At 44.2% G+C, this 71155-nt stretch overlaps 4 protein-coding genes across 5 annotated transcripts in view; 2 read left to right on the forward strand and 2 right to left on the reverse strand.

Annotated features, from left to right (window-relative positions):
* Nucleotides 1–5087: 5087 nt before the first annotated feature.
* Nucleotides 5088–24198, forward strand: LOC139159972 (zinc finger protein ZFP2-like). Its single transcript, XM_070737460.1, has 3 exons — nucleotides 5088–5173; nucleotides 20487–21368; nucleotides 22970–24198. The coding sequence occupies exons 2-3, from the start codon at nucleotides 20688–20690 to the stop codon at nucleotides 23597–23599; spliced, it is 1311 nt and encodes a 436-aa protein (XP_070593561.1). The 5' UTR covers nucleotides 5088–5173; nucleotides 20487–20687; the 3' UTR covers nucleotides 23600–24198.
* An 11881-nt stretch (nucleotides 24199–36079) lies between these two features.
* On the reverse strand, nucleotides 36080–46352 carry LOC139159923 (zinc finger protein 84-like). Of its 2 annotated transcripts, none has more exons than XM_070737383.1 (2): nucleotides 46258–46352; nucleotides 36080–42012 (listed from the first exon to the last, which is right to left on the reverse strand). In XM_070737383.1, exon 2 carries the CDS (start codon nucleotides 41420–41422, stop codon nucleotides 40028–40030), a length of 1395 nt encoding a protein of 464 aa, XP_070593484.1. In that variant the 5' UTR covers nucleotides 41423–42012; nucleotides 46258–46352; the 3' UTR covers nucleotides 36080–40027. The 2 variants fall into 2 exon arrangements, with proteins under 2 accessions (XP_070593484.1, XP_070593485.1); XM_070737384.1 differs by having other exon boundaries at nucleotides 46238–46352.
* A 4475-nt stretch (nucleotides 46353–50827) lies between these two features.
* Nucleotides 50828–57878, forward strand: LOC139159940 (zinc finger protein 180-like). The gene is made up of 2 exons (XM_070737428.1): nucleotides 50828–50900; nucleotides 54048–57878. Exon 2 carries the CDS (start codon nucleotides 55307–55309, stop codon nucleotides 56336–56338), a length of 1032 nt encoding a protein of 343 aa, XP_070593529.1. The 5' UTR covers nucleotides 50828–50900; nucleotides 54048–55306; the 3' UTR covers nucleotides 56339–57878.
* Nucleotides 57879–66703: 8825 nt separating this feature from the next.
* The window catches only part of LOC139160010 (zinc finger protein 268-like), a 10463-nt gene continuing 6011 nt past the window's right edge, over nucleotides 66704–71155 (reverse strand). Inside the window, exon 2 of the mRNA XM_070737499.1 lies at nucleotides 66704–69700. Within this exon, the coding sequence (XP_070593600.1) occupies nucleotides 67216–69090 (1875 nt within the window). The 5' untranslated portion in view covers nucleotides 69091–69700 and the 3' untranslated portion in view covers nucleotides 66704–67215. The remainder of the gene's footprint in view (nucleotides 69701–71155) is intronic.

The raw sequence follows: 71155 nt of genomic DNA on the forward strand, positions 1-71155 counted from the left end.
TAAGCTCCTCAAAACCCACCTCTGCCATCAGGCATGGGGGAACTGAGATATTCTTTCCCCCTAGGCTTCTACAATTTATGTATGGTATGTTTGTATGTGTGATTGGTTTTATAACAAGGGTTTTTAGCTGTTTTAGTATTGGATTTCTACATGCTGTTTTTATCACTGCTGTTAGCCACCCCGAGTCCACAGAGAGCGGCGGCATACAAATCCAATAAATAAAATAAATAAATAAACAAACACATGTAGGACCACAAGGCTGCCCCATCCACATTGCCCCACTGAGACCCTTCGACAAGCCCCATGGGCTGGAACAGAACATTAAGGCCAACAATTTTGACCTGCAGAGACATTCTGGAGGCAGGGAAGTTGAAAAATGGGCGCACAGATTCCTCACGAGGCAAAAAACAGGTGAAAATGGCACTGGTTTGGCCAAAAAGCCAGGCCATTTTTGCCTGCAGAATATTGCTGAAGGCAGGGGAGGTGAAAAATGGGGCACAAAAAAAGGGTGACAACTGCTTGTTTTTTCACCTCCCCCGCCTCCAGAAGTTAGATAAAGAGTGATAGATAAGCACAGACAGACAGAGGGAGATAGAGAGAGACAGAAAGAAAGTGACAGAAAGAAAGAAAGTGTCAGAAAGAGGGAGAGACAAGAGACAGTCGATTGTAAGCTCATTGGAGCTGAGAAGAATTGCTTCAAAACTGAATGTTCTGAAGTGGACCACTAGAATAGAATAGAATAGAATAGAATAGAATAGAATTTTATTGGCCAAGTGTGATTGGACACACAAGGAATTTGTCTTGGTGCCTAGGCTCTCAGCGTACATAAAATAAAATATACATTTGTCAAGAATCATGTGGTACGACACTTAATGGTTGTCATGGGGGTCAAATAAGCAATGAAGAAGCAATATTAATAAAAATCTTAGGATATAAGCAACAAGTTACAGTCATACAGTCAACATGGGAGGAAATGGGTGATAGGAATGATGAGAAAAACTAGTAGAATAGAAGTGCAGATTTAGTAGAAAGTCTGACAGTGTTGAGGGAATTATTTGTTTAGTAGAGTGATGGCATTCGGAAAAAAAACTGTTCTTGTGTCTAGTTGTCTTAGTGTGCAGTGCTCTGTAGCGACGTTTTGAGGGTAGGAGTTGAAACAGTTTGTGTCCAGGATGTGAGGGGTCAGTAAATATTTTCCTGCCCTCTTTTTGACTCGTGCAGTATACAGGTCCTCAACAATTAGACTCCTAAACAACTGAAAAAAATGATCTAGTAAAAAGAAAAGTCAACCAAAAGAGCCACATGCAAACAAAAGCAAATAAAATACCCCCTAGGAGCAAAACAATTTAAAATTTAATTTGTGTGCTTTGTTTAATGCAGTGTTTCCCAACCTTGGCAACTTGAAGAGATTTGGACTTCAACTCCCAGAATTCCTCAGCCAACATTCGTTGGCTGGGGAATTCTGGGAGTTGAAGTCCAGATCTCTTCAAGTTGCCAAGGTTGGGAAACACTGCTTTAATGGACTGTTAAATTGGCCATGCCCACATAGTCACATCGCCACATCCACCCAGCCAGTCTGGGCCCCCAACCAAATGGTCTGAGAGACTGTGAATTGGCCCCCTGTTTAAAAAGTTTGAGGATCCCTGTCCTAGAGCGAGGAAGATTATTCAGAAGTAGAAAACATTCAAGACAATTGCCAATGTTCCCAGGAGTGGGAATCCCAGCAAATTCACCCCAAGGTCAGATCAGGGGAGGGTTCCACTTACCTCCCCTACCGACTCGCATTGTGACCGAAGTTATATTTTGCGCATGCTCTCTCAATTCACTCGGGCCCGCACCCCTCACACAAAACTCCCAGAAATGATCCTCCTCCCCAAAAAACCAAAACAAAACAAAACATGACAGTATAGCTAATTTTGCAAAATTGCATCTGAACAAATCACAATTATTCTGGAACACTGCCATTTGGACAGAGAAGACCAAAGACCAGAGATGGTTGACCATGATGCACAGGGCCATATTTGACAAAAACAAACAAACAGCGATATCAGCACAAACATCTAATCTATATTGTCAAGCATGGTGATTGAAGGATGAAAATTTGGGCTTGTTTTGCAGCCACAAGACTTGAACACTTTTTTTTGTTTTTTGTTTAATAAAGTTTTTATTTACAAGAATAAATACAATGAATACATTTAAGTACGGATAACAGTGTAAACATATCAAGATACAGAAGAAAAAAGAAATGGGTAATTAAGAAACAAAGATTGTGTATCAAATTAAGGCATAGACAATATGCATTTAACAGTAAACAAGAGACAAAACAAAACAACCAAGCAAACAGAACAAACAAATAAACAAACAAAAAAGAAAGGCGGGCGGGTGTACGGTAGATCTGTATTGGTAATATGAACTAGAAATATTCTCAATAGCTCATTACAGTATATCTAATATTTTGAATTGTAAATGAATAAGAGAAAGTGTTAAGTATAGCAAGGCAAAGAGATTTTAAGAGAGCCAATTTAATTTTAACATATATCGATGTCTCATACATCCATTGAAAAAAAAGATTTGACACCAGATATGTATCTATGTAAATATATAGGATTCTTAACATTTGTTGAACACTTTGCAAAAATTGTGTCGACCATTAACTCCTCTCTATACCAAAGTATTTTAGAGTCAAATATCAACTTGACTGTAACTTGTTGCTTGTATCCTAAGATTTTTATTAACATTAGAACATAAGAACATAAGAAGAGCCATGCTGAATCAGGCCAAAGCCCATTGAGTCCAGCATTCTGTGTCACACAGTGGCCCACCAATTGCACATGGGGATCTGTAGCCGAAAGAGAAGGCAAAAACCTACCTTTCCCTTGACCCCCAACAAATGGTACCCAAGGGAATCCTGCCTGCCTCAACCAACATAGAGACGGCACATGGACATCCGTTTCAATAACCACCGATACACTTGGCATCCATGAATCTGTCTAATCCTGCCTTGAAGCTATCCAGGCTGACAGCTGTCACGACCTCTTCTGGAAGTGAATTCCATAAACCAATGACATTGATTGTTTCTTCATTGCTTATTTGACCCTATGACAATCATTGTGTTGTACCACATGATTCTTGACAAATGTGTATTTTTCTTTTATGTACACTGAGAGCATATGCACCAAGGAAAATTCCTTGTGTGTCCAGTCACACTTGGCCAATAAAGAATGCTATTCTATTCGTGCCATCTGTCCAAAACCTACCATTGTTCTGGTTATGCACCAGGACAATGTTCCCAAAGCACAGCAGCAAATCCACAACAGAACTGTTGAAAAGGAAAAGAATCAAAGTATTGCCATGGCCCAGTGAAAATCCAGATCTCAACCTGATTGAAATGCCGGGGCAGGATTTCAGGAAAGATGTGCAAAAATAAATGCCCAGAAACCTCAATGAAATGGTTACAGTCAAATCATCTGAGCTAACTTTATAGATGTGGGGCTTTAACTGATGAAAGAATACCTAAAGCTTCAACAAGATTTGAAGCACCAGTTTTGCATTCTTGAATAGCGATGAATTCCTAATTTGAATTTAGAGGTGGGGGTTAGTATATGGCACTACCTTTTCCAATCTCGATCCTTGTTTTTGATCTTTTAGGCTTTCCTTGGGGGGGGGGGCTGTCTTTGACATAAGTGCACCAGCGTGCCTTCTGTCCCCTATCCTAAAATTCTCTCTTATAATTCTCTATATATTTCTCTCCCATTCCTATATCTTTTCTTCTACCCTTTAATTGATTATTTATTTACTTACTTACTTACTTACTTACTTACTTACTTACTTACTTACTTACTTACTTACTTACTTACTTACTTACTTACTTACTTACTTATTTACTTACTTACTCCAATACACAATGAGGGTTTTAATGGGTATATATATATATATACACATAGTAAAATACATGATGAAGGTTATAGAGGAGATACTCATAGTAAAATAGATCTAAGAAAGAATAGAAAAGAAGATATAGTAATAGAACATATCAATGAAATAATAGAAGAAGAGATATAGGAATAGAAGAAAGGTATAGGAGATATAGGAGAGCAATAGGACAGGGGATGGAAGGCACTCTAGTGCACTTGTACTCGCCCTTTACTAACCTCTTATTTCATTTCATTTTATTGGATTTGTATGCCGCCCCTCTCCGTAGACTCGGGGCGGCTAACAACAGTAATAAAAACAACGTGCGACAATCCAATACTAAAAACTAAAAACCCTTATTTTAAAAACCAATCATACATACAAACGTACCATACATAAATTGTGGAAGCCGAGGGGGAAAGAATATCTTAATTCCCCCATGCCTGACGACACAGGTGGGTTTTAAGAAGCTTGCGAAAGGCAAGAAGGGTGGGAGCTATTCTAATCTCTGGGGGGAGTTGGTTCCAGAGCGCTGGGGCCGCCACAGAGAAGGCTCTTCCCCTGGGTCCCGCCAAACGACATTGTTTAGTTGACGGGACCCGGAGAAGGCCAACTCTGTGGGACCTAATTGGTCGCTGGGATTCGTGCGGCAGAAGGCGGTCCCGGAGATAACCTGGTCCGATGCCATGAAGAGCTCTTAGGAATCTGGATAGGTCAACCGTAGATAATCTAAGGGTAAATTGTTGGGGGTTTGGGGATGACACTATGTAGTCCGGTAATGAGTTCCACGCTTCGACAACTCGGTTACTGAAGTCATATTTTTTTACAGTCAAGTTTGGAGCGGCTAATATTAAGTTTAAATCTGTTGTGTGCTCTTGTGTTGTTGTGGTTGAAGCTGAAGTAGTCGCCGACAGGTATCTTATACCTATATATTTTCTTCTACCCTTTCATTGATATATTTTACTAGTAGCATATCCTCTGTAACCTTCAGTATGTTTTTGGACAAAACAAATAAATAAAATAAATAAACAAACATTGCTTGCCGGCGCCTCAGTCGCCTTCTCCCCGCAGCAGCTCCAGCGAAGGGGTTAAACGCAGAGAGCTTTCCTTTTGCGCCTAGAGAGGAGGAAGGAAAGGGGGGAAATAGGAGCCGGGAGCCCAGTTTCCTGTCCCTCCTGCTCCCCGTTTCTAGTCTCCCGGCAGGTTTTAAGCCAGGGCTGCGGAGATCCCCTCAAGGGGAGGCGCGCTCAAGCCGAGCCAGGTGAGCAAGGACGCTGCGAGAGGGGAGGACGAGGGGGGGGGATTCGCCAAGTGCGGGAAGAGGAGGGGGGATTCCTGGTGGGGGGGGGGGAGAGCGTGGTGGAGTTTCCCCAGTCGCGCCCCCTCCCCTTTTTGCCTTTCTTTGATCCGTGGGAACCGCTGCGCCTCCAGCACCGCCCTTCTCACGTTCTCCTGTGGCTGCTGGGGAGGATCATTCTCCCTAGGTCTGAAGGGGAGGATCTGGGCTCAGAGGGATCGTGGCTGGAGGGGCTCCCTCCAAAGGCGTGAACCCTGCTAGGAGGAGGCCAAGCGGCATCTCCAAGCGGATGACAAAGACCAAAGAGGCGTCCAGGTGGGCTTGGCCAATGGGCAACTTGCATCTGAATCTGCCTCTCTCACCTGACCAGATTCCCTTATTGTTTATTGTTGTTTTATTGATTGATTTTGTCCATTACACAATGAGGGTTTTAGTGGGTACACACATACACAATGAAGGTTATAGAGGATATACATTGTTCATAGTAAAATACAGGGGGTGGACAAAAAATTGGAAACACTTGACGTTTTGGCATCATAATGTTTGAACATGTTCAAATCAATCAAAATTTGACATATTTTAATGTTTTTTTAATTATCTTATTTGATTTTTTAAAAACTACCCTTTTTTTTACAGAAATTTAAGGAAATTTGTTATAACCTTCTAGAAATGGCAGACCTCTCCGAGACCGCCTACTGCCGCACGAATCCCAGCGACCGATTAGGTCCCACAGAGTGGGCCTTCTCCGGGTCCCGTCAACTAAACAATGTCGGTTGGCGGGCCCCAGGGGAAGAGCCTTCTCTGTGGCGGCACCGGCCCTATGGAACCAACTCCCCCCGGAGATTAGGATTGCCCCTACTCTTCCTGCCTTCCGTAAACTCCTTAAAACCCACCTTTGTCGTCAGGCATGGGGGAATTGAAACATCTCCCCCTGGGCATGTTTAATTTATATATGGTATGCGTGTGTGTATGTCTGTTAGTATATGGGGTTTTTTAAATCTTTAAACATTTTAAAACCTGTTGGATTATTTACAATTTGTTGTTACATGTTGTGAGCCGCCCCGAGTCTTCGGAGAGGGGCGGCATACAAATCGAATAAATAATAATAATAATAATAATAACTTTCAGAGGCCAAATTGTTGGTGCTCGAATGGCAGGCACTAGTGTAACAGAAAGTGCCCGAATGTTTGGCGTTTCAAGAGGTCATGTCTCAAAAGTAATGACTGCTTTTGAAAGAGAAGGGAAAACATCCTCAGCCAAGCACAGGTCTGGTCGAAAGTTGAAACTGTCTGAGAGAGACTGTCGGACTCTAAAGCGAATTGTTAGAGCGGATTGCAAGACCACAGCTAAAATCACTGCAGAGCTCAATAGATACATACAAAACCCAGCTTCCACAAAAACTGTTCGAAGGGAGCTTCACAAATCTGGATTCCACAGAAGAGCTGCAATGTGTTTCCATTTTTTTGTCCACCCCCTGTATATCTAAGAAAGAATAGATGGGAAGATATAAGAATAAAATTCTTATAGAAGAAAAGATATAGGAATAGAAGAAAGGTAAAAGAGATATAGGAGAGCAATACCCTTCCTGGTAACAGCTGCATCCCTCTTTCTCTCCGCCCCGTGTAAGTGAATAGTCTTGTTTTTAAATAAGGTTTTTTTAGATATTTTTAAATATCAGAATTGTTGTACATTGTTTTATTATTGCTGTGAGCCGCCCCAAGTCTATGGAGAGGTGCGGCATACAAATCTTAATAAATGAAATGAAATGAAATCATTGAAAACATCTTGCAAACGCCTTAGGTCAGCATTTCTCAACCTGTGGGTTGGGACCCCTTTGGGGGTCGAACGATCCTTTCACAAGATGTTTTCAGTGATTTCATTTCATTTCATTTATTAGATTTGTATGCCGCCCCTCTCCATAGACTTGGGGCAGCTCACAGCAATAATAAAACAATGTACAATAACAAATCTAATATTTAAAAATATCTTAAAAACCCTTATTTAAAAACAAGACTATTCACTTACACGGGGCGAAGAGAAAGAGGGATGCAGCTGTTACCAGGAAGGGTATTGCTCTCCTATATCTCTTTTACCTTTCTTCTATTCCTATATCTCTTCTATTCTTCATCAGAAAAGAGATATTTGCAATGGTCTTAGGGACCGAGACACAGCTCTTCTATCCATCTCCAGGCGGGTCTACCCACATGCAAATAGACTACAATGGAACCTCGACATACGAGCAGCTCTACTTACGAGCTACTCGAGATAAGAGCTGGGAGGGGAGCGACATTTTTGTTCGCCTCCCGAGCTCACATTCGGGATACGAGCGCCAAGGAGCTGTCTCCTGAAGCCGAACGCTAACTTCCGCGTTCGGCGGCAGCGGGTTTTTTTGTTGTTGCACGGATTAATTGACTTTACATTGTTTCCTATGGGAAACAATGTTTCATCATACGAGCGTTCCGACTTACGAGCCTCCTTCCGGAACCAATTAGTCTCGTAAGTCGGGGTTCTACTGTACTGCAAAAAAAAAAAAATCTGTACCATGGGAACTTCTGAGCATGCACAGAAACCAAAATTTTGGTGCTGCATATATGCCATCATCTTGTTTTTGGCTCTTTTTTTGCATATTTTTTTTTAAAAAATCGGCACTGTACAAACGTGAGTGTGCATAGCGCCCACACACCCACGAGGCACGACCACGCAGTGCAGGAAGAAGCGAACCAGCAGCGAGGCACGTTAGAACCCACTCCCGAGTTTCCTAATAATTTAATTAGTCTATGGTTGGGGCTCACCACAACATGAGGAATTGTTGAGAACCACTGCAAACATGTTTTTCCACCCCCTGCCAGGAGATGGCGATCATCTGTGCCTAGAAAGCCAACAATACAGGTAACTGCATCTGTGGTTGAGCTTAAAGGAGTTAAAACCATCAAGTTACTTTTGTTGCTAGAAAGGATAGCAGGAGTCTAGACGCTCAAAGGAATGTCCTCTTCCTGCTCCTCCCTGGGAGGAGGGTGATGTGCAGGGTGGCTTTTGTGTTCCTCCTAGGGTCGAAGCAGCATCTGGAAGGTGAGTTGAGGACAGGTGGGAGGAGAGTCCGGGAGTAAGTTGACCTGTTTGGTTCGGATTTATTTATTTATTTATTTATTATTTAGATTTGTATGCCGCCCCTCTCCGCAGACTCGGGGCGGCTCACAACAAAGTGAAACAATTTACAACAAATCTAAATTACCCTTTAAAAATATTTTAAAAACCCCATTTTCTAAACAAACATACATACAGACATACCATTCATAAATTGTATATGCCCGGGGGAGATGTCTCAGTTCCCCCATGCCTGACGACAAAGGTGGGTCTTAAGGAGCTTACGAAAGGCAAGGAGAGTAGGGGCAGTTCTAATCTCCGGGGGGAGTTGGTTCCAGAGGGTCGGGTCCGCCACAGAGAAGGCTCTTCCCCTGGGCCCCACCAGATGACATTGTTTAGTTGATGGGACCCGGAGAAGGCCCACTCTGTGGGACCTAATCGGTCGCTGGGATTCGTGCGGCAGCAGACGGTCTCGGAGATATTCTGGTCCAGTGCCATGAAGGGCTTTAAAGGTCATAACCAACACTTTGAATTGTGACCGGAAATTGATCGGCAACCAATGCAGACTGCGGAGTGTTGGTGAAACATGGCCATACCTAGGTAAGCCCATGACTGCTCTCGCAGCTTCATTCTGCACGATCTGGAGTTTCCAAACACTTTTCAAAGGTAGCCCCATGTAGAGAGCATTACAGTAGTCGAGCCTCGAGGTGATGAGGGCATGAGTGACTGTGAGCAGTGAGTCCCAGTCCAGATAGGGCTGCAACTGGTGCACCAGGCGAACCTGGGCAAACGCCCCCCTCGCCACAGCTGAAAGATGGTTCTCTAATGTGAGCTGTGGATCGAGGAGGACGCCCAAGTTGCGGACCCTCTCCGAGGAGGTCAATAATTCCCCCCCCCCCAGGGTAATGGAAGGACAGATGGAATTGTCCTTGGGAGGCAGAACCCACAGCCACTCCGTCTTATCCGGGTTGAGTTTGAGTCTGTTGACACCCATCCAGGCCCCAACAGCCTCCAAGCACCGGCACATCACTTCCACTGCTTCGTTGACTGCCAGTGAACATTTATAATGGTTGCGGCATCCCACACTCATGAGCCCCATTCGTGACCTTCCCAGCTAGCTTCTCATAAGCAAAATCAGTGGGGATGCGGGCAGGAAGTGACAAGTGACAATCATGTGAAATTGACTTTAACAGCCCACAGTGATCTGCTTAACCACTGCAGAGGAGCAGATTAGATTAGATTACTAGAGTTGGAAGGGACGTTGTAGGTCATCTAGTCCAACCCCCCGCTCAAGAAAGAGTCCCTATACTGTTGTGGTTGTGGTTGGCTCTGGCTCAGCTCCTGCCCCAGGGAATGTGGAGGTGGAGGCAGGGGAACCGTCAACATGTCCTAGGCCTGTTTTGTTGCCGGCAGAGTCAGGAAGTGCAGTTTCCTTGGACAAAGAAGAAGGTGGGGGTGACTTGGAAGAGGGAGGCTTGGCACACAGCCCAGGAAGCCAATCTCCATTATCTTCGGTCGCTTCAGATGAGGAAGTCTTGGACCCATGCGTAGAAAAGACCAATTGAAGACATATTACAGGAGATAAGAGAGACCACCTGTGTTTGGGTGGGGCTCCAGTAATTAGGGCTGCTGCTATAAATAGCAGCGTGCTAGTTTGGCCGTTGTGGGAGATTATCTAATCGCAGTTCTTCAGGATCGTGCCTTGCTGTTTCTGAACTTTGTTTGTGGATTTTTCACGCCTTTGACACCAAAGCAGAGTAAAGTGTGTGTGTGTGTTTCACTTCCTTGGAAGAAGGAGGGCTGTGACATTTCTTCACTGCTACTAGCTAAGTACTTAAGGACGGATTAAGGGACTTGTACAGCCTACAAGGTTGTTTTGGGGAAGAGTGCTCTTTGCAATACAAAAAGGGTGCTTTGTTTCTTTTGAATTTTGTGATAAAGAACATTGTTTTGAATTTTCAAACGTGTGTGTGTCTGAAATTTGTACCCTTGAATTTTCGGGAGGCTTCTATCAGAGGGCCCGGCAGAACATATTCTATTTCAGACAAATGGCCATCCAAACTTCTCTTGAAAGTCTCAAGTTTTGGACCTCCCACATCCTCCGCAGGCAAGCTATTCCACTGTCAAAAGGTTCCTCCTTATTTCCAGATTGAATTTCTCCTTGGTCAGTTTCCATCCGTTATTCCTTATCTGGCCTTCTGGTGCCTTGGAAAACAGCCTGACCCCCTCCTCTCTGTGGCAGTCCCTCAAGAACACTGCTATCCAGTCTCCTCTGGTCCTTCTCTTCACTGGAATAGCCATGCTCGGTTCCTGCAACTGCTCTTCATATGTTATAGTCTCCATCCCCTAATCTTCCTGGTTGCTCTCCCCTGCACTTTCTCTAGATCAGGGGTCCCCAAACCTTTTACACAGGAGGCCAGTTCACTGTCCCTCAGACTGTTGGAGGGCCGGACTATAAAAAAAACCCTATGAACAAATCCCCATGGACACTACACATACCTTATTTAAAGTAAAAAACAAAATAGGAACAAATACAATATTTAAAATAAAGAAGAAGTAAAAAGTAATTAATAATTAAGTACCGGTAATTTATACTTCTTTATTAAAAAGTAAATTTAAACTTAAATCAACAAACTCCATTTCTCCTTCCTTCCTTCCCTCCCTCCTTCCTCTCCACTTCTCTCTTCCCTCTTCCTTTTCTCTCATTTGTTTCATTTTCCTCTCCCTCGTTCCTTCCCCCCATCATTTTCTCATTTTATTTATTTATTTTATTTATTTATTAGTTGGACTTGTATGCCGCCCCTCTCCGAAGACTCGGGGCAGCTCACAACAAGTAAAACAGTCACAACAATCCAATTAATTAAAATATTTAACGATTTAAGAAAACCCCATGTAATAGCAAACACACAAACAAACATACCATATATAAATTTAACGTGCCCAGGGGAGATGTTTAGTTTCCCCATGCCTGACGGCAAAGGTGGGTCTTAAGGAGTTTTCGGAAGGCAGGAAGAGTAGGGGCAGTTCTAATCTCCGGGGGGAGTTGGTTCCAGAGAGCCGGTGCCGCCACAGAGAAGGCTCTTCCCCTGGGACCCGCCAACCGGCATTGTTTAGTTGACGGGACCCGGAGAAGGCCCACTCTGTGGGACCTAATCGGTCGCTGGGATTCGTGCGGCAGGAGGCGGTCTCGGAGATATTCTGGTCCGATGCCATGAAGGGCTTTAAAGGTCATAACCAACACTTTGAATTGTGACCGGAAATTGATCGGCAGCCAATGCAGACTGCGGAGTGATGGTGAAACATGGGCATACCTAGGTAAGCCCATGACTGCTCTCGCAGCCGCATTCTGCACGATCTGAAGTTTCCGAACACTTTTCAAAGGTAGCCCCATGTAGAGAGCATTACAGTAGTCGAACCTCGAGGTGATGAGGGCATGAGTGACTGTGAGCAATGAGTCCCGGTCCAGATAGGGCTGCAACTGGTGCACCAGGCGAACCTGGGCAAACGCCCCCCCTCGCCACAGCTGAGAGATGGTTTTCTAATGTGAGCTGTGGATCGAGGAGGACGCCCAAGTTGCGGACCCTCTCTGAGGGGGTCAATAATTCCCCCCCCAGGGTGATGGACGGACAGATGGAATTGTCCTTGGGAGATAGAACCCACAGCCACTCCGTCTTATCCGGGTTGAGTTTGAGTCTGTTGACACCCATCCAGGCCCCAACAGCCTCCATGCACCGGCATATCACTTCCACCGCTTCGTTGACTGGGCATGGGGTGGAGATGTAAAGCTGGGTATCATCGGCATATTGATGATACCTCACCCCATGTCCTTGGATGATCTCACCCAGCGGTTTCATGTAGATGTTAAATAGCAAGGGGGAGAGGACCGACCCCTGAGGCACCCCACAAGGGAGAGACCTCGGAGCCGACCTCTGACCCCCCACTAACACCGACTGCGACCGGTCAGAGAGGTAGGAAGAGAACCACTGGAGAACAGTGCCTCCCACCCCCAACCCCTCCAACCGGTGCAGAAGGATACCATGGTCGATGGTATCGAAAGCCGCTGAGAGATCGAGGAGCACCAGGACAGAGGATAAACCCCTGTCCCGGGCCCGCCAGAGGTCATCCATCAACGCGACCAAAGCAGTTTCCGTGCTGTAACCGGGCCTGAAACCTGACTGTCGGGGACCTAGATAATCGGCTTCTTCCAAGGACCGCTGGAGCTGGAGTGCCACCACATTCTCGACAACCTTCCCCATAAAGGGAAGGTTGGAGACTGGACGATAGTTATTAAGTACGGCTAGGTCCAGGGAGGACTTCTTGAGGAGGGGGAGCACGAGCGCTTCTTTATAGAGTGTTGGAAAGACTCCCCTCCCCAAGGAAGCGTTGGTAATCTCCTGGGCCCAGCTCCGTGTCACCTCCCTGCTGGCCGAGACCAACCAGGAGGGACACGGATCCAGTAAACAGGTGGCAGAACTCACAGCTCCGATGGCCTTGTCCACTTCATCAGGTGTCACCAGATCAAACTCTTCCCAGACAGGTGGACAAGTACGTGCCCCAGTCACCTCGACTGACTCGTTGTCAGTCGACTCTGTTTTACAATTGGAGTCGAGGTCGGCCCGGATCTGAGCGACTTTATCAGCGAAAAACGTGCTAAACTCCTCGGCACTACTCTGCAAGGGCTCCCCAACTCCCCCCTGATTAAGAAGGGAGCGGGTCACCCTAAACAGAGCAGCCGGGCGGGATTCCGCTGATGCAATCAAGGCGGCATGGTACGCGCATCTTGCCGCCTTGAGCGCCACTTTGTAAGTCTTAATAAAAGCTCTTACAAGTGTTCGATCAGATTCAGACCTACTCTTCCTCCATCGCTTCTCTAGACGTCTCTTTTGGCGTTTCAACTCCCGGAGCTCCTCGTTGAACCATGGGGCTCTACGGGGTCTAGCGCTGCGGAGAGGTCGCAAAGGCGCAATCCGGTCAAGAGCCCCCGCCGCAGCCCTGTTCCAGGCGTCAGCGAGGGACTCCGCCAAGCTGTGGACGAGTGCCTCTGGAATAACCCCAAGCGCCGTCTGAAAGCCCTCTGGGTCCATCAGGCGTCTGGGGCGGAACATCTTCATTGGTTCCGCCTCCCTGCGGGGAAGGATTGGAGCCAGGAAGTCAAGCCGTAGCAGAAAATGGTCTGACCATGACAAAGGCAACGCTTCTAAGCCCCTTAGTCTCGGACCATTGCTCAATTGCTCGGAAAGGAATACCATGTCAGGTGCGTGCCCTCCCTCGTGAGTCGGACCCTGTACTACTTGAGTCAGGTCCATGGCTGTCATGGTGGCCATGAACTCCTGTGCCAGCCCAGAGGTTTCGCCGAGTGACGGCAGGTTGAAGTCCCCCAAGACAATGAGTCCGGGGAACTCCACCGCCAACCCGGCTACCTCCTCGAGTAGCACAGGCAGGGCTTTTGACACGCAGCTGGGAGGCAGGTACGTGAGAAATAAGCCCACCTGAACCCCTAAGTCCAACTTCAGCAAGAGAGACTCGCAACCTGCAATTTCCGGAGCAATGAGTCTACGCAGGCAAAGGCTCTCCCTGGCTATAATAGCCACTCCTCCCCCCCTTCCCTGGGGTCGAGGTTGATGCCATATCTGAAACCCGGCTGGGCAAATTTCAGAGAGAGGGACACCTCCCTCCGGGCCCAGCCAGGTTTCAGTAATACAAGCCAGGTCGGCCTCCTCATCCAGGATCAGATCCCGGATGAGGAGAGCTTTATTTACCACTGACCTGGCATTGAGCAGCAGCAACCTGAGCCCAGGGCCAGAGTTACACTCATCACCAGTACCCAAGATTGGGCTCACAGAGCCGGAACAAGGGACCGTTATTAAGCAATGGTCTCTCGTTCCCCTGGAACGGCTAACTCTGTGGCCCCCACCATATCTGCCTCTCCCCAGCAACACAGGGATATTCCGGCCCTCTGTCACCCCAGAGATCGGTGCCCCTTCCTCTCCTGTCTCCCGAGCGTCAGGTGGGCCAAACCTATCATTCATACTACTCACAATCATCTCATCCATACTGTACTCCCACCCACCCCAACCATCACACTCATACCAATCATTCATTCCATGCACAAGATTAACTCTATTCCAATCACCCTCCCAATATTAAAAAAGGATTAAATTAGTAATAGGTAAAAATGCTAATAAAATGTGGCACAATATAAATACATATAAATAGAAATAGAAAAATTCACAAAATTAATAATTAGTAGTATAAAATGGTAAAAATGGTAAAATAGTAAAAATCAGATCTTAATACTAGTTATTAGTTAATCATCGGTTAATCAGTCGGTCCAGGTGAAGTTTCTTTGTATAGCTTCAATAAGTCTTAGATCTTAAAAGGACTTTAAAAGGTCTTAAAAAGCTGCTGTTTTTCCCCAGCCGGTCCACTAGGGGGCGTGGATCTTCAATAAAGTGCATAGAGGTCAGGAGGGGGGGGGAGGGGGGGGAACAGACAATGATAGTCATTTGCAAGTTCATATTAGCAATGTCCCAATTCCCAAGCAACCAGTTCCATCTTTCTCATTTCTCTTTCGTGATTTTATCGTCCAGCAGGTCCAACCGTCCATGCAGTCCTCCCATCCCACCCAACCCTCCCCCGGCACCAGCCGCTCTCACCCGCTGGCGCCATACAGGAAGGGGGGGTATGGGGGTGAGTTATTATCCCAAATATACCCCGCTTGCAATTATCCTCCACAGGCAACAGGTCGCTCCCATCGTTCTTTCAGCACCTCCTTTCCTCCTTTCTCCTCCGGTGTTTCTCAAGTCTTGCGCAGGCACCTCCGCCATCTTCCGCGTCTCAGTCAATCACCCTTCGACGCCGCGATTTTTTCGGTGCCCACAGCACCCCCCCGGCCCCCACCGTCTCAGCACCATTTGATCCCATCTGTCGGGCCGGGTCGGGGGGCTCAGCCCGGCAGTCGCTCTGCCCCTTCTCGGCCGCCTCTCCTCCCTCCGGTGTTAAAGACTCCGCGCCAGGCACTGCCGCCATCCTCCGCGTCCCAGCTGGTTCCGCGTCCCAGCTAGTCGCGCTGCAGTCACCCGCGCGCCTCCGGCCTCAGTCTCGGAGCCTGGGGCTCCGCAGCTGGAGACACGGCACAGCAGCGACAGCAGACAACCTTCCATCCTGGGCCAGCATTTCCGATGACAAACCGTTGTTCAAGGGAGCGGCGGACCCACCATCTCCCCACCGCTCGAACTCTTTTTTTCTCTCTCTCTCTTTCCATCTCTCCCTCTTCCTTTCTCTCTCCCTCTCTATATCTCCCTCTTTCTCTTTCTTTCTCTCTCTCTTCTCTCTTTCTCTTACTCACTCTCTTTCTAACTCTCCCTCTTTATCTCTCACACTTTCTCTCTCTCCCCCTCTCTCTATTTCTCTCTTTCTATGTCTCCTCTTCATTTCTCTCTCCCTCTCTATTTCTCCCTCTTATTATATCGATCGTAAAATCTCGTGTGCTGCCGCGGGCTGGTTAAAAGACCCCAGCGGGCCGCATCCGGCCCATGGGCCGTAGTTTGGGGACCGCTGCTCTAGAGTTTCAATGTCTTTTTTTGTAGTGTGATGACCAAAACTGGATGCAAGCGTGGTCTAACGAAGGCTTTATAGAGTGGTATTAGTACCTCTCTAATCCTAGATTGTATCCCTCTGGTAACCCCCCTCTTGGAGATTGTCCAATCCTTAGTGTCCATAACCGTCAGGTGGACGCATTTTCAGACCCACGTCACATTTATGGAATGCAACCTCTAACGGTTTCCTCCTGGTCACCTGGTTTCTAGGAAAACGAAATTTATCCCACTGCACTGTGCCTCCTGCACTCTTCCCCCCCCCCAATGACCAAACCCCTCTCCGCATAGAAGAAATGCAGAATCATACCGAAGGTTGACACATGGATTTTCTACATACACTGCTCAAAAAAAAATAAAGGGAACACTTAAACAACACAATATAACTCCAAGTAAATCAAACTTCTGTGAAATCAAACTGTCCACTTAGGAAGCAACACTGATTGACAATCAATTTCACACATTCAACTTTGCAAATGAACAAAGTATTCAAGGAGAATATTTCATTCATTCAGATCTAGGATGTGTTCTTTGAGTGTTCCCTTTATTTTTTTGAGTGTATATAGTGTGTATGTATTTTGAGTGTATATAGCTTTATAGGTCTGTGTATTTGTACTTCTCTCCGTATGCATATATCTACAATTGTATAATGAAGTGATGGCGAACCTTTTTTTCATCGGGTGCTGAAATACCATGTGCACGAGTTATTGGGCGTGTGTAAGTGCCCACACCCATAATTCAATGCCTAGAGAGGATGAAAATACTTTTCCCCGCCTCCCTGGAGGCCCTCTGGAGACCAGAAATGGCCTGTTTCCCAACTTCTGATGGCCCCAGTAGGCTCGCGTTTCGCCCTCCCAGGCTCCAAAGGCTTCCCTGGAGCTGGTGGCAGGTAAAAATGCCCTCCCCCATCCCCCTGGAGGCACTCCGGAGGCCAAAAACACCCTCCCAGAGCCTCTGTGCAAGCAAAAAATCAGCTGGCCAGCACATAGATTGTTATTATTATTATAAATTAGATTTGTATGCCGCCCCTCTCCGCATGTTGAAGTTGAGCTAGGGCAACGGCTCGTGTGCTGGCAGATATTATTATTATTATTATTATTATTATTATTATTATTATTATTACTATTATTATTATTACTATTATTATTATTATTATTATTATTATTTATTAAATTTGTATGCCACCCCTCTCCGTAGACTCTGGGCGGCCCACAGCAGTAATAGATAAACAATATACAATACAAATCTAATAATTAAAACTAAAAACCCATTATTTAAAAAACATGCATACAACATACCATACATAAACAATATAGGTCTGGGGAAGCTATCTCAGCCCATGTGCCACCTGTTGCACCCGTGCCATAGGTTCGCCATCACTGGTATTTTATTATTATTATCATTATTATTATTATTATTATTAATTAAATTTGTCTGCCGCCACTCTCCGAAGACTCGGGGTGGCTCACAACAATAAAAACAATATTATAGCACAGTGATGGGCAACCTTTTCAGCTTGGTGTGTCAAAATTTGCCAAAAATCCGAGCATAACTCAGGTGGTGTGTCACCTTGAGAAAAAAACCACTCTCACTCTCTCTCACTCTCTTCCTTCCTCTCTCATCACTCACTCTTTCTTTCTTGCTCTCTCTCTCTCCCTCTCTCTCTTCCTTTCTTTCCTTCTCTCTTCCTTCCACTTTTTTCTCTTTCTCTCTTTTCCTTCCTTCCCCTCTTCCCCTCCCTCTCCCTCTCTCCTACTCTTCTCCTACTCTTCCTCTCCTGCTTTTCTTTCTCCTCCTCCTTCTCTTCCTCCTCTACTCCTCTTCCTCTCCTCTTCCTCCTCCTCTCCTTTTTCTCCTACTCTTCCTCTCCTGCTTTTCTTTCTCCTCCTCCTTCTCTTCCTCCTCCACTCCTCTCCCTCTCCTCCTCCTCCTCCTCCTCTCCTTTTTCTCCTCCTCTTCATCTCCTTTCCCCCCTCTTCCTCCTCTCCTTTTTCTCCTCCTCTTCCTCTCCTTTTCCTCCTCTTCCTCCTCTCCTTTTTCTCCTCCTCTTCATCTCCATTTCCTTCTGGTTCTCCTTCTCCTGCTCTTCCTTCTCCTTCTCCTCTTCCGCTTTCTCCTCCTCTCCTTTTCCTCCTCCTCTTCCTCTCCTTTTCCTCCTCTTCCTCCTCCTCTCATTTTTCTCCTCCTCTTCATCTCCTCCATTTCCTTCTGGTTCTCCTTCTCCTGCTCTTCCTTCTCCTTCTCCTCTTCCGCTTTCTCCTCCTCTCCTTTTCCTCCTCTTCCTCTCCTTTTCCTCCTCTTCCTCCTCCTCTCATTTTTCCTCTTCCTCTTCTCCTTTATCTCTTCCTTCCTTCCCCTCTTCCTCCCTTTCTCTCTCCTTCTCGTTCACTTTTCTCTCCCTTCCCTCCTTCTTTCCTCTCCTCTTTTCCTCCCTCTTTTTCCCTTCTTTCTCTCCACGTCTCCGGCGGGCAGACGGCTTTGCTAACCGGCACAAGGTTCAAGCCATCTGCCCGGGGAAAGCCCTGTGCCAGCCAGGAAAGCCGGCTTTACGGGAAAGCAGCGCGCTTTTCAAATGCGCTGCTTTCCTGCTGCAACTCTTTCCTGGGCGGGGGGGGGGGGCTAAACAGAGGCGGTGGCAGGGGGTTCAAGGGACCAACAGCCGGTCCTTTTCGAGGCTGCGTTGTTGCAGCGTCTGAGGCCGCCGCTGCCTCCGCCTCCAGGCGAAGGGATCTCCTCGGTGGGTGGCCTCGGAGGCTGCAACAACGCAGCCCCGAAAAGGACCGGCTGTTGGTCCCTTAAACCTGCCGCTGTCGCCCACTGCGGAGATCCCTTCGCCTGGAGGCGGAGGCGGCGGCCTCAGACGCTGCAACAACGCAGCCCCAAAAAGGACCGGCTGTTGGTCCCTTGAACCCGCCGCCACCGCCTCTGTTCGGGCGAAGGGATCTCCGCAGTGGGCGGCAGCAGCTTGAAGAGACCAACAGCCGATCCTCATTGAGCTGAGTTTCCTTTGGCTTCCTTCGAGGCAGCAGGTGAGCTTTGCAGTTTTGCCTCGAAGGAAGCCAAAGGAAGCTCAGCTCGGGGGCGGGCCTGAAGCAGCCGCCGCCTACTCCGCCCCACGCTTCGGCCGCGATGGGGCCAAGTAAGCTGAGGCTAGGCCCGTCGCCCCGGCTCCAAGTGCGGGGCCTGGGCGGGCAAGCATTGGGAGGGCCTCTCCGTCACTTGGCGGGAGAAGAGCTCCCCTCCCCACGATCCGGGACAGCATGGCCGTCAGCAAGTTAGTGTGCGGGGGTCCTGATGGCTTGCTTGCGGTCCCCTCCAGCGGCTCATGCAGGGTTTCCAGGCTTCTCGCGGGGCAGCGAAGAAGCAAAAAAGCGGCACTGAAGGGACCAATACGGTCTGCAGCTTAGCGTCTGGAGGAGGAGGAGGAGCAAAGCCAGGGGGCGGGGAGGAAAGCGGGCCTGCAATTGGCCAATTTCTTTCTTGCCTTCAGGGAGAGGAACTGCTGCTGCTCTGCCATAGGGTGCTTTCCTCCCCGCCCCCTGGCTTTCTTCCTTGCCACCGCCAGACTCTCAGCAGCAGAGTAGAGGGGAGATTCGGGAGCAGCCGCGTGTCACCAAAAATGGCTACGCGTGTCAGTGCTGACACGCGTGTCATAGGTTCGCCATCACTGTTATAGCAAAACAAATCTAATATTAAAAGAAGCATATAAAACCTATCATATATTTAAAAACCAAACAGCACATTCATACCAAACATGAAACAAAATATAAAGAAGCCTGGGGGAAAGGTGTCTCAACTCCTCCATGCCTGGCGGTATAGGTGAGTCTTGAGTAATTTACGAAAGACGAGGGTGGGGGCAGTTCTAATCTCTGGGGGAAGTTGATTCCAGAGGACCGGGGCCACCACAGAGAAGGCTCTTCCCCTGGGGCCCGCCAAACAACATTGTTTAGTCGACGGGACCCGGAGAAGGCCAACTCTGTGGGACTTTATCGGCCGCTGGGATTCGTGCAGTAGCAGGCGGTTCCGGAGGTACTCTGGTCCAATGCCATGTAGGGCTTTAAAGGTCATAACCAACACTTTGAATTGTGACCGGAAACTGATCAGCAGCCAATGCAGACCACGGAGTGTTGTAGAAACGTGGGCAAATCTGGGAAGCCCCACGATGGCTCTCCCGGCTGCGTTCTGCACGATCTGAAGTTTCTGAACACTTTTCAAAGGTAGCCCCATGTAGAGAGAATTGCAGTAATCAAACCTTGAGGTGATGAGGGCATGAGCAACTGTGAGCAATGACTCCCTGTCCAAATAGGGCCGCAACTGGTGCACCAGGTATAATCTATCACCAGTACTTCCAGATATATTTGATGATAACCCTTTGCAGTGCTAAAAATTTATGATTGATACAGGTCAGTAAGAGAATTTCATGATTGAATGGGTAGCTGAACTTGGATCTTTCTAATCTATCCGTCGTAATATAAGATGTGATTATAGCATTGTAGCATGTTTGTTTTTCAATGTAATGTATATTTTTTTCTTTTTCTCACATCTTCGGCAACCATCTTATAAATAATTAAAGTTACACTTTTCTTTGCATCTTACAGACACAGAGGATGCCAATAAGAAGACTCTGGACAACTGAGAGTAACAAACAACGTTTAAAAATCAAGCCAGAAATTGAGGTGGTTTTTTTTTTCATTTCCTTCAGAAAACCGCACAATTTACCAAGAAACAAAGGATAGAAAATCAAAAAGGTTTTTTTGAGCTGGAATGAATGATTTATACAGAACACAAGGATACATTATATGAAAAGATTAGAGGAGATTGTTTTTTCCATTCAGAAAAAGAAGCCAGTGCAGAGCGAAAGGTTAACTGGACATTCCCGTAGGACAGGCACAATGCAGGCTTCACCCCGTGAGGAAGAAAATACTTTGAATCAAAGTTCCATCCAACAAGGATCACACCTATTTTTGACCTCTTCATTATCAGTGATGGAAAAGCTTCACAGATCTCCCTGTTGCGAGAAAGGAACAGATTGCAAGTCACACCTGATTATGGACAACACGATCCACATTGGAGAAAACCCATATAAATATTCTGAATGTGGCCAAAACTTTAGTCAGAACTGCTCCCTTGTGGTTGAGGAAAGGACCCACGTAGAACAGCAGCCTTATGTGTTTTCCCACTGTGATGAAAGCTTTGACATGCACAGCAACTTGATAATACATCAGAGGACTCACAACAGGGAGAAATCGTATGACTGTCCTGATTGTGGGAAGAATTTTATTGGAAAGTCCCACCTCATGAGACACCTGAGGACTCACACAGGAGAGAAACCTTTTGAGTGTCCTGATTGTGGGAAAAGTTTCAGTCAGAATTCCACCCTGGTGAAACATCAGAGGACTCACACGGGAGAGAAGCTCTTCGAATGTTCTGACTGTGGGAAAAGTTTCAGTCAGAATTTCAACCTGGTGATACACCAGAGCAGAGGTCCCCAACCTTTTTTGCACCAGGGACCGGCTTTAAGCTAGACCAGTTTTCCATGGCCCGGTGGGGGGGGGGGGAGCTAGCTGTCAGCGGCGCCGTAAAAGGGGTGAGCAAGAGAGGAATGGGTGAATGAATGGACGGAGGGTGGGAAGGAAGGAAGGAAAGAGGGAAGGGACAGGAACAAAAGAAGGGTGCAAAGGAAGCAAGGAAAGGTGTGAAAGGGGAGAGTAAGAGAGGAAGGAGTGAAAGAAGGGAATGAGGGAGGAAAGAAGGGAGGAAGGAAAAGGAAAGCAAGAAATGGAGGGAGGAAAGGAAGGAAGGAAAGAAAGAAAGAAGGGGGGAAGGGACAGGAACAGAGGAAGGAAGCAAGGAAACTTATGAAAGGGGAGAGTAAGGGAAGAAGGTAGGAAGGAGAAAGAAAAGAAGAAATAGAGGAAGGGAAGGTAAAAGAGAGAAAGAAAAAGAGCAAGAAAGAAAGCAAGAAAGAGAAAGAAAGAAAGGCAACTTCAAAGAAAGGCTCACTGAGCATCTCTCACTCTCTCTCTTTCTATCCCTCTTTCTTTCTTTCTCTTCCTTTCTTTCTCTCCTCTTCCTTTATCTCTTCTCTCTCTCCCTCTCTCTTTCTCTCCCCCCTCTCTCCCCCTTTCCCTCTCTCCCTCTCTTGCTATCTCTCCCCCCTCTCCCCCGCTCTTTCTCCCTCTCCCTCTCTTTCTCTCTCTCCCCCCCTCTCTCTTTCTCTCTCTCTCCCCCTCTTTCTCTCTCTTCTTCTCACTTTCTCTCTCTTGTTTTCTTTCTGTCTCTTTTGCTTTCTCTCTCTCTCACTCTTTCTTGTTTTCTTTCTCACGCTCTTTCTCTCTCTTGTTCTCTCTCTTGCTATCTCTTTCTCTCCCCCCTTTCTCACTCTCTCTTTCTCACTTTCTCTCTATCTTGCTGTCTGTTGCTCTCACTCACTCTCGTTCTCTCTCCGTTCTTCTCAGCGATGACGCGCGCACGCCCTGCCCGCCTCACCTTTGCGAGAGCACTTTCGCCCCGGGCTCTCAGCAAGGGGGTTTGGAGGAGAGGCGGGGCCGGCGAAGGTGATATTGAATGTCGGGGGAGAACGAGCGGCTGCACGCGCTCCCTATCCCCCTGCTAGCCCACTCGGAATATTCAAAATAAGAAAAGCCTTCGCTGGCAAAGGTTTTTCTTATTTTGAATATTCCGAGTGGGCTAGCAGGGAGATAGGGAGCGCGTGCCGCCCGTTCTCCCCCGACATTCAATATCACCTTCGCCGGCCTCCGCTGAGGAAAGCCTTTGCCGGCATTTCCTCTCGGCGTCAAGGAGGCGCAGCGGCAGGCGGAGAGAGGGAAGGGGGGGCAGCGGCGTCCCTCCTGGCCTTGGCGGGCCGCCCAACCCTCCCCACCTCCTGCAAACGCGGCGGGCGGCGGGGGGAGAGCGAGGAGCCGGTTCCGGCGGCCGCGGGGCTTGGCTGGCTGGCGGGGGGAGCGCCGCTGGTGGTGCGGAAAGGCCGAGGGGGCCCTGGCGCCGCGGACCGGCTGAAAACCCCCAACGGCCCGGTGCCGGTCCGCGGACCGGCGGTTGGGGACCTGTGCACCAGAGGACTCACACAGGGGAGAAACCCTTTGAATGTCCGGAGTGTGGGAAAAGTTTCAGTCAGAATTCCAACCTGGTGATACACCAAAGGACTCACACGGGGGAGAAATTGTATGACTGCCCTGATTGTGGGAAGAGTTTCATTACAAATTCCCACCTGGTGATACATCAGAGGACTCACACAGGAGAGAAACCCTTTGAGTGCCCTATTTGTGGGAAGAGTTTCAGTCAGAATTACAGCCTGGTGATACACCAGAGGACCCACACAGGAGAGAAACCTTTCGAATGTCCCAGTTGTGGGAAGAGTTTCAGTCAGAATTCACACTTGGTGATACACCAGAGGATTCACACAGGGGAAAAACCGTATGAGTGTCCAGAGTGTGGGAAAAGTTTCAGTCGGAATTCCAGCCTGGTGGTACACCAGAGGATACACACGGGAGAGAAACCGTATGAGTGTCCAGATTGTGGAAAAGATTTCAGTAGTAGGTCTAGTCTTCTAAGTCATGCAGGTTTACACACAGGAGAGAAACCGTTCAAATGTCCAGTCTGTGAACGGTACTTCATGCGTAAATCATCCCTTATTGCTCACAAGGAAATCCACTCAAGACAAAATGTGATGAGTTTAGAGAAGGCTTGAATTTTATTTCTGATTTCCATTTGGGAGTATAGGTGAGAAATTGAGTACAGGTGATCCTCTACTTACAATCATCATTGAGCCCAAACGTTCTGCTGCTGCGTGAGAAATTTGTTAAATGAGTTTTGCCCCCTTTTACGAATTTTCATATCGCATTTGTTAAGTGAATCAATGCAGTTGTTAAATGAGAAACATGGTTGTTAAGTGAATCTGATTTCCCCATTGACTTTGTTTGTCAGGTTGCAAAAGATGATCCGATGACCCTGGGAAGTGCAACCATTATAAATGTCAGATGTCATGTCTCCAAAGTTAAATCATGTGACCATGGTGATGCTGCAAAGGTCATACGTGTGAAAATGCTCATATGTCATAAAGCCCATACATTTTTCAGGGTAACGGTCACTAAGAGAACTGTTGTAAGTCGAGGACTACCTGTATTTGAATTGTGGCCTAATGCTTTTAAGTGAACACATCTCAAAATAAGACAGGTAGATGGAGAGAAAAAATGATTAAATTAGATTAGATTAGACTATTAGAATTGGAAGGGACCTTGTAGATTATCTAGTTCAGTGATGGTGAACCTTTTTTTTCCTTGGGTGCCGAAAGAGCATGCGCTCACAGTATCGTGCATGTGTGAGTGCTCACACCCATAATTAAATAAATGCCTCAGAAGTGTGAAATCAGCTCCCTCCCCCCCAAGAGGCCCCTCTGGAGGCTGGAAATGGCCTGTTTCCCAACTTCTGGTGCACTCAGTAGGCTTGTGTTTCACCCTCCCCAGCATCACAAAGCTTAGTACCGGGAATAATACATGCATTGATGGGAATAAGAAGATCACTGACCATTTCAATAGCTACTTCTGTTCAGTTTTCTCAAAAGACACCTTAAAATATAATACTATAGAGGGATATAGCATTGCTTCCAGCTGTACGGATTCAGCTCCAGTGATCTTAGAAGCCGATGTCTTAGAAGAACCTGAACGATTAAAGATAAATGAGGCAATGGGTCCAGATGGCATCCACCCCAGAGTTCTTAAAGAACTCAGATCTGTCATTGCTACCCCCCTGACTGATTTGTTTAACCAATCCCTGTTAACAGAAGATGTTCCTGAGGATTGGAGAATGGCCAGCAGGGAGAGGGAGATTGTGATCCCGCTATATAGAGCGCTGGTGAGACCATATTTGGAATACTGTGTTCAGTTCTGGAGACCTCACCTACAAAAAGATATTGACAAAATTGAACGGGTCCAAAGACGGGCTACAAGAATGGTGGAAGGTCTTGAGCATAAAACGTATCAGGAAAGACTTAATGAACTCAATCTGTATAGTCTGGAGGACAGAAGGAAAAGGGGGGACATGATCAAAACATTTAAATATGTTAAAGGGTTAAATAAGGTCCAGGAGGGAAGTGTTTTTAATAGGAACGTGAACACAAGGACAAGGGGACACAATCTGAAGTTAGTTGGGGGAAAGATCAAAAGCAACATGAGAAAAGATTATTTTACTAAAAGAGTAGTAGATCCTTGGAACAAACTTCCAGCAGACGTGGTTGGTAAATCCACAGTAACTGAATTTAAACATGCCTGGGATAAACATATATCCATCCTAAGATAAAATACAGAAAATAGTATAAGGGCAGACTAGATGGATCATGAGGTCTTTTTCTGCCATCAGTCTTCTATGTTTCTATGTTTCCTGGAGCCGGGGAAGGGTAAAAACGCCCTCCCCCATCGCCCCCGGAGGCTTTCTGGAAGCCAAAAATGCCCTCTCAGAGCCTCTGTGTGAGCCAAAAATCAGCTGGCCAGCACACACGTGCATGTTGGAGCTGAGCCAGGGCAACAGCTTGGGTGCCAGCAGTTATGGCTCCACTTGCCACCTGTGGCACCCATGCCATAGGTTCGCCACCACTGATTTAGTTCAACCGCCTTATACCATTTAAGACAAATGGCAGTCCAATCTTCTCTTGAAAGTCTCACGGTTTTGGAACTCCCACAACCTCCATACTCGCTGTCAGAAAGTTCCTCCTTATTTCCAGGTTGAAATTCTCCTTGTTCAGTTTCCATCCGTTATTCCTTGTCTGGCCTTCTGGCGCCTTGGAAAACAGCCTAACCCCCTCCTCTCTGTGGCAGCCCCTCAAATATCGGAATAACTGCTATCATGTCTCTCCTGATCCTTCTCTTCGCCAGACGGGCCATGCCCAGTTCCTGAAATGGAAAATATTACGTTTGAAAAAAGTTCACTACCAACTTCTGATTATCAGCAAAAAAAATAATAATATTGATATTTCCTTTTGCAGAAGTATTGGAATTTCTCGATAATGCTTTGGGGCGGTGTTTTTTGTATATTATGTAATCCCCACATGTCGAGTTTCCATCTTCTACCTTGGTATCCTCCAGCTCTTAGAAACATAGAAACATAGAAGACTGACGGCAGAAAAAGACCTCTTGGTCCATCTAGTCTGCCCTTTTACTATTTCCTGTATTTTATCTTAGGATGGATATATGTTTATCCCAGGCATGTTTAAATTCAGTTACTGTGGATTTCCCAACCACGTCTGCTGGAAGTTTGTTCCAAGGATCTACTACTCTTTCAGTAAAATAATATTTTCTCATGTTGCCTTTGATCTTTCCCCCAACTAACTTCAGATTGTGTCCCCTTGTTCTTGTGTTCACTTTCCTGTTAAAAACACTTCCCTCCTGAACCCTATTTAACCCTTTAACATATTTAAATGTTTCGATCATGTCCCCCCTTTTCCTTCTGTCTTCCAGACTATACAGATTGAGTTCATTCAGTCTTTCCTGATACGTTTTATACTTAAGACCTTCCACCATTCTTGTAGCCCGTCTTTGGACCCGTTCAATTTTGTCAATATCTTTTTGTAGGTGAGGTCTCCAGAACTGAACACAGTACTCCAAATGTGGTCTCACCAGCGCTCTTGAGTGCTAGAATTCCCCAGCCACCATACAAATAGTCATTGATTGATTGATTGATTTTTTATTTATTGTTAGAGTTGGAAGGGACCATGTCATTTGGCGGGACCCAGGAGAAGAGCCTTCTCTGTGGCGGCCCCGACCCTCTGGAACCAGCTCCCCCCAGATATCAGAGTTGCCCCCACCCTCCTTGCCTTTCGCAAGCTCCTTAAAACCCACTTCTGTCGTCAGGCATGGGGGAACTGAAATTTTTCCCTTCCCCCTAGGCTTATAGAATTTATACATGGTATGCTTGTTTGTATGATTGGTCTCTTAAACTGGGGTTTTTTAGATTACTTTTTAATATTAGATTTGTTACATTGTTTTCTTTATTGTTGTTAGCCGCCCGGAGTCTTCGGAGAGGGGCGGCATACAAATCTAATAAATAATAATAAAATAATAATAATGCGGGTCATCAAGTCCAACCCCCTGCCTAAGCAGGAACCCTATAGCATCCTAGCCAAATGGCAGTCCAATTTCCTCTTAAAAATGTCCAGAGTTTTGGAGTTCACAACGTCCGCTGGTAGGTTGTTCCACTGGTTGATCGCTCTGACAGTCAGGAAGTTCTTCCTTATTTCCAGGCTGAATCTCTCCTTGGTCAGCTTCCAGCCGTTGTTCCTCGTCCGGCCCTCCGGTGCCCTGGAGAATAAAGTGATCCCCTCCTCTCTGTGGCAACCCCTCGTATACCTGTAGACTGCTATCATGTCCGCTCTGGCCCTCCTTTTCTCTAGGCTATCCATGCCCAGTTCCCGCAGTCTCTCTTCGTAAGTCTTGGTTTCTAGGCCCCTGATCAATTTGGTTGCTCTTTTCTGCACCTTCTCCAGAGTTTCAATGTCTTTTTTGAAGTGTGGTGACCAGAACTGAACACAGTACTCCAGGTGTGGTCTGACCAGGGCGTAGTAGAGTGGTATTAAGACTTCCCTGGTCTTGGAGTGTATTCCCCTGTTGATGCAGCTTAGGATTGTGTTGGCTTTTTTGGCTGCTGCTGCACATTGTTGGCTCATGATGTACAACTCTAATGGGGCCTGCCAATTAGTTGTCTTTTGTGTTAAGTGGGACTGTTTTGCTTAAGTAATTTCTGCTCTCCCTGAGGCAGCCATTAAATGTATGAGTGGTTAAGTGGAAGAGTGGCTACCTCAGTGTTGGGAGAAGCTCTTGGAGTCCAAGCGTGACCCAGGCTTCCCTTCCCTTGTTCTCCCCGAGATACTTGGTGCTCTGCTTCCCAACTCTTGTATCCCCCCCCAAGCCTTTTCCCCACTCCCACTGGAGCCCTGAAGCCCTTAGGCCAAATTCCCACCGCACCAGGTTTCACACAATAAGCCTCCTTTTATTTATTTATTTATTAGATTTGTATGCCGCCCCTCTCCATAGACTCGGGGCGGCTAACAACAATAATGAAACAACATGTAACAAATCTAATATTTAAAATAATTTTAAAAACCCTTATTTAAAAAAAACCCCAAACCTACACACAAGCATACCATGCATAAATTGTATAGGCCTAGGGGGAAGGGGATATCACAGTTCCCCCATGCCTGACGACAAAGGTGGGTTTTAAGGAGTTTACGAAAGGCAAGGAGGGTGGGGCCAAATCTGATCTCTGGGGGGAGTTGGTTCCAGAGGGTTGGGGCCGCCCCAGAGAAGGCTCTTCCCCTGGGTCCCGCCGAACGACATTGTTTAGTCGATGGGACCCGGAGAAGGCCAACTCTGTGGGACCTAACCGGTTGCTGGGATTCGTGCAGCAGAAGGCGGTCTCGGAGAGATTCTGATCCGATGCCATGAAGGGCTTTATAGGTCATAACCAACACTTTGAATTGTGACCAGAAACTCATCGGCAACCAATGCAGACTGCGGAGTGTTGGTGTAACATGGGCATATTTAGGGAAGCCCATGATTGCTCTTGCAGCTGCATTCTGCACGATCTGAAGTTTCCGAACACTTTTCAAAGGTAGCCCCATGTAGAGAGCGTTACAGTAGTCGAGCTTCGAGGTGATGAGGGCATGAGTGACTGTGAGCAGTGACTCCCGGTCCAGATAGGGCCGCAACTGGTGCATCAGGCAAACCTGGGCAAACGCCCCCCTCACCATAGCTGAAAGATGTTTCTCTAATGTGAGCTGTGGATCGAGGAGGACGCCCAAGTTGCAGACCCTCTGTGAGGGGGTCAGTGATTCCCCCCCAGGGTAATGGATGGACAGATGGAATTGTCCTTGGGAGGCAAAACCCACAGCCACTCCGTCTGATCAGGGTTGAATTTGAGTCTGTTGACACCCATCCAGACCCCAACAGCCTCCAGGCACCGGCACATCACTTATTCTTATCCTTATCTCCTTATCCTTTGAAGATTTTTTATCCCGCATTGCAAAAGGAAAGTAGATCATACATTCCTCGGTTGTATCAGAATTCAGTTCTTCCCAGTTCGCAATGATTCAAGCTGGTAGCAAACCACTGCTAATGTCACAGAGTTGGTTCTTATCTTTGGAAATTTGGAGGGGGGGGTTAAAAAAATTTATTTGGTGAATGTGCAGAAGCTAAGTTTCCAGAACTGTGCATGCACCGCCATCTTGTTTCTTGGCTTTGGGGAGGGTTGCAAATTTTTGGCAAAACGCTCGTGCACTGGCAAGGCCGGGAGGAAGTAAACCGGTGGCGAGGTAATTTAGAACCTACCCTTGGGCTGCATGATTGTCTCCCGAGAGCAGTCATCATTTTCAGTATGCCCAGGATTCACCAATAGACCACACAATGTACTTGTGGAAGCAGCAGCCATTTTGTTACATCTGCCTCAGGGGACAAAATGGTGGCTGGTTTTGAGTCACCGTTGTGTGGGAGTGGGAGAAACTGCTCTGTTTTTCTACCTTAACACTCTGCAGACCGTCTTAAGAAGTCGGGGTGCTCTTAAAATGAGGGCTGACTCCAGGATATCTCCAAAATGTAAGTGTATAGTGGGTATGCAGGGAATTGGCCCAAGGCCCAGTGAAAAAAAGCAATGTAAAATTTCACATGCGAAGCCTCTTCTGCATTGCAGATGAACCTGTTGAAAAGCTGTACGAATATTGAGTTCAGGAGAAAAGATATCCCGTGTTTGATACCAGGTCCTCCCAGGTTTATTAGCAACTACTGTTGGGATCTCTGTTTGGCAGGTGCCTGGTTTTTACCATTTGATAGCTGCTGGGTGACAGCAGGACCAAGTTTCTGAAAAAAATTGTTGCGTCCCCTTGTTGGTGGCGATATATGAGAAAAAAAACGATTCAATATTTTTTAAAATGCCTTGTGTAAGAACTAAGTTGTGCAGTGGATAGGTTTAATAATAAAATTAATAATAAAAAGATAATGTAAAGCCCTTTTATGAACCTGACATGCTGGATTTCTAAGACGCTACATTTGTTAATCTATGTGTAATCTGTCTCTTGTGCATTCTGCATCTATAACCAAACTTTCTCCTTCAACTTCATAGCCTTCCTCATTATAAATTAAAGTTTTCAGTCTACAGAGTCGGCAGAGAGGGGCGGCATATAAATCTAATAAACAAACAAACAAATAAATAAATTGCAATTACGAGGGTCGCCCAGAAAGTAATGCACCACATTTTTTTCCTTCAACTATTATTTATTTATTTATTTATTCGATTTTTATTGAATACAATTGTTGTGGTTAGCTCTGGCCCGGCTCCTGCCAAGGACTGTGGAGGTGGGGGAGACATCCACATGCCGCAGGCCTGTTTTGCTCCCGGTGGAATCTGCTGATGAAGGCTCCTCTGACCAAGAAGACATGAGTGACAGGGAGGAGGAGAGTGTGGCAGACAGCTCAGAAGGAGATCAATTATCTAGTTTCTCCTTGGATTCGGAACAAGAGTTAATGATACAGCCACGCATGCAGAGAGCGATGCATAGGCAGGAACAACTGAGAGATTATTATCAAAGAAAATGAGGCCACCTGTGGTTGGGTGGGGCTGTGGTAATTAGTGAGGCTGCTATAAATAACAGCCTGTGGGTTTGGCCATTGTGGAGGATTATCTGATTGTTGTGTTTTGTGTCTGCCTTGCTGACTTCGACCCTTGTGTGCTGATTTTTCCCCGCTTTGAAACTAAACCAGGGCAAAGTGTGCTTCACTTTGTGAAAGAAGAAGGACTGTGAATTGCCTCACAGCTGCAAGCTAAGTATCTCAGAACTGATAAGGGACTTGTACAAATTACCAGTTTGTTTGGAGATAAGTGCTCTTTGCTGTACAAAAAGAGTGCTTAGTTTATTTGAATTTTCGGTATAAAGAACATTGTTTTGAATTTTCAAACGTGTGTGTGTCTGAAATTTGTATCTGAATTTTCAGGAGGATTCTACCAGAGAGCTCGACAGAACAACAATGAAACTTACACACAAGAAACAATGATGTTTCTTCTACACTCCTTATTTTATAATATATATTATAATATATTATATATATTATAAACCGCTCTGGGTCTTTGGAGAGGGGCATCATACAAATCTAATAAATTATTATTATTAATTATTATTTTTCACATAAACTCCGTCCCGTTCTAAGGCCTTCCTCTGCCGAGACACAAGGGCATGTATGCCCTGTCAATACCTCTCCTTGTTCTGGTCATGAAGCCATTTCTACACTGGAGCTCTGCCGAACCATCTTCTAATGGTCTCACTCTCTGTGCCCAGCCACTAACCGCACTTCTGTCGACTGCAGATTCTCCATAAACTGTACACAAACGTTTGTGAATGTTCCCAACAGTTTATTTCTTCGCAGTGAGAAATTCAATGACGACATGCCACTTGTAACGTACATCACGGATGTCGTTTTGAAACACTGCTACAGCTATACTATCTGTCTGAAGAAATGCAAAATTTACACACACACAATTCAAATAATGTATATTTAAAGTTTCGCATTCGTACCATTACTGCAGGGGGGGGGGGAATGAGGTGCACTACTTTCTGGGCGACCCTCTCTGCCTCTTAATTTTTCGCATTGCTATTTACCTCAGTCCTACATTCTATGAAAGAATGACATTTCTTTCTGCAGAGTTAAAAAAAATTAGAATGGCTAAACTGGATGTGTTTTGATTGGCATTCTTCTCAGATTCAGGGATGGTCTTCTCCAGCATTACCAGTCCGAGAGATCAAAATTAGGACATTTGAAACTGGACAACTAAGCTATGGTTTCCCTTGTAACTTTGCAACTCTTAAAGCAGCCATTTATAGGTTTTGAAAATCATAAAGAAGACCAATCTGACTTCCCTGACGATTCCCCCAATTCTGAACTATATCTGAACATTGTGAAAATGGATGGAGTAGTTCACAAATCATTTAATTAAAGTAAACTTCTCTTTCTGTTTCTGCAAACAATCCTTGCACTTACAACCATCACATTGTACTCCAATTCTGTGACAGCCACTGCATAGGGGATAGATTATAGATTATACATGGTTTTTGTAGATTTTCACGGGTACAGGTATGAAGGTTTTGGCATATTCGGGTTTCTTCCCATGTAAGTTTCAGAGATTTCTGGCGACGTTTCGACGAGGTCCCATTCGTCATCTTCAGGCTGGTGCTTTTGTCCTTGTGCTGTGTTCGCCCTAGCACACACGCACACATATATAATGAGTTCTGGATACAATACACTGAAGAGGCAACAACCAGTGCAATCTCAAGAACATTTAAAATTTATTTTAAAATTACTAAAAAGAGCCTTCTCTGTGACGGCCCCGCCCCTCAGGAATCAACTCCCCCCAGAGATTAGAATTGCCCCCACCCTCCTTGCCTTTCGTAAGCTACTTAAAACCCACCTCTGCCGCCAGGCATGGGGGAATTGAGATACTCTTTCCCCCTAGGCCTTTACAATTTTATGCATGGTATGTCTGTATGTATGTTTGGTTTTTTATAATAATGGGTTTTTAATTGTTTTTAATATTGGATTATTATTATATGCTGTCTTATTATTGCTGTTAGCCGCCCCGAGTCTCCGGAGAGGGGCAGCATACAAATTCAATAAATAAAATAAATAAATAAATAAAATTAACTAAGCTTTCATTAGTCCTCTACTAACGTCGTCAGTGTTAAAATCCCCATTGAAGACAGTTGAGCAGCGTTATATAAAATCAACTGTCTATATAAAATCAGCTGGAGATTTTTACACTTTTAACATATTCAAATTAATTTTAACACACACACACACACACGTACAGGTGTTCAAGATTTTTTTGCCTCTTCTTAAGAACCCTTTTCTACTTAAGAACCCGAGCCCGAAAAAATTTCCCAGGAAATTTGAGAGCAGCATGAAGGCCCAGCCAGTTTCCTGCCATTCTCCCTTTAATCCTGGCCATCTCGGGCTTTTCCGGGCTGCCAGAGGAGTCTTTCGGTGGTGCTTAAGGAGGCTTTGGCAGTCCAGAGCGAACAAAGCATTCTCCTTTCTCTGGACGCTTGGAGAGGGAATAAACCTCTACCAGCGCCCAGATAAAAGAAAAGCTCCCTTCATTCTGGGCAGCCCAGAGCAAACGGAGCGTTTTCCTTTCTCTGGGCGCTTGGAGAGGGAATAAACCTCTACCAGCGCCCAGATAAAAGAAAAGCTCCCTTCATTCTGGGCAGCCCAGAGCAAACGGAGCGTTTTCCTTTCTCTGGGCGCTTGGAGAGGGAATAAACCTCTACCAGCGCCCAGATAAAAGAAAAGCTTCCTTCACTCTGGGCAGCCCAGAGCAAACGGAGCGTTTTCCTTTTCTGGGCGCTTGGAGAGGGAATAAACCTCTACCAGCGCCCAGATAAAAGAAAAGCTCCCTTCACTCTGGGCAGCCCAGAGCAAACGGAGCGTTTTCCTTTCTCTGGGCGCTTGGAGAGGGAATAAACCTCTACCAGCGCCCAGATAAAAGAAAAGCTCCCTTCATTCTGGGCAGCCCAGAGCAAACGGAGCGTTTTCCTTTCTCTGGGCGCTTGGAGAGGGAATAAACCTCTACCAGCGCCCAGATAAAAGAAAAGCTCCCTTCATTCTGGGCAGCCCAGAGCAAACGGAGCGTTTTCCTTTCTCTGGGCGCTTGGAGAGGGAATAAACCTCTACCAGCGCCCAGATAAAAGAAAAGCTCCCTTCATTCTGGGCAGCCCAGAGCAAACGGAGTGTTTTCCTTTCTCTGGGCGCTTGGAGAGGGAATAAACCACTTCGCTGTGGTGACTCCCTCGCACTGCCTCTCATACACCCAGCGTGAGGTTGCCTCCCGGAGCATCTGGGCGTGGAAAGGCAAAAGGAGGCGCTTTGCCCCAGCTAGATCAACTCTGAGCACTGAAGGAAAGGCGCCGGCTACAAAGCAAGCGAGTAAGAGGAGAGGGGAGCCCTTCAGCATGGGAAGGAAGAGGAAGCAGCAGCAGCCGCCTTTCTGTCAAAGGAGTAGGAAGTTCCCCCCTCTCGCCCGCTTTGGTTTCTTTCTGTGGTGCAGTGTATGGGAGGCAGCCTCGCGCTGGGTGTATGGGAGGTGCGTGCTCCTCCTCGCCGCCTCAGAGTCCCTCTTTTTTTTTTTTAAAGCCTTAAAGGTGTTTAATGGGAATTTTAGCTGGGAATGTCAAAGGGGGGATCCCAAGTGTGTGATGCTGCAATCATCATAAGTGTGCACTGGTTGGCAGAACTCAAATTGTTGCAACTCCTTTTCCTGCATCTTCACAACCACAGGGATTGCCGACTTGTTCAAGTCACTGAACAAGTGCTACAATGACCACTGATCTGTGGACCATGAGTACATCTGCTTTCACAGTGCCATCGTAACTTTGAAGGCTAATGAAACGAATGGTAAATGAGGACTATGTATACCAACTGAACATCTGAAAAGGTCCTCCGTAAGTATGTTTTAGTGGAACCTGGTGAATACATGGATTGGGCTCTGAGAGGAATGACTATGTTTGTTGGCGAGACATAAAACTAAAAACACAAAAAAATTCAGAAGATACAGTGGCCGATGATTGCACCTCCCCCCTCTCAGTCCCCTCCCCATCTTGCAGTCTTCTTGCCCACTTGGTGACCCTTGAATACCCCTCCCTGCAAGGACATCTCTCAAAGTGAAAGAGGATATCAATGCTAAATATACAATGGACAATCACTAAGGAAATGGCAGTACTAGTTAAAAGCAATGCGATGGGAGAATTTAGAGAAATAAAAAAAGCAGCAATAGAAAGCGCTCAGGCAGTAATAGTTTTGGGTTGGAAGGATGCGGCAAAATGGACAATGCAAAATTGGTATAGGTACATGGTGGACCATATTCAATTTGAAATTATGGATAAAAGGATAAATTCGGATAATGAAACTGAGTTGGGACAGCTGATGGGACGGTGGGACAAGGTAAGACGATATATGACGAGCAGATTCCGAGACCAAGCTACAAGAAATAAATTGGAATCACTTTATAATATGTAAATAGATATATTGCTCTTGGGTCAAGTGGACTATACAAGAAACACCCCTGATTTGGTGGTGGGGAATGTGTGTGTGTCTGGGTGGTGGGCACATTTCACTATGCAATGTTTTATGTTGGGTGTAATATAAATTTGTAAAAAATTAATTATAAAAATCTATTAAAAAAAAAGACATAAAACTAAAAACAGAAAAAAATTCAGAAGATACAGTGGCCGATGATTGCACCTCCCCCCTCTCAGTCCCCTCCCCATCTTGCAGTCTTCTTGCCCACTTGGTGGCCCTTGAATACCCCTCCCTGCAAGGACCTCTCTGTAGCCCTAGATCAGTGATGGCAAAACTTTTTTCCCCCCAGGTGCCGAAAGAGCACGTGGGAGTGCCCACACCCATAATTCAATGCCTGGGAAGGCCTGTTTCCCAACTTCTGGTTGGCCCAGTAGACTCATGTTTCTCCCTCTCCAAGCTCCAAAGGCTTCCCTGGAGTTGGGGGAAGGTAAAAATGCCCTCCCCCATCCCCCAGAGGCTCTCTGGAAGCCAAAAACGCTCTCCCAGAGCCAAAAATCAGCTGGCCGGCACACACATGCATACTGGTGCTGAGCTAGGGCAAGGACTTGCATGCCAGCAGTTATGGCAAGGACTGGATTGGAAGGCCAAGGAAACTTTCAAATTCTGATGAAAAGTTCCTTTGAGATATCGGTGTCAATCCACCAAGGACATGGCTCAGCATCTGGCAAGCATCTTGACCTTTCTACAGGGTAAAGAAGGTCAGTAAGAAATGGTCTTTGTGGATGGGTAGCAGCCAAAGCATTAGTTTTGCAAGAGGGGGACATGGTGAAAAGGCTAAGATATGCTGAAGCTCGGAAAAATTGTACACAATGAAATTTCATTTTATTGTATGCCGATTATTGTATGCAACGATAAAGTTATTCTAAGTCTAAATTGGATTAAGGATCAGTGGAAAAGAGCGTTATGGAATGATGAATCAAAGTTTGACATTTTTGGATCCAATTCTTGATAATAAGTGGAAAGATTTGGAGAGACGAACAAATGATTGCTTGCAGCCTTCAGAGAAATGTGGTGTCAACATCCCAAATAGCATCTGAGAAATAAATCAGATTCCAGTCCAATTCTCTCACATAAGGTTCAATTTATTATCAGAGCCATTTTGGTTACACCATTGCCATTCCGATACTAACTTCTTTCCAGTAGCTCACCCAGGTTAAGGTTCATCCCACATCTCCACACCCACAAGCTCATCACGAGGTCCAGTCTAAGTGCAAGGATTTCATTTCTTTTCTTCGCTGGAGCCGGGGGAGGGTAAAAGCGTCCTCCCCCATTCCCTCCGGAGGCTCTGTCTGAGCCAAAACCCAGCTGGCTAGCACACACATGCACGTTGGAACTGAGCTAGAGCAATACATGGCATCGGACCACATTACCTCCGGGACCGCCTTCTGTCGCATGAATCCCAGTGACCAATTAAGTCCCACAGAATCAGCCTTCTCCAGGTCCGGTCAACTAAACAATGTGGCTTGGCGGGACCTAGGGAAAGAGCCTTCTCTGCGGGGGTCCCTGGCCCTCTGGAATCAGCTCCCCCCAGAGATTCGCACTGCTCCCACCCCCCTTGCCTTCCATAAAAGCTTAAAGACCTATCTGTGCTAAGTTTGGGGCCACTAGCTGACGAGTGTAGTACATCTCGCTGTGTGAATGGGAATGAATGATTTTAAATGTTATTAGATGTTAGTATTTTTAAAGTTTTTTATCTATATTAATTGGATTTTTAAAATATGTATATTGTATATTGTTTTGTTACGTTGTGAGCCACCCCAAGTCCTCAGAGAGTGGTGGCATACAAATCCAATAAAAAATAAAAAATAAAGTGTTCAGAAACTTCAGATCGTGCAGAATGCAGCTGCGAGAGCAATCATGGGCTTTCCCAAATATGCCCATGTTACTCCAACACTCCGCAGTCTGCATTGGTTGCCAATCAGTTTCCGGTCACAATTCAAAGTGTTAGTTATGACCTATAAGGCCCTTCATGGCACCGGACCAGATTACCTTAGGGACCGCCTTCTGCTGCACGAATCCCAGCGACCAGTTATGTCCCACAGAGTGGGTCTTCTCCGGGTCCCGCCAACCAAACAATGTCGCTTGGCGGGACCCAGAGAAAGAGCCTTCTCTGTGGCGGCCCCGACCCTCTGGAACCAACTCCCCCCAGAGATTAGAATTGCCCCCACCCTCCTTGCCTTTCGTAAGCTGCTTAAAACCCACCTCTGCCGCCAGGCATGGGGGAACTGAGATATACTTTCCCCCTAGGGCCTAGGCCTTTACAATTTTATGTATGGTATGTTTGTATGTATGATTGGTTTTTATATAATGGGTTTTTAACTGTTTTTTAGTATTGGATTTTGTTGTACTGTTTTATTGCTGTTGTTAGCTGCCCCGAGTCTGCGGAGAGGGGCGGCATACAAATCCAATAAATAATAATAATAATAAATAAATAAATAATAGCTCACGTGCCAGCAGATATGGCTCCGCGTGCCACCTGTGGCACCCGTGGCATAGGTTCACCATCACTGCCCTTGAGAATAAGTCAACCTGCTCTTCTTTGTGAAAGTCGCTCAAGTACTGAAAGGCAGCGATCATGTCGCTCCTATTGACCCTTTATCATCTTTGTTGCTCTTCTGTGCACACTTTCTGGCATCTCAACAACTTTTTTGTATCATGGTGACCAGCACTCGACACAGTATTCTAAAATGTGATATCACCAGCATTGTCTAAATAAATTCTCACTCTTCCTGCTGCCTTCCCACTATTTCTCTGTTGATGCAATCTATCACTGCATTGGGGGGGGGGGGTGTTTGGCAGCAGCAGCAGCAAAACACTGCCACAAAGGGTACTGGTCCACTTCTTCTGCTCCCCAGGGATACGTGGCTTGTTGCCTGCCCTTTTGGAGGTCTCCCGGAGACAGCCACACCATTTTCAGTGCGCCCACAACTCCTTAACAGAGTTTACAATGTGTTTAAGGTAGCAAAACAGAAGTGCTTGTCCCACTCCCAGTGACCCAGAAGCAGCCACCATATTGACAAATGGCAGCTGCTTCCACAAGTCCACTGCAGGGCCCAGGAATGAATCTTGGGCACAGTGAAAATAACGGCCCTTTCCCTAAGGCAGTCACACAGCCCGAAAATGGATGTCCTGCCCTCTTTCCCCACATGAGGTTCAGAGACCTTCAAAAGGCGGGGGGGGCGGGGGGCTGTAATGTCTGGTAGAATGGGGTTGCAGGGATCCAGTAGAACTGGGGACCTTGTGTGGCAGGAAAGGCCTAAAGCAGACCTGGGCAAGGGGTGGCCCGAGGGCTGCATCCGGCCTGCCCACTGCCTGTGACCGGTTTCTTGGAGGAGGAAGCCATGGAGGGGGGCGGGTGACGACAAGCGCTTCGAATGAACAGGACAAAAAAGCACCCACCAACAAGGCTCTCTTAGAGGCCCCACCATCACGGGACAAATCGGGTTCGCCATTTTTAGTCCCATTTTACCTCAGGAAAGCAACAATCCCTCCTTTCCTCACAGATAATGCGGGGGTAGGGCCAGCCAGGAGTGGAGGTGTGGGCTTTTGGGGAGGGGCAGCACGAGTGAGGAAGTGAAGGGAGGAGGGGGAGGAGAGTGGAGGGGCAAATAAATAAATAAGGAAGAGGGGGGAGGTTTGCGCTCTTTGTGTGTGTGTGTATTGGGGGGGGGGGGTAATTTGGGAGAAAGAAAACAAGGAAGAGGGTAGAACTGAGTTAATTATATTAGTCCGGCCTTCTAAAACCATCCCAATTTCTCATGCGGCTCGATGGCAAATTGCCCACCCCTGGCGTAAGGGGACCTGTGAGGAAGGGAAAGGACCAGGAGGATCCAAATTTTGGGATAGGGGAGGCCTTTGGAAGGGAAGCCTGGGCCCCCAAATGCTTCCCCAAACACTGAAATAGCCATTGTTCTGCTTAACAATTTGCATATTCATTTGATGGCTTCATCAGGAAGAGAAGGGGGGTAATTCAGCAAGGTAATCTCATTTAACCATCACAACATGCAACCAAAATTGTCAGGCACCATTACAGTTGTACCTCGAGGACTACTTATATGGTGGCTGGGGAATTATGGCACTCATAATCTGGAGGAGAAGTCTTTGAAGCCTTTTCAGCATGTTTTTGAGGCTTTTTTTAGCACGCTTTCAAGGATTTCTGAAAAAAAGCCTTGAAAACAGCACACACACCCCAAAAAAATCCTCAAAAATGGGCTGGAAAAAAACCCTTTAAAAAAGCCCCCCAAAAGACCAAAAAAGGCCTGAAACCGGGGCATGCAGGGCCAAAAAAACAGCTGGCCAGTGGGCAGGGTTTGCCAATATTCGGTCTATAAGACGCCCCTTTTGTGAGAGAAAAAAGTGTGTCTTATAGTCCAGAAAATACGGTAATACATGATATCCAGAAAAGGGTACCAAACAGTTTCTACATTTTTTTCTCTCCAACTACAGGTCTAAATCTGCAGTGAGTTGACTAAAAAGCATTATGCCAGTATTCAATGTCTTATTTCTCACCTACAGTCTTAGCCATAGTTCAGAAATGAAATTCAAACCTTCTCCAAACTCATCAATTTTTGCATCATACAAATTTTCTTGTAAGCGATAAGGAGTTATTTAGGCCTAAACCGCTGTCCACAGACAGTGCTTTTCGCATGATCTCTGGTATATAAATGTGTGAGTTCTGATTGAAACCTTTGCCACAAGCAGGACACTAATTCGGTTTCTCTCCGCTCTGTGTCACCTGGTGATTTATGAGCTGTAATTTTGTAATGAAAGTTTTCCCACAATCAGGACATTCAAACAGGACTGTGTGAGTCCTCTGGTGTATCAACATTTAGGACTTTTGTCAAAAATTTCTGCCCCGTAAACAAGACATTCACCTGGTTTCTCTCCTGTGTGAATCCGTTGGTGGTCCATCAGGCAACATTTCTAACTGAACATTTTCCCACAGAAAGGGCATTCAAAGACTTTATCTCCTGTGTGAGTCCTCTGGTGACTCACGAACTGGAATTTTCTAACTAAACATTCCCCACAATATGGACACTATATGATTTCTCTCCTGTATGAGTCCTCTGGTGTGCCACCAGTTGTGAACCATGACTAAACCTTTTCCCACAAAAAGCACATTCAAAGGGTTTCTCTCCAGTGTGAGTCCTGTGGTGTTTCACCAGCGTGGAATTGTCAATGAAACATCTCCCACAAACTGGACATTCATACGGTTTCTCTCCTGTGTGAGTCCTCTTGTGTACCACCAGTTGTGAACTGTGACTGAAACTTTTTCCACAAAAAGCACATTGAAATGGTTTCTCTCCTGTGTGAGTCCTCTGGTGGAGCACCAGTTGTGATTTCTGACTGAACTTTTTCCCACAATCAGGACATTCAAAGGGTTTCTCACCTGTGTGAGTCCTCTGATGTATTACCATTTGGGACCTCTGACAAAATTTTTTGCCACAAACTGGACACTCATATGGTTTCTCTCCTGTGTGAGTCCTCTGGTGTTTCACCAGCTTGGAACTGTCGATGAAACATTTCCCACAAACCAGACACTCATATGGTTTCTCACCTGTGTGAATTCTCTGGTGTACCACCACTTGTGAACTGTGACTGAAATTTTTCCCACAAAAAGCACATTGATATGGTTTATCTCCTGTGTGAGTCCGCTGGTGTTTCACCAGGCTGGAATTGTCAATGAAACCTTTCCCACAAACTGGACACTCATATGGTTTCTCTCCAGTGTGAGTCCTCTGGTGGATCACCAATTGTGAATTTTGAATGAAACTTTTTCCACAAATATTACATTGAAATGGCTTCTCTCTTGTGTGTGTCCTCAGGTGACTGATGAAGTTGTATTTTGTAATGGAACTTTTCCCACAATCAGGACATTCAAAGAGTATTTCTCCTGTGTGAGTCCTCTGGTGAATCACTAGACTGGACTTGTGTCTGAAACATTTCCTGCAATCCGGACATTCAAAGGGTTTCTCTCCTGTGTGTGTTCTCTGATGACTGATGACCTCAGATTTTCTAATGAAACTTTTCCCACAATCAGGACAGTCAAAGAGTTTCTCTCCTGTGTGAGTGTTTTGGTGAATCACTAGGCTAGAGTTGTGTCTGAAACTTTTACCACAGTCAGGACATTCAAAAGGTTTCTCTCCTGTGTGAATCCTCTGATGTACCACCAAGTGGGAATTGTGACTGAAACTTTTCCCACAATCAGGACATTCAAAGGGTTTCTCTCCTGTGTGAGTCCTCTGGTGAAGTACTAGGTTGGATTTCCGACTGAAGCTTTTCCCACAGTTAGGACATTCAAAAGGTTTCTCTCCTGTATGTGTTCTCTGGTGTATCAGAAGGAGGGAATTTGCAGTGAAACATTTCCCACAATCAGAACAATCATATGATTTCTTTTTTGTGTACATCCCCTAGTGTATCACAAGGCCGATGTTCAGACCGAAACTTTTGCCACAATCACAGCATGTAGAGGTTTCTTCCTGGTGTGAGTTCTCCAATGTATCACAAAGTTGCCACACTCAGTATACTGGGCTTCTCTCCTACGTTGGTCTTTCCATGAACCACAAAGGAGCTATTCTGAGTAGAGCTTTGGCCACATTAGCATTGTTTCCCTCCAATGTGGATCATTTCGTGGTTAACTCAATTGTGATTTGAAATGTGGGTTAGCTGCGAAGCATTCAAATATAAACCACATGAGCATGGGGCAGCTGCAATAGTCATAAGTATAAAAAATGGTCATAAGTCAGATTTTTGGTGATGCTGTAACTTCAAACAAATGAACTGTTGAAAGTTGAGGACTATCTGTAATGTATCCTTGTGTTCCGCATACTCTCCCCTTTTCAGTTTGAAATCTCTTATTGATCACCTGCTGGGGAAGAAGGAGAATTTTGGTGTTTTCTGAAGGAAAAAAATTAATTTCTGGCTTGATTTGTTTTGTTTTTTAACGTTGCTTGTTGTTCTTTGTTGTCCAGAGTGTCCTTATGGCTGTCTTCTTTGTCTATATGATTCAAAGAAAAGAGTAACTTTAATTTTTTATAAAACGGCTGCAGAAAATGTGAAAAAAGAAAAAGAAAAAAACATACCGTATATCTTTAAAGATAGAAAGAAAATATGCCAGAATGCTAAAATAACATAGAAACATAGAAGACTGACGGCAGAAAAAGACCTCATGGTCCATCTAATTTGCCCTTATGCTATTTCCTGTATTTTATCTTACAATGGATATATGTTTATCCCAGGCATGTTTAAATTCAGTTACTGTGGATTTACCAACCACGTCTGCTGGAAGTTTGTTCCAAGGATCTACTACTCTTTCAGTGAAATAATATTTTCTCATGTTGCTTTTGATCTTTCCCCCAACTAACGTCAGATTGTGTCCCCTTGTTCTTGTGTTCACCTTCCTAGATTAACCTTAGATTAACTATATAAACTTAGATTAATTATAATTTATTTGACACATGGATGATTACCAAAACATATACTTTAAAGATAGAAAGAAAATATGCCAGAATGCTAAAATAAACTTAGATTAATTATAATTTATTTGACACATGGATGATTACCAAGATCCAAATTCACATTTGAATTCAATCCTGAAATTCTTTTGTTGACTTCGGTCAATTCAAATTCTTACCGTTTTCCCCTGAAAATATGACAGTCTTATTTTCTGTTGAGCCCTGAAGTATGGCCTTGGCCTTGTTATTGTGTGCGTGTGTCCCTTATTCTTTTGGGGGTGCAGGAGGTGGCAAGCGGGGGCTGGATGTCCCTTTATTGCTGCCTCCTTTCCCTGTTCTTTTTGCTAGCCAAACAGCGGGCTGCCATTGCCCTAAGATTTGTTTAACCAATCCCTGTTAACAGGAGATGTTCCTGAGGATTGGAGAATGGCCAGTGTTGTGCCTATCCACAAGAAGGGCAGTAGAGAAGAAGCTGGTAACTGCAGGCCAGTTAGCTTGACATCAGTTGTAGTTAAAATGATGGAGACTCTACTCAAAAAGAGAATAAATCAGCACCTAAAAAACAATAACTTATTGGACTCAAATCAGCATGGCTTTATTGAAGGCAAATCATGTCAGACTAATCTCATTGATTTCTTTGACTATGTCACAAAGGTGTTGGATGAAGGTGGTGCCGTGGATATTGCCTATCTGGACTTCAGCAAAGCCTTTGATACGGTTCCACATAAAGAGCTGATAGATAAATTAGTGAAGATTGGACTTAATCCCTGGATAGTTCAGTGGATTTGCAGCTGGCTGAAGCATAGACATCAGAGAGTTATTGTTAATGGCGAGTATTCTGAGCAGAGACAGGTTACAAGCAGTGTGCCACAAGGGTCTGTTCTGGGTCCTATTCTTTTTAATATGTTTGTGAGTGACATAGGGGAAGGATTGGTAGGGAAGATTTGCCTATTTGCCGATGACTCTAAAGTGTGCAATAGAGTTGAAATTCCTGGAGGCGTCTGTAATATGGTAAATGATTTAGCTTTAGTAGATAAATGGTCAAAGCAATGGAAACTGCAGTTTAATGTTTCCAAATGTAAAATAATGCACTTGGGGAAAAGGAATCCTCAATCTGAGTATTGTATTGGCAGTTCTGTGTTAGCAAAAACTTCAGAAGAGAAGGATTTAGGAGTAGTGATTTCTGACAGTCTCAAAATGGGTGAGCAGTGTGGTCGGGCGGTAGGAAAAGCAAGTAGGAAGCTTGGCTGCACAGCTAGAGGTATAACAAGCAGGAAGAGGGAGATTGTGATCCCTCTATATAGAGCGCTGATGAGACTACATTTGGAATACTGTGTTCAGTTATGGAGACCTCACCTACAAAATGATATTGACAAAATTGAACGGGTCTAAAGACGGGCTACAAGAATGGTGGAAGGTCTTAAGCATAAAATGTATCAGGAAAGACTTAATGAACTCAATCTGTATAGTCTGGAGGACAGAAGGAAAAGGGGGGACATGATCGAAACATTTAAATATGTCATAGGGTTAAATAAGGTTCAGGAGGGAAGTGTTTTTAATAGGAAAGTGAACACAAGAACAAGGGGACACAATCTGAAGTTAGTTGGGGGAAAGATCAAAAGCAACATGAGAAAATATTATTTTACTGAAAGAGTAGTAGATCCTTGGAACAAACTTCCAGCAGATGTGGTTGCTAAATCCACAGTAACTGAATTTAAACATGCCTGGGATAAACATAGATCCATCCTAAGATAAAATACAAAAAATAGTATCAAGGCAGACTAGATGGATCGTGAGGACTTTTTCTGCCATCAGTCTTCTATGTTTCTAACTGCCCCACTGTCGCGAGCTTCATTATACCAGCATAGCTGGCATCCTCCCCCTTACGGCTTGAGTGGTATTTTTGTTGTTGTTGTTGTTGTTTAGTTTTTGCTGGGTGCAATGACTATATACTTGTACTGTTCCCAGGTCTATTTGACCTGGACTAAAAAAATGTTGATGTTAGCTACTGTTAAGTGTTTTTTTTTTATACCTATTGCATTAGTAAACTATATGTGACGTGCTTGATCATAAACAAATGAAAAATGAAATAAAAAATAATTTTAATTTTTTCAGAAATAGGTAATTATACAAGTGTACTGTTTCGGATCTATTTGACCCGAAGAGTTTTACAGGTCTGAAACTTGTGATTGATTTACTTTTCCTCATTTGAGGGGTTCTTACTATAAGTGTGGGTTTTTGGGGAGGGTGTTGGGGGGGGAAGGTTTTGGTTTACCTGTTACTACGTGCTGATTGTTACACTTGTACTGTTTGGATCAATACAGGTAGTCCCCGACTTACGACACTGATCCATTCCTACGGGGCATCGTAGGCCGAATTTCCGTGTAAGTAGGAATACTGCATTCCGATTTACATAAACGGAAGCGGCGGCTGTGGCGGCAGCTTTAAGGGACCTACAGCCGGTCCTTCTCGGCGCTGCGTTGCTGCAGCCTCCAAAGCCGCCCACCGAGGAGATCCCCTCACCTGAACGGAGGCGGCAATGCAGCGTCGAGAAGGTCCAGCTGTTGGTCCCTTGAAGCTGCTGCCACCGCTGCCACCACCACTATTCAGGCGAAGGGATCTCTGCGTTGGGTGGCGGGGGTGGCTCCAAGGCCGCCCACCGCGGCGATCCTCTCGCCTGAATGGATGTGGCGGCGGCAGCGGCAGCTTCAAGGGACAAATTCCTGTAACCATTCTTTCTAAATTTTAGCCTCCACCACATGAATGAACGAAGATGGATTTTCTGTTTCAGGCTTTACCAATACAGTACTTATAAGCGATACGCTATTTAAACAAGGAAATGGAGATCTCTAAGTACAGTATATATAGCAAGAGAAAAAACAAGGATTAAATATAAATTATTGTAAGATGCCAAGGAAACGGGAGGGTTGGGTTTATCAGATTTGATCCTTGTTGTTTTGTCTTGGAAAAAAGAGTGGGTGAAGAGTCACCCTCTTCAAATTAAGAGGTTACTTGAGTGAGAGGGCCATGAATTAGATTTTGACGACACAATTATTTATGGTATGATATAAAGGAAATGAATTTTGGAAATATAAAGAAGAGCTTTTTATCATTTATGGGGGATATCTGACAAAACAAAGAAATGTTGGAGTAAGATGCACATGTTAATATAGAAGACTATTAAAGTGAATAGAAAGAGAAAAGCAGGTAGTTTATTTTAGGCTTAATAGATAAAGAACTTGGAAAAAAATGAAACATTGATGTCGTATCAATGGAAAAATATTTTCATTCCGCAATCGATGAATGGCTGCAAAACCTGATGGAGTTAGCAGAGATGGTTCAATTGACTGCTTTGATTAAAGAAAAGAACAGGAATAATTTTGTTTGTACTGCTTTTGGACATTCAAATTGATACAATTTTTCTGAAGAAAAAAAACACCAAGTTCTTAGCACCGCAAAGGCTTATTGTGGAATATGGCAGTGCTGATTATACAATTGTAGATATGCGCATATAGAGAAAAGTACAAATAAAGAAACCTACAAATTTATATTTCAGCCTGGAAAAAAATGTGCCAAAATGCAGACAGTCAAACCTTTCGATTTATTTTTTAGATATGTGGAGACTTTAACTGATGAAATAATTCCTAAAGTCTCTGCAAGATTTGAAGCACCCGTTTTGTCCGCGGAGGTTCTGAGAGCCAAATAAGGTCAGAAAATACTTTCCAGAACCAATTGGGCAACATCCACATTCAAGCAATCCTCACTTACTGACTCCATTTGGGACTCACGTGTGTCACTAAGCAGCTTGATCATGAAGCACAGTGTCCGATTTGCCCTCTACTCGCCTTCCAGCTGATCCTTGGAGGTGGCGCGAGAGACTGTCTGCATCCCACCCTCCCGGATCCCACCCTCCTGTTCCGGAAGAGGAAGTTCCTCTGTACTTCTCTTCTGTCATCCTTTCTAGCAATACAGTACTCGTTGGTTTTAACTCTTTTAAGGTCAACCATAGAGGCCGCTGTTATGTACAGTATTGGCTTTCTAGTCACAGATTGCTCAACAGTACTAACTGTGAGAAGGATCTTGGAGGAGTCTTAGTAGACAACCATTTATATATAAGCCAGCAGTGTGCAGTGGCTGCCAAAAAAGCCAACACAATTATAGGCTGCATTAATAGAATCAAAATCAGGTGAAATGATAATACCACTTTATTGGAAATATAAAGAAGAGATTTTTATTATTTATGGTGGACATCTGACATAGCAATGTGGCCTTGTAAGGCCACACTTGGAATATTGCATCACGATGCAAAAAGGATATTGAGACTCTAGAAAAAGTACAGAGAAGAGCGACAAAGGTGATTAGGGGGCTGGAGGCTAAAACATATATGACTTGATCAAAGTGTATAAAATCATGCATGGCATAGAAAAGGTGGATAGAGAAAAATTATTTTCTCTATCACACAATACTAGGACGAGGGGGCACTCCCTAAAGCTCAGAGGTAAGAAAGCGAGGACAAATAAAGGGAAATATTTCTTCACCTTAGAGGGTTGGTGGTTTATGGAATTCAATTCCAGAAGAGGTCCTGACAGCTGTCAGCCTTGATAGCTTCAAGGCAGGATTAGACAGATTCATGGATGCCAAGTGTATCGGTGGTTATTGAAACGGATGTCCATGTGCCGTCTCGATGTTGGTTGAGGCAGGCAGTATTCCCTTGTGTACCATTTATTGGGGGTCAAGGGAAAGGGAGGGTTTTGCCTTCTCTTTCTTCTCAAGATCCCCATGGAAAATTGGTGGGCCATTGTGTCTGTCACAGAATGCTGGACTTGATGGGCTTTGGCCTGACTCAGCATGGCTCTTCTTATGTTCTTATATGAAGAATGGTTGCAGGAACTGGGCATGGCTAGTTTAATGAAAAGAAGGCCCAGGTGAGACATGATAGCAGTGTTCCAATATCTCAGGAGTTGCCACAAAGAAGAGGGAGTCAACCTATTCTTCAAAGCATCTGAGGGTAGAACAAGAAGCAATGGGTGGAAACTAAGCAAAGAGAGAAATAACTTAGAACTAAGGAGAAATTTCCTGACAGAACGGTTGATCAGTGGAACAGCTTGCCTCCAGAAGTTGTGAATGCTCCAACACTGGAAGTTTTTAAGCAGATGTTAGATAAACATCTGTCTGAAATAGTGCAGAGTTTCCTGCCTAAGCAGGGTATTGGACTAGAGGACCTCCAAGGTCCCTTCCATTGTTGTTGTTATATTATTATTATTATTGTTGTTGTTTTTGTTGTCGTCGTCATCGTCATCATCATCATCATCATCATCATCATTATTATTATTATTATTATAGAAACATAGAAGACTGACGGCAGAAAAAGACCTCATGATCCATCTAGTCTGCCCTTATACTATTTTCTGTATTTTATCTAAGGATGGATATATGTTTATCCCAGGCATGTTTAAATTCAGTTACTGTGGATTTACCAACCACGTCTGCTGGAAGTTTGTTCCAAGGAGCTACTACTCTTTCAGTAAAATAATATTTTCTCATGTTGCTTTTGATCTTTCCCCCAACTAACTTCAGATTGTGTCCCTTTGTTCTTTTGTTCACTTTCCTATTAAAAACACTTCCCTCCTGGACCTTATTTAACCCTTTGACATATTTAAATGTTTTGATCATGTCCCCCCTTTTCCTTCTGTCCTCCAGACTATACAGATTGGGTTCATTAAGTCTTTCCTGATACGTTTTATGCTTAAGACCTTCCACCATTCCTGTAGCCCGTCTTTGGACCCGTTCAATTTTGTCAATATCTTTTTGTAGGTGAGGTATCCAGAACTGAACACAGGTTCCAAATGTGGTCTCACCAGCACTCTATATAGCGGGATCACAATCTCCCTCTTCCTGCTTGTTATACCTCTAGCTATGCAGCCAAGCATCCTACTTGCTTTCCCTACCGCCTAATTGGCAAATAAATTATTATTTGCCATCTAGCAATAGGAGGGTGAAAAACAGGCATATCCCATCCCATCCCACATGTGCGTGTCCGCATGCGATTTCACTACCTGCCCAGGTGCAGTAGAAGAATTGCGCTGGACTCTGATAGCACTCAGAGCCATGGGGGCGAGGAAAGCCCACCCCTGCAAAGGTGTTTATTCAGGAGGCAACTGGACTTTCTTGGGTTTGGTTTTTTTTAAAAAAAATATGTTTCATTTCTCATCCACAGCTGACGAAATCTCTGAGATGAGAAGCGAAAGATCTTCAAAACAAAAGCAACAAAGTCCAGTTGCCTTCTGAAAAAGCACCTTTGGGACATCTAAGATCAGGACACAACTTTTTAGGACATACGGTAATAGGATTTACCCACCAGCATTAGAATAGCAAAAGACACAGAGCTCAATAGATTGCACAACCCCAGCAGCAGCATCACCACAGAAACCTAACAAAGATCCATCCACTCATGCAACCAGATAATCAACTGCCCTGGAACCACAGGCTGGTTCTGCTCATAATAAATGGACCTTCTTAAACAGCCTCAGTTTTATTCCTGGCTCAGAACTGGACCTTCTTTCTTTCTTTCTTTCTTTCTTTCTTTCTTTCTTTCTTTCTTTCTTTCTTTCTTTCTATCTATCTATCTATCTATCTATCTATTTATTTATTTTGTCCAATATACAATGAGAATTTTAATGGGTATACAGTGTTCCCTCGATTTTCGCGGGTTCGAACTTCGCGAATAGCCCATACCACGGTTTTTAAAAAAATATTAATTAAAAAATACTTTGCGGGTTTTTTTTTCTATACTACGGTTTTTCCTGCCCGATGACATCATACGTCATCGCCAAACTAATGTTTTTTTGCAAATAAATAACAAAAAAAAATAATTATTATTAATAAATAATTATGTTTATAAATATCAGGATCACTAAGTGTCTTATTCAACGGTGAGTACCAGTAATAATGATGAGTAAATGGTTGTTGAGGGAATGGGAAATGGTAATTTAGGGGTTTAAAGTGTTAAGGGAAGGATTGTGATACTGTCCATAGCCAAAAATGGTGTATTTACTTTCGCATCTCTACTTTGCGGAAATTCGACTTTCGCGGGCGGTCTCGGAACGCATCCCCTGTGGAAATCGAGGGAACACTGTATATATATATACATAGTAAAATACATGATGAAGGTTATAGAGGAGATACTCATAGTAAAATATATCTATGAAAGAATAGAAAAGAAGATATAGTAATAGAACATATCAATGAAAGAATAAAAGAAGAGATATAGGAATAGAAGAAAGGAATAGGAGATATAGGAGAGCAATAGGACAGGGGACGGAAGGCACTCTAGTGCACTTGTACTCGCCCCTTACTGACCTCTTAGGAATCTGGATAGGTCAACCGTAGATAATCTAAGGGTAAAGTGTTGGGGGTTTCGACAACTCGGTTACTGAAGTCATATTTTTTACAGTCAAGTTTGGAGCGGTTAATATTAAGTTTAAATCTGTTGTGTGCTCTTGTGTTGTTGTGGTTGAAGCTGAAGTAGTCGCTGACAGGAAGGACGTTGCAGCATATGATTGTCAGTTATTCTTCTAACAATATGTAGAGCAGATTTTATCTCCATTGAGAGTCACACTAAAAAAAGTGCCTTGGAATAATCAAGGTGGACATTGGGCAGGTTGCTCAGAGCAATTCTTTAGGCTGTGCAAGGATGAAGATATAATGATACCACAGGCAATCTTGACATATAATCACAATTGAGCTGGGTTGACCCAGAAAGGGAGAGGGGGCAGCTTATTCTTCAAAGCTCCAGAGTGTAGGACAAGAAGGAACAGAGGGTGTCATTATTAGAAAGGGATCCAACCTAGAATTAAGGAGAAACTTAATGTCAGTAAGAACAAGTACTCAGTAAAATCTTTTATTATCGGTGCTGCATCAGAGATTTTGAGAGGAGACTGGAGAACTATTTGTCCCGAATAGCACAGGCTCCTCTGATTGGAGAATTGCTCCCTTCCCATTCTTATTCTGTAATTCTGTGAGAACTTCACGAACATTTAGAGCTCAGCATGTAGCTAATCTTCTCAAGTTTCACTCTTTCACTTGGAAAAATTGCAAAGGCGGATTGCTATAAATCGAAAGTGACTTGATGGCAAGTAATCCATGAAAACCTCTTGCAAACGCCTTAACAGGGAGAGACAGGATGAGCCTGTTTTACCCCCCTCCTATCGGGAGACGGCGGTCAGATGGGCAACATAGGCGCCTAGAAAGCAGAGTACAGTAAGCAGAGGCCTCTTGGGTTGAGCTTTAAGGGGTTAAAGCCATCAAGTACTGCATTGCTAGAAAGGAGGAGAGAGAAGGGCTTGATCATTGTAGCGGGTCGCTCACGGGAGGAAGGTGGTCCGCCGAGTATCTTCTGCGCTCTTCAGAGAGTCGCAGCAGCAGCTGGTGGGTGAGTTGAGGCCGGGTGGGAGGAGAGGCTGGGAGCAAGAAAGGCGGCTTGATTTCCTCCGCAGCGAGGAAGCAGAGAAGCAACTAGAATATAGAAAAACACATTGGCGGTCCTGTAGTCCAGTGTTTCCCAACCTTGGTAACTTGAAGCTATCTGGACTTCAGCTCCCAGAATTCCCTAGCCAGCGAATGCTGGCTGTGGAATTCTGGGAGTTGAAGTCCAAATAGCTTCAAGTTGTCAAGGTTGGGAAACACTGCTGTAGTCCAACCGCCTCCTGGAGCGTGAGAACTTGGAGCGTTTCAGACAAATGACTGTCCAGTATCTCATTCAAAGCCTCCAGTGAGGAGCACCCACAGCTTGGGAAGTCCAGCCCTCCCACCGGTCGCTGTCAAGAAATTTCCTCTTGTTCCTAGAATGCTTCTCTCCTTCACTGGTTACCATCAATTAGGTGTTGTCTTGCCTTGTGGTGCTTTGGAAGGTAATCGCTTAATCTTCTCTTCTTTGTGGCAGGACCTCTAGTATTGGAAGATGTCACCTCTAATCCTTCTTTTCACCAGATAAGACCTACCCAATTCCTGCAACTGTCCTTCATGTGTTTCCGCCTCAACCTCCCAGGGATATTTGTTTCTCTTTCATTTCTTCACTTGAAATTAACCTTCCTGTTCATAAGTATTAAATCCAGTATAGCTGAGTCTAATCTAATCATCCTCTATCTGTTCCATGACAGTGTTGTCAGGCTCCTCCGGAACTTTTAAGAAGAAACTGGACAGCCATTTATCCACCATGGTATGGGCTCTCAGACTGAGCAGGGGATTGGTCTAGATCTAGAAGATCTCCAAGATCCCTTCCAACTCTGTTGTTCTGTTATGGACCTGCTGGCTGGGGTTGGGTTTTTTGTTTTGGTGCCAATAGTGTAAATCCCCAGAAATATCTTCTGGGATGCTTCCCTTTTTTGTTTCCATGTCCGCCCAATAAGCATGGTATCTCCTATTGGTGCCCCATCCATGTTTTAATCAGGTTCAAATGTGTTTAATTACGCCAGCACTTTTCATAGAAACATAGAAACATAGAAGTCTGACGGCAGAAAAAGACCTCATGGTCCATCTAGTCTGCCCTTATACTATTTTCTGTATTTTATCTTAGGATGGATATATGTTTATCCCAGGCATGTTTAAATTCAGTTACTGTGCATTTATCTACCACGTCTGCTGGAAGTTTGTTCCAAGCATCTACTACTCTTTCAGTAAAATAATATTTTCTCATGTTGCTTTTGATCTTTCCCCCAACTAACTTCAGATTGTGTCCCCTTGTCCTTGTGTTCACTTTCCTATTAAAAACACTTCCCTCCTGGACCTTATTTAACCCTTTAACATATTTAAATGTTTCGATCATGTTTCCCCTTTTCCTTCTGTCCTCCAGACTATACAGATTGAGTTCACTAAGTCTTTCCTGATACGTTTTATGCTTAAGACCTTCCACCATTCTTGTAGCCCGTCTTTGGACCCGTTCAATTTTGTCAATATCTTTTTGTAGGTGAGGTCTCCAGAACTGAACACAGTATTCCAAAATATCTTTGAGAACCTTTGGGATGTTCAGTTGTATAGGTAGTATCGTTTGTTCTGAGCCTTCACAGTTACAATGGCACTGCAAAGGCTACGAAAGTGCGAGAAAAGGAGGTGCACCAATTTGGGTTCTGCCAAACCAGTGCACATTTTAAATTCCCAGCTAGATTCTTATCAAGCAAAATAAGTGGGGAAGCCAGAGTCAGGTGACATTGCCTTTAAAAACTCACAGTGATTCACTTAGCAACTGCAGAGGAGCAGATGTAACTTGGCACTGCCATGTGATATCATGCTACCTGATCAGGCTGCTTAGAGACACCGATGCCAGTCCCAAATTCAGTCAGTGAGGACTACTACTTTTATTTTTTGCAAAAAAAAATATATATTATTTTTTCCATATTAAAAATACATATACCATGGTATCCTATCAAGTATTAACATAAATTATACATTATTATCCAATAAACAAACATAATTATCTGTTCTGTCGAGGTCTCTGGTAGAATCCTCCCGAAAATTCACAGATACAAAGTTCAGACACACACACGTTTGAAAATTCAAAACAATGTTCTTTATACCAAAAATCCAAATAAACTAAGCACTCTTTTTGTATAGCAAAGAGCACTCGTCTCCAAACAAACTAGTAATTTGTCCCTTATCAGTTCTGAGATACTTACCTTGCAGCTAAGCTCCTGCCCCAAGGACTGTGGATGTGGGGGAGACATCGACATGCTGCAGGCCTGTTTTGCCCCCAGTGGAATCTGCAGATGAAGGTTCCTCTGACCAAGAAGACATGAGTGACAGGGAGGAGGAGAGTGTGGCAGACAGCTCAGAAGGAGATCAATTATCTAGCTCCTCCTTGGATTCAGAACAAGAGTTAATGATACAGCCACGCATGCGGAGAGCGATGCATAGGCAACAACAACTGAGAGATTATTATCAAAGAAAATGAGGCCACCTGTGGTTGGGTGGGGCTGTGGTAATTAGTGAGGCTGCTATAAATAGCAGCCTGTGGGTTTGGCCATTGTGGAGGATTATCTGATCGTTGTGTTTCATGACTGCTTTACTGACTTTGACCTTTTGTGTGCTGATTTTCCCCCCCCGCTTTGAAACTAAACCAGGGTAAAGTGTGTTTCACTTTGTGAAAAAAGAAGGACTGTGAATTGCCTCACAGCTGCAAGCTAAGTATCTCAGAACTGATAAGGGACTTGTACAAATTACCAGTTTGTTTGGAGACGAGTGCTCTTTGCTATACCAAAAGAGGGCTTAGTTTAAGTGAATTTTCATTATAAAGAACATTGTTTTGAATTTTCAAACGTGTGTGTGTCTGAAATTGTATCTGTGCATTTTTGGGAGGATTCTACCAGAGAGCTCTACAGAACAGTCAACAATGTATTTCATGTTTGAATGTATATTTGAACTAGGGTCTCAGTAATCTGCAATGTATCAAATGAATCATAATTAACATTAGAAGCTATTTCAGCATTGTGACATGTTTGATTGTAATGTGCACTTTGTTCACATTTTCTGTAAGCATTTTCTAAAGAAATAATTTTAAACTTACACTTTTATTTCAATCTTACAGATGAAGAGGATACCAATAAGAGCACTCCGGACAAATGAGAATAACCAGCAACTTTGAAAATGAAAGCAAACTGAGCCTTCAGAAAAGAACCCAATTTTTCTCTTTCGCTAGCTGGCGAGAGACAAAAGGGAGAAAATCAAGAAGAGATTTCAAACTGGGAAAAATGGAATATGCAGAACAATAGATTACATGAAAAAAAATCAAAGGAGATTATATTTTTTTCATTCAGAAAAAGAGGGAAATGTTTAGAAGTTGTTCTGCCTGACTGGCTCAGGCAATGCGTAATAGTCCAAGGAAAAGAAATCAAACACACACGTGTTCTGCTAATCAGCAAACTTGTATTAAATAAACAAAAAAGGGTTACTCAAAACAGTTCGTAGTGTCCGAAAACAATGCAAGGCTTACTTCAGCCGCATACAAAAAACACAGGGAAAAACAAACAAAGACAACCTGGAATGAGCAAAGATGTTTCAGGAGTCCTTTTGAATTTTTGGAGCAAACAGCAAGTCCCAGAGTTTTCACCTCCCACTTGTCTGAAAAAGCTGGGTTGAAAACTCCAACGGCACGGAACAGAAACTTCAGAGCAATAACCACAAAATAACACAGATAAACAGCCACAGTTTGCCTTGGCCTTTGTTCCCTTTTATCCCTTTTGCCCTCAGGGAACCACACCCAGCCCTCAGTATAAGAACCACACCCAGCCCAGGTGCTCCTATAATGACTTGTAATACTCCTTAAAGCGATCCCTTCTTTGCATAGCTCTTCGGCTACGCAGATCAATATATTGATCTGTAGAAGGACCCAGGGACGAAAGACTGTCTGAGGGACTGCATGCCAAATCCCCTGGGCTGTCTGCTGAAACCTGCGTCCCAGTGGCCTCGTCCTCCTGGCTGTCTGCCACGTCTTCCTGGCTGTCTGCCACATCTTCCTGGCTGTCAGCCAGGCTTTCGCATTCACTTTGTGCCGCGTCTCTCCCATCTGTGGGAGCAACGGCTGGCCCAGGCCCAAACACAACAGAAGTGAGTGGGGTGGGAAAAGACAATTGGATGGCTACAAAAGGTAGACAATAATGCAAGACTATAAATGGTAGTGCAGGCCTTTCCCTGCGAGGAAGAAAACAGCAGCTCGAATCAAAGCTCCCAATGCAGTAAGTGCTTTTGCAAGCATGGCAAAGGAATCACAAGAGGGAAAAATCCTTTGTATGTGGTGAGTGTAGGAAATTTTTCACTCAGAATTAAAACCTGGTGGTACACTAGAGGATGTATACAGGAAAGAAATCTTATAACTGTTCCGATTGTGTGAAAAGTTTCATTGCAAATTCCCATTTGCTTGAACACCAGAGGACTCAAACAAGGAAAAAACCCTTTGAATGTCCTGATTATGGGAAAAGTTTCAGTATGAATTCCAATTTGTTTAAGCACCAGAGGACTCACACAGTGGAGAAACCCTTTGAATGTTCTGATTGTGGTAAACGTTTCAGTCAGAATTCAAGCCTGGTGAATCATCAGACGACTCACACAGGAGAGAAACCCTTTGAATGTCCTGATTGTAGGAAAAGTTTCAGTTTCAATTCCAGTTTGGTTAAACACCAGAGAACTCACACAGGAGAGAAACTCTTTGAATGTCCTGATTGTGGGAAAAGTTTCAGTCAGAATTATGAGCTAGTGAATCATCAGAGGACTCACACAAGAGAAAAACCTTTTCAATGTCCTGACTGTGGGAAAGGTTTCAGTTGGAATTCCAATCTGGTTAAACACCAGAGGATTCACACAGGAGAGAAACCCTTTGAATGTCCTGATTGTGGAAAAAGTTTCACTGCAAATTCCCACCTGCTGGATCACCAGAGAACTCACACAGGAGAAAAACCCTTTCAATGTCCCTACTGTGGGAAAGGTTTCAGTCAGAATTCAAGCCTGGTGATTCATCAGAGGACTCACACAGGAGAGAAACCCTTTGAATGTTCTGATTGTGGCAAACGTTTCAGTCGGAACTCCAGTTTGGTGATTCACCAGAGGACTCACACAGGAGAGAAACCCTTTGAATGTCCCGATTGTGGGAAAAGTTTCAGTCAGAATAATGACCTGGTGAACCATCAGAGAACTCACACAAGAGAAAAACCCTTTGAATGTCCTGTTTGTGGTAAATGTTTCAGTTTGAATTCTAGTTTGATTAGACACCAGAGGACTCACACTGGGGAAAAACCCTTTGAATGTCCTGATTGTGGGAAGTGTTTCAGTCAGAATTCCAGTCTGGTGAAACACCAGAGGACTCATATGGGAGAAACCCTTTGAATGTCCTGATTGTGGGAAATGTTTCTGTCATAAGTCGAATTTGGTGGTACCCCAGAAGACATATGTGAGAAACACTATGAATGTCCAGATTGTGGAGAAAGTTTCAGTCTGATTTCCAACCTAGTAATATACTGCAAGATCTCACACTAGATAGAAGCCCTTTTAATGACTGGATTATGGGAAACATTTCAGTCACCATTTTAACCTGGTGAGACACCAGAGGATACATGCAGGAGAGAAATCATACAAATGACATAGGTAAGATAGGTTTACACACAGGAGAAAATGTCAAAGAAATCAACAATTAGGCAAAGGTTGATCAGTTTAGACAAGGCATAAATTTCATTTTTGATCTGTCATTGGAAGTGTAGGTGATAAATTGATTGTTTACCTTCCGTCCTGATTAATTTTACTGAAAGATATCTCAAAAGTAGATCTATGATTGGAGAGAAACAATTGAAAATACAGTGATACCTCATCTTACAAACTTAATTCATTCCGTGACCAGGTTCATAAGATGAAAAGTTTTTAAGATGAAGCAATTTTCCCCGTAGCAATCAATGGAAAAGCAAATGCGTGCAACCCCATCCCAAGTCACCCCTTTTGCCTTGCACCGCTGGGAAACCCCACCTCCAGACTTCTGTTGACAGCCGAAGCGCCCGTTCTTGCATTGCTGGGATGTCCTTGAGCCTCCCCTCGCTGGGATTCAAACCAGCACTAGCAAAAATGAAGGGAATCCCAGCAAGGGGAGCCTCAGGAAAATCCCAGCAATGCAAGAACGGGCGCTTCGGGTGGCAACGGAAGTCCGGAGGCGGGAATTCCCAGTGAGGGGAGGCTCAGGGAAATCCCAGTGCTTCGGCTGGCAACGGACGTCCAGAGGCGGGGCATCCCAGTGGCGGCGGCACGGGTTCGTAAGGTGAAAATAGTTCGGAAGAAGAGGCAACAAAATCTTAAACACCGGGTTCGTATCACGGAAAGTTCGTATGAAGAGGGGTTCGTAAGACGAGGCATCACTGTATTCATTTGATAAAGGAATAGTTTATGGGGTTTTTTTAAGGCCAAAGTTCATGAGTGTAGATAAGGCTTGATTTTTGATCATTCACTGAAAAATACTAATTTGATAAAGGTGGACTGTCTGGTTTTCAATGGAGGGATCCTGTGGAGAAGGAAAATTGGCCATACATGCTGTGATCTTGTTTTTTTGGTGGTGCCTGCTTGTTTCCCTTTGATGGGTGATAGAAGGATTCTGACCTATCTATTGTGTCCCCATGGTGGCGGCGATGTGAGAATAAAATTGAATACTGGAAAATCTTTCATTTTTAATAATTTATTTCATTATTTATTTGTGTTGGAAGGGACCTTGCAGGTCATCTAGTCCAGTGTTTTTCAACCAGTGTGGTCAGGTGTGCCGTGAAGCTCAGAGAGAGAAAGAAAGCAAGAGAGAAAGAAAGCAAGAGAGAGAGAAAAAGAAAGCAAGAGAGAGAAAGAGAACAAGAGAGAGAGAGAAAGCAAGAGAGACAGAGAGAACAAGAGAAAGAAAGCAAGAGAGAGAAAGAGAAAGAAAGCAAGAGAGAGAAAGAGAGGGAGGGAAGGAGAGAGAAAGACATAGAGGGAGGGAGGGAGGGAGGAGGGAGAGAGAAAGAGCAAAAAAGAGAGGAAGGAAGGAAGAGAAAGAAAGAGGGATGGAGAGAGAAAGAAGGAAGGGAGAGAAAGAGGGAGGGAGAGAGAAATAGAGTGAAAGGGAGGAAGAGAGAGAGATAATTTTATTGTCCAAACTTTTTTTAGCCCCCACCCTCCCCCTGCTCAATGTGCCCCAGGGTTTCGTAAATGTAAAAAATGTGCCGCGGCTCAAAAAAGGTTGAAAATCACTGATCTAGTCCAACTCTCCACTCAAGCAGGATTTCCTACACCATTTGAGACAGGTGGCAATCCAATCGCCCCTTGAAGGTGTTGTGTCAGCATTCCAAATAGCATCCGAGAAATAAATCAGAGCCCAAACCTTGGCTTTCTCCCAAGTTCCACTTTATTGACAGAGCCATGTGGGTTACTGTTGTGGTTAGCTCTGGCCCAGCTCCTGCCCCAAGGAATGTGCAGGTGGATGTGGGGGAGACATCCACATGCTGCAGGCCTGTTTTGCTCCCAGTGGAATCTGCCGATGAAGTCTCCTCTGACCAACGAGGCAGGAGTGACAGGGAGGAGGAGAGTTTGGCAGACAGCCCAGGAGGAGATCAATCATCTGTATCATCTCTGGATTCTGAACAAGAATTAATGACACATCCACGCATGCGCAGAGTGATGCATAGGAAGCAACAACTAAAGGATTATTACAAGAGAAAATGAGGCCACCTGTGGTTGGGTGGGGCTGCTGTAATTAGTGCTGCTGCTATAAATAGCAGCGTGTGGGTTTGGCCGTTGTGGAGAATTATCTGATCGTTGTGTTTCATGAATGTCTTGCTGACTCCGGCCTTTGTTTGTTGACTTTTCACCACTTTGAAACCAAAAGTGTGTTTCACTTCGTGGAAGAAGAAGGGCTGTGACTTTCTTCACAGCTGCAAGCTAAGTACTTACGAACTGATAAGGGACTTGTACAAACTACCAGGTTGTTTTGGGACGAGTGCTCTTTGCAATACAAAAAGAGTGCTTAGTTTATTTTGCTTTTTGTGATAAAGAACATTATTTTGAATTTTCAAACGTGTGTGTGTCTGAAATTTGTACCTTTGAATTTTTTGGGAGGCTCCTACCAGAGTGTCCGGCAGAACAGTTACGAACTGTAGTGATCCTGATACTAAGTTTTCCTACAGTTCTCAACCCAGGTTAAAGTTCATCCCATATCCCCACACTCACAAGTTCATCACATGGGCCATTCTGGTGCTCTCAATGTCCATGATCCTTCCCTGTACTTCCGGCTGGTGCCATACAAAGGATGACCTTGAATCTTCTGGAAAGAATTTGTTGTGACTAGTGTCTTTCCATCTCATCCCACCACCCCTCCACAATTCCCACAGTACTATTCTACTTGTGGCAGACCAAAGTCTCTAACTCAAAACAATGGCTTCGGCCTGACAGGTGGCTTCCCATCTTAAGACAAAAGCATGTTCTGCAAAAGGAGGGAACAAAATTTATTATTTTATTTATTTATTTATTTATTTATTGGATTTGTATGCCGCCCCTCTCCGTAGACTCGGGGCAGCTAACAACAACAATATAAAACATCATGTAAATCCAATACTAAAACTAATACTAAAACAATTAAAAACCCCTTATTTGTAAAACCAAACATACATACAAACATGCCATGCATAAATTGTAAAGGCCTAGGGGGAAAGAATATCTCAGTTTCCCCCATGCCTGACGGCAGAGGTGGGTTTTAAGGAGCTTACGAAATGCAAGGAGGGTGACGGGACTCGGAGAAGGCCCAGGGGATTAATATCATCTTCAATCCCCTCTCTCCCCCTCCTGGGAGTTAGTTAGCTTAGTTAGTTTGGGTATTTTTCATGGAACTTTAATTAGTTTGTCAGCTTTTACATTCCATGTTTTAACCTAAGTTGCCTCAGACAAAGGGAATGAATTAAATATTATAATTGATCTCTAAATATACGGGGCCCTAATTTTTCTTTAGAAACATAGAAGACTGACGGCAGAAAAAGACCTCATGGTCCATCTAGTCTGCCCTTATACTATTTCCTGTATTTTATCTTACAATGGATATATGTTTATCCCAGGCATGTTTAAATTCTGTTACTGTACTGTGTTCAGTTCTGGAGACCTCACCTACAAAAAGATATTGACAAAATTGAACGGGTCCAAAGACGGGCTACAAGAATGGTGGAAGGTCTTAAGCATAAAATGTATCAGGAAAGACTTAATGAACTCAATCTGTATAGTCTGGAGGACAGAAGGAAAAGGGGGGACATGATCGAAACATTTAAATATATTAAAGGGTTAAATAAGGTCCAGGAGGGAAGTGTTTTTAATAGGAAAGTGAACACAAGAACAAGGGGACACAATCTGAGGTTAGTTGGGGGAAAGATGAAAAGCAACATGAGAAAATATTATTTTACTGAAAGAGTAGTAGATCCTTGGAACAAACTTCCAGCAGACGTGGTAGATAAATCCACAGTAACTGAATTTAAACATGCCTGGGATAAACATATATCCATCCTAAGATAAAATACAGAAAATAGTATAAGGGCAGACTAGATGGACCATGGGGTCTTTTTCTGCCGTCAGACTTCTATGTTTCTATGGATTTACCAACAACGTCTGCTGGAAGTTTGTTCCAAGGATCTACTACTCTTTCAATAAAATAATATTGTCTCATGTTGCTTTTGATCTTTCCTCCAACTAACTTCAGATTGTGTCCCTTTGTGTTCACTTTCCTATTAAAAACACTTCCCTCCTGAACCTTATTTAACCCTTTGACGTATTTAAATGTTTCGATCAAGTCCCCCCTTTTCCTTCTGTCCTCCAGACTATACAGATTGAGTTCATTAAGTTTTATGCTTAAGACCTTCCACTTCATAGTGCGTCTCCCCCTGTATAATCACTGGGGCAGGTGGTGGATGGGTGTCAGGTTTTATATTTGGACCCAATTACTGTCTTAGGCAAACTGCAATGAAATACAGGGTGGATTGGGGGGTGGGACGGAGTCAGCATCAGACAATATGGTCACTTCCACAAAGGCTCCAGGGGAAGTGCCAAACTCCAGCTGATCGGAGACCCTAAATTAGGTTCAGAACCGCTCAGGTGAGTGGCAAAGGAGGGAAACACATAGGGGCATGCTGAAGGGCAGTGGTTCTCAACTGTAGGGCAGTGGTCAAGACCCCTTTGGGGGTTGAATGACCATTTCACAGGGGTCACCTAAGACCCTGAGAAAAGACAAATTTCCCATGGTGTTAGGAACTAAAGTGTTGTGGTTGGCTTTGGCCCAGCTCCTGCCCCGGGGAATGTGAAGGTGGATGCAGGGGAAACTTCAACATGTCACAGGCCTGTGTTATTGCCGACAGAGTCAGTTCAGAGTTTAGTTTCCTCGGACGAAGAAGAAGGTGGGAGTGACTTGGAAGAGGGGGGTTTGGCACACAGCCCAGGCAGTCAATCCCCATTATCTTCCATTGATTCGGATGAAGACGTCTTTGACCCACGCAAACGCAGAATTATGCATAGAAGAGACCAAGTAAGCACATATTACCGGAGATAAGAGAGGCCACCTGTGTTTGGGTGGGGCTCCAATAATTAGGGCTATTGCTATGAATAGCAGTGTGTGGGTTTGGCCGTTGTGGAAGAGTATCTGATCGCAGTTCTTAAGGAATCGTGCCTTGACTTTGTTTGTTGATTTTTCACGTCTTTGAAACCAACGCAGAGCAAAGTGTGTGGGTGTTTCACTTCGTGGAAGAAGAAGGGGTGTGACGTTTCTTCACAGCTGCTAATTAAGTACTTAAAGACTGATTAAGGGAAATTGTACAGACTACCTGGTTGTTTTGGGACGAGTGCTCTTTGCAATACAGAAAGAGTGCTCAGTTTATTTTGAATTTTGTGATAAAGAACATGGTTTTGAATTTTCAAACGTAGAAACATAGAAACATAGAAGTCTGACGGCAGAAAAAGACCTCATGGTCCATCTAGTCTGCCCTTATACTATTTTCTGTATTTTATCTTAGGATGGATATATGTTTATCCCAGGCATGTTTAAATTCAGTTACTGTGGATTTATCTACCACATCTGCTGGAAGTTTGTTCCAAGGATCTACTACTCTTTCAGTAAAATAATATTTTCTCATGTTGCTTTTCATCTTTCCCCCAACTAACCTCAGATTGTGTCCCCTTGTTCTTGTGTTCACTTTCCTATTAAAAACACTTCCCTCCTGGACCTTATTTAACCCTTTAATATATTTAAATGTTTCGATCATGTCCCCCCTTTTCCTTCTGTCCTCCAGACTATACAGATTGAGTTCATTAAGTCTCTCCTGATACGTTTTATGCTTAAGACCTTCCACCATTCTTGTAGCCCGTCTTTGGACCCGTTCAATTTTGTCAATATCTTTTTGTAGGTGAGGTCTCCAGAACTGAACACAGTATTCCAAATGTGGTCTCACCAGCATGTGTGTGTGTGTGTCTGAAACGTGTGTGTGTGTCTGAAATTTGTACCCTTGAATTTTTGGGAGGCTCCTACCAGAGAGCCCGGCAGAACATAAAGCTTCTATTCTGGCACCTTGGAACATATTTTTACAATCCAACCAATCAGGCGTTGAAAGTGGGTGTGCCTTTCTGACCCTCCTGCCAATCAGCTTAAAGCTCTGTTGGGAGAATTGGCGCTAGACTTATGGTTGGGGGTCACCACAACAAGAGGAACTGTGTTAAGGGGTTGCGGCATTAGAAAGGTTGAGGACCACTGCTGTAGGGGGTTGCTGCAGACCCGGAGGCACCACAGCCCAGCTTCCCTGCCATTGGCTGTTTCGGAGGCAAGAGAATGCCATCAATCCTGACGGCAAAGCTTTGAAGTGAGGAACTGAAGATCGGAGTCCTCTGGGTGAGAACATGCTGTGAACTGAAGAGAAGTACTTTTGAAATTAGACTGTTATCACTGCAAATACTAGGCCAGTGATAGTGAACCTATGGCATGGGTACCACATGTGATACGCGGAGCCATATCTGGCCCGTGAACTGTTGCCCTAGCTCAGCTCCAATGTGCATTTGTGTGCCGGGCAGCAGATTTTTGGCTTCCGAAGAGCCTCCAGAGGGATGGGGGAGGGCATTTTTACCCTCCCCTGGCTCCAGGGAAGCCTTTGGAGCTTGGGGAGGTTGAAACATGAGCCTACTGGGCCCATCAGAAGTTGGGAAACAGGTCATTTCTGGCCTCCAGAGAGCCTCTGGGGGGGGAGATGTTTTCGCCCTCCCCAGGCCACCGTTTCCTGTAAGATGTGTGCGTGAGTGCACGCGCCCCCCCCAAAATACCTCTCCACGCACTCTTTTCCACGGGCGTGCACTCCCCATCCCCCTGACAGCCCGCGGGGGGGGCGTGGGCAGGGAGGCCGGCAGTAAAAAGAAAAAAAGGGAGCCACGGCCGCCCCTGCCTCCCTACAGTGCCTAAGGCCCCCTCTTGGCCCTGCCCCCCGCCCGCCCGATCGGCCCCCTCTCCTCCTCTGCCCTCTCTCTCTGTTTGTCACTTACTTTCTTGCCTTGCCTCCTGCCTTGGGGCGCGACTTCTCTCGCGGCCGTGGCTGCAGATTCTCCTCTTCTCTCCGCGCACTTCGGGAATGCCCGCCCCGCCCCTCTCGTAGCCCCTTTGCTGGAAGCGTTTTCGTCCTGGACTTTCAGCAAGGGGGCTGCAGTAGAGGCAGGGCTAGCATTCCTGAAGCGCTTGGAGAAAGCGCTCTCGCAGCCCCCTCGCTGACACAGAGAGAGAGAGAGGTGGGGGGAGAGAGAAAGTAAGTGACAAAGAGAGAGAGAGAGAAAGGGGGGGAGAGATACCAAGAGAGAGAAGAGAAAGAAAGCAATAGAGAGAGAGAGAAAGAAAACAAGAGGGAAAGAGAGAGAGAGAAAGGGGGGAGAGAGCTAGCAAGAGAGAGGAGAAAGAAAGCAAGAGATAGAAAGAAAGAGTGAGTGAGAGAGAAAGCAATAGAAAGAAAACAAGAGAGAGAGAGAGAAAGAGGGGGAGAGAGATAGAAAGAGAGGGACCGAGAAAGTGAGAAAAAGAGAGAGAGAGCAAGAGGGGGAGAGAGAAAGAGAGAGAAATGACTCTTGATTTAAAGCATATGGTAAAAAGCACCCAAATAATAACAGGGGAAAAACCCCAGCCGTTTGTGTGTGTGTATGAACTCTTGAACCATTTCCAATAGCTCACCTATTATTGGAAATGGTTCAAGAGTTCACACACACACACAAGGGGGGAGGAGACAGGGATGGAAAAAGAGAAGATAGTAATAATAGTAATAGATTTTGGTTTTGTTTTATTATTAATTTCTTTTAATAAAAAAGAAGGGTATTTTTTTATTTTTTATTTATTTATTTATTTACTTATTTATTTATTTATTTATTTATTTATACTTCTATGCCGCCCAGTCCCAAAAGGACTGCCGCTCAGACACTATACTTTTCCGCCCACACCGAAAAAAAATTAGAGGGAACATGGCCCCAGGCATTGAATTATGAGTGTGGGCACTCAACGCATGTGCGATACCATGCATAGATGCTCTTTCGGCACCCGAGAAAAAAAAGGTTCGACATCATTGCACTATTGTTATCCTTCTGCAGTGACTGGAGAAGTTGGGAGTGGAAGGCACCATTTTACAGTGATTCTCCTCCTACCTCTCTGGTTGTTGACTGGTTGTAATTAATGACACATCCACGCATGCGTAGAGTGATGCATAGGAGACAACAACCGAAGGATTATTACAAGAGAAAATGAGGCCACCTGTGGTTGGGTGGGGCTGCTGTAATTAGTGCTATAGATAAAAGCGCAGCCTGGTGTTTTAGCCTCATGGCAGTTTATCTGATTCATTGTTTTGTCAAGATCATGGTTTTTGTGCTGTTCAAGATTGTGTGTGGACTCTCTGGACTTTAGAATTGGACTCAATTTCCCAGTTATTGGGTGAGCATTTGGATTGCATTTAACCTGTGCCTTGTATGTACCAGAAAATCCCTTTGACATTTAAAAAGGGAGCTGTTTCTGTTTTTCTGTTTATAAAAACTTTTGGGTTTTCCTTTTATCGTGTGGTGTGTGTCTTCCTGGACTAATTACCCTGTAATTATGGGCGGTTGAAACAGGCCGGCAGAACACAATTTGTGGACAAATCTAGCCAAACAAGCTAACTTTTGTTTAAGTTAAACTGTAGATATGCATATACTACTTGTTAATTGTTTGATTCCTGTCTGTACTCCTCTTTCTGCAATTCTTAAGGAAACATCACTAAATATCTTTTAAAATGACAATCAAATTCAGTATGTACATTTTACAAATTGGGGACCTGTTACTAAAAATCCTTCCTGTTCACATTGCCTCTTTCTTTACACTTTACGTTGCTAGTGGAAATAATATTATATGTGTTTACATTAAGAATTGTACCACTTCTTCTGCTAATCCTGTCTACTGGGATTTCTTCATGGAATTGCTCTCAAAATCAAAACATATATTTTAATTATACACATACAGTATTATACTTCCTGCTGGTTGGGGTTTTTTCACGTGTGCAACTTTTAATTATATTCCTACTAATTTATCTGAAACCCAATGTTGTTTAAATTGTCTTACTGCTGTTTTACCTACAAAGAATGATATCATTCATCAGTCTAGATTCTAGAAGATCTTCTATAGCCCTTGATGAATCATATAACAGTGAAGTCTTTCTCTTCAATAAGGCTGAATAAATTTCTCTTGCTTTATCCATAGTTGTTGTGCCTGCTTCAGCAATCCTCAATCAACAAATTGCTCATCGCCTTGCCTGCTCTTTAGCCAAAACTATCAACACTACATCTTTAGCTATTGCAGCATTAAATCAAGAACAGATTTAACTTAGACATGCAATTCTGGACAATAGAGCTGCTATAGATTTTTTATTGTTGATACATCACTTGGGTTGTGAATCTGTAAAAATACATATGTTGTTTTAATATTTCTGATAGATCTCAAATTGTAAAACATCAATTAGATAACTTGAAAGAATTGGCTTCAAAGATTTGAGGGGATATATTACCTGCTTGGGATGATTTGTGGTTTTGGCTTACAACTCGATGGCTCAGAGTTGTTATTCAATATGCTCTTGATATTTTCAAATCTCATCACCGGCTCAAGGTGGAAAGATCAAAAGCAACATGAGAAAATATTATTTTACTGAAAGAGTAGTAGATCCTTGGAACAAACTTCCAGCAGACGTGGTAGATAAATCCACAGTAACTGAATTTAAACATGCCTGGGATAAACATATATCCATCCTAAGATAAAATACAGAAAATAGTATAAGGGCAGACTAGATGGACCATGAGGTCTTTTTCTGCCGTCAGACTTCTATGTTTCTATGTTTCTATGTTGACTCAGCCTTCCATCCTTCCGAGGTGGGTAAAATGAGGACCCGGATTGTGGGGGCAATATGCTGGCTCTGTTAAAAAGTGCTATTGCTAACATGTTGTAAGCCACCCTGAGTCTAAGGAGAAGGGCAGAATAAAAATTGAATAAATAAATAAATAAATATTTTTGTTATACTCATTTACTTTTGCTGTCTGCCTTCTATTATTTCTTATTGTGCCCTAACAGAACTATACTTTACATAAAACTCAGGCTAATGTATTACATAAACAACTACAACAATATGAGCAATTTAATAATATATATAATCAATATAAGCATGAGGCCTTAAATAAAACAGAAAAAAGTGAGATTTTATTTTTATTTATTAATTAAATTTGTATGCCGCCCCTCTCCGAGATTAGGTTATTGTCAATTATTGCCAACCATACAGAAAGCCTATCTTGTCATTATATTGACAAAACATCCAGTTCCTCTGTTCTATTTAAGCTTAAAGGTTACTTTCTCTATCCTCTGTGTATCTACGGTAAAGGTTACTTACTTATTCAGCTCTTCTACCGTTCTAGCTAAGAGCAAAAGGTTAAACTAGCAATCATGCACTCATCTGTTTGCTTGACATGATCTATCTGTATGCTGTATATTAACTTGTTACTTGTTAGCTATCTTTGGGTGAATCATTGCAATTGTATATACAGGAAATTTGTTATAAAAATTCTGAACATGGAAGCTGCTCAGGTCAGAGAGATTTCTTCCTAACTTGGCAAGCTTTGCTCAAGAAATCACGTCTCTATGTCTATGATTCCTACACTCTGGTATGTCACTAGGCAGCTTTTGTAACCTTTTCCTACAATCAGGACATTCAAAGAGGTTTTTCTCTGGTGTGAGTCCTCTGGTGTTTCACCAGGCTGGAATTGTCAATGAAACTTCTCCCACAAACCAGACACTTATACGGTTTCTCTCCTGTGTGAGTCCTCTGGTGTACCACCAGTTGTGAACTGTGACTGAAACTTTTTCCACAATCAGGACATTCAAATGGTTTCTCTCCTGTGTGAGTCCTCTGGTGTACCACCAGTTGTGATTTCTGACTGAACCTTTTCCCACAATCATGACATTCAAAGGGTTTCTCTCCTGTGTGAGTCCTCTGATGTATTACCATTTGGAACTTCAGACGGAATTTTTTTCCACAAACAGGACACTCATATGGTTTCTCTCCTGTGTGATTCTGCTGGTGTATTACCAGGCCGGAAGTATCAATGAAGCTTTTCCCACAAACTGGACACTCATACGGTTTCTCTCCTGTGTGAGTCCTCTGGTGTACCACCAGTTGTGAACTATGCCTGAAACTTTTTCCACAAAAAGCACATTGAAATGGTTTCTCTCCTGTATGAGTCCTCTGGTGTACCACCAGTTGTGATGTCTGACTGAACTTTTTCCCACAATCAGGACATTCAAAGGGTTTCTCTCCTGTGTGAGTCCTCTGATGTATTACCATTTGGAATTTCAGACGGAAACTTTTCCCACAAACAGAACACTCATATGGTTTCTCTCCTGTGTGAGTCCCCTGATGTATCACCAGGCGGGAAATGTCAATGAAACTTTTCCCACAAACAGGACACTCATATGGTTTCTCCCCTGTGTGAATCTTCTGGTGATTCACTAGGCTGGACCTGTGCCTGAAACTTTTCCCACAATCAGGACATTTGAAGGGTTTTTCTCCTTTGTGGGTTATCTGATGACTGATTAAATTGTATTTTGTAATGAAACATTTTCCACAATCAGGACATTCAAAGAGTTTCTCTACTATGTGAGTCTTCAGATGAAGCACTAGGCTGGATTTTTGTCTGAAACTTTTCCTACAATCAGGACATTCAAAGGGTTTTTCTCCTGTGTGTGTCCTTAGGTGACTGGTGAAGTTGTATTTTGTAATGAAACTTTTCCCACAGTCAGGACATTCAAAGAGTTTCTCTCCTGTGTGAGTGTTTTGATGAATCACTAGGCTGGAGTTGTGTCTGAAACTTTTCCCACAATCAGGACATTCAAAAGGTTTCTCTCCTGTGTGAATCCTCTGATGTGCCACCAAGTGGGAATTACAACTGAAACTTTTCCCACAATCTGGACATTCAAAGGGTTTCTCTCCTGTATGTGTTCGCTTGTGAAATACCAGGTTGGACTTCTGACTGAAACTTTTCCCACAGTCAGGACATTCAAAGAGTTTTTCTCCTGTGTGAGTCCTCTGATGTTTTACCAGGTTGGACTTGTGGCTGAAATTTTTCCCACAATCAGGGCATTCAAAAGGTTTCTCTCCTGTGTGAATCCTCTGGTGCGCCACCAAGTGGGAATTGCGACTGAAACTTTTCCCACAGTCAGGACATTCAAAGGGTTTCTCTCCTGTATGTGTTCGCTGGTGAAGTACTAGGTTGGACTTGTGACTGAAACTTTTCCCACAGTCAGGACATTCAAAGAGTTTTTCTCCTGTGTGAGTCCTCTGATGTTTTACCAGGTTGGAATTGTGACTGAAACTTTTTCCACAATCAGGACATTCAAAGGGTTTTTCTCCTGTGTGAGTCCTCTGGTGTGCCACCAAGTGGGAACTGCGACTGAAACTTTTCCCACAGTCAGGACATTCAAAAGGTTTCTCTCCCGTATGTGTTCTCTGGTGTATCAGAAGGAGGTAATTTGCAGTGAAACATTTCCCGCAATCAGAACAATCATATGATTTCTTTTTTGTGTACATCCTCTACTATATCACCAAGTCAGAGTTCAAATCAAAACTTTTCCCACAATCAGAGCATTCAAAGGGTTTCTCCCTAGTGTGAGTTCTCTAATGTATCAGTATATAGGAAAACGTTGTAGGGCTTCTATCCTACGTGGGTCCTTTTATTATTTATTAGAACCACAAGAGAGCAGTTCTGACTAAAGCTTTGGCCATATTAGTATTGGTCCTCTTCAATGTGGATCGTTTCGTGCATACTCAGTTGTGATTTGAAATTGAGTTAGCTGCCAAACATTCAGATATAAATCACATGACCATGGGAAAGCTTCAATAGTTCTAAGTATGAAAAACGATCACACGTCAGTTTTTTTCAGTTGAGCTGTAACTCCGAATAATTACTAAATGAAGTGTTGTAAGTTGAGGACTATCTATAATGTATCCTTGTGTTCCGCATACTCTCCTATTTTCAGCTTGAAATCTCTTCTTGATCACCTGCTGGGGAAGGAGGAGAATTTTGGAGTTTTCTGAAGGAAATGAAAAATATTTCGCATTCTGGCTTGATGGGCTTTCCTTTTTAACGTTGCTTGTTATTCTCAGTTGTCTGGAGTGCTCTTAATGCCATCTTCTTTGTCTAGAAGATTCAAAGAAAAGAGTAACTTAATTGTTTATAAAATGGTTGTAGAAGATATGAAAAAAGAAAAAGAAAGCCATGTACAATAAAGCCAAAAAGCAAATATGCCACAATATTAAAAGAACTTAGAAACATAGAAACATAGAAGACTGACGGCAGAAAAAGACCTCATGATCCATCTAGTCTGCCCTTATACTATTTTCTGTATTTTATCTTAGGATGGATATATGGTTATCCCAGGCATGTTTAAATTCAGTTACTGTGGATTTATCAACCACGTCTGCTGGAAGTTTGTTCCAAGGATCTACTACTCTTTCAGTAAAATAATATTTTCTCATGTTGCTTTTGATCTTTTCCCCAACTAACTTCAGATTGTGTCCCCTTGTTCTTGTGTTCACTTTCCTATTAAAAACACTTCCCTCCTGGACCTTATTTAACCCTTTAACATATTTAAATGTTTCAATCATGTCCCCCCTTTTCCTTCTGTCCTCCAGACTATACAGATTGAGTTCATTAAGTCTTTCCTGATACGTTTTATGCTTAAGACCTTCCACCATTCTTGTAGCCCGTCTTTGGACCTGTTCAATTTTGTCAATATCTTTTTGTAGGTGAGGTCTCCAGAACTGAACACAGTATTCCAAATGTGGTCTCACCAGCACTCTATATAGCGGGATCATAATCTCCCTCTTCCTGCTTGTTATACCTCTAGCTATGCAGCCAAGCATCCTACTTGCTTTCCCTACCGCCTGACTGCACTGTTCACCCATTTTGAGACTGTCAGAAATCACTACCCCTAAATCCTTCTCTTCTGAAGTTTTTGCTAAGACAGAACTGCCAATACAATACTCAGATTGAGGATTCCTTTTCCCCAAGTGCATTATTTTACATTTGGAAACATTAAACTACAGTTTCCATAGCTAGTAAAGCTAAATCATTTACCATATTACAGATGCCTCCAGGAATATCAACCCTATTGCACACTTTAGAGTCATCGGCAAATAACCACACCTTCCCTACCAAACCTTCCCCTATGTCACTCACAAACATATTAAAAAGAATAGGACCCAGAACAGACCCTTTTGGCACACTGCTTGTAACCTGTCTCTGCTCAGAATACTCGCCATTAACAATAACTCTCTGATGTCTACGCTTCAGCCAGCTGCAAATCCATTGAACTATCCAGGGATTAAGTCCAATCTTCACCAATTTATCTATCAGCTCTTTATGTGGAACCGTATCAAAGGCTTTACTCAAAGTCCAGATAGGCAATATCCACGGCACCACCTTGATCCCACACCTCTGTGACATAGTCAAAGAAATCAATGAACTTCTTACATTAATTCTGATTTATTTGACACATTGAAGAATACCAAGATCCAAGTCTACATTTTCATTCAACCCTGAAATTCTCTTGTTGACGTGGGTCAATACAAATGCTTACTATGCTTCTCCTAA

Source organism: Erythrolamprus reginae, chromosome 2 (genome assembly GCF_031021105.1).
Source record: "Erythrolamprus reginae isolate rEryReg1 chromosome 2, rEryReg1.hap1, whole genome shotgun sequence".
NCBI classification, from domain to species: domain Eukaryota; kingdom Metazoa; phylum Chordata; class Lepidosauria; order Squamata; family Dipsadidae; genus Erythrolamprus; species Erythrolamprus reginae.

Excerpts from the sequence above, each read along its gene's own strand:
- LOC139159972 (XM_070737460.1), top strand. The coding sequence starts at position 20,688 with ATGAAAAGATTAGAGGAGATTGTTTTTTCCATTCAGAAAAAGAAGCCA. Across the intron at positions 21,369-22,969 it reads ACCTGGTGATACACCAGAGC|ACTCACACAGGGGAGAAACC; the intron begins AGAGGTCCCCAA and ends GTGCACCAGAGG.
- LOC139159923 (XM_070737383.1), bottom strand. The coding sequence starts at position 41,422 with ATGTACACAAAAAAGAAATCATATGATTGTTCTGATTGTGGGAAATGT.
- LOC139159940 (XM_070737428.1), top strand. The coding sequence starts at position 55,307 with ATGTATACAGGAAAGAAATCTTATAACTGTTCCGATTGTGTGAAAAGT.